The following is a 72,089-nucleotide window of genomic DNA, read 5'->3' as shown; positions in this document are numbered from 1 at the left end:
CTAATATCAGGGTGGCCTGGACAGCCTTCCTGTGCACCAGGAGTGATCAAATAGGCCTGCCTTTAATACTGCTCTGCTTCTCCAATTTGAGGCCTACTGACTGCGGGGTATAGATTCTTTGTGTGAATTGGACTCAGGAGAAAACCCAAGCACCTATGGGCAAGCCTCTGCAGGGCTTTGAAGAACTCATTTGACCCAAAGGATCCCTATGCTCTCTTGATGGAAGTCAGGAACCTTACAGAGGAAGGCGAGAGACTTCATCCAAAATGACTGCTTTTTTGCCACTTTGGCTTTGGATGCACACATGGGATCTTTCTTCAATCCATCAGGTGCTGACAATCTAAGCCACAGCCTCACACAGGGCCAAGAGGCTGATTCAGACACATCCCTTTGCAAAGCAATGAAGCAAAGAGCCACAGGTGATGCCCATTCATTTCCATTTGAAAACTGTTTTCTTCAGGCTTCACAAAGGGGTGCCCTGAGGCAAAGGCCTTCCTGACATTCAGGGCAACAGAACAATAGGTAAGCAAAAGGCCCAAAGCAGGCTTTCTCCACTGAGACTTTACTGGTCCCACTGATATCTGAGTTTTCTGAGATGCTCACCATTCCTTTCAGCTATCCAGTACATGGCCATGTCACAGAGCTTGGAGGTGGTACATATATTTTTTGTGGGACACAAAACCATGAGCCTATTCTGGAGAGTGGCCAGAATTCAGGAAGAAAACAGGAACTTAGGAAGATAGTAGGTGTTGCCCATCCATAAGGCAAGCCGCAGTCCATTCATAAATTGGGCAGGATGAATACTGGGAAGCTTTCTACTAGACAGGACACATCCATTGATGCATTCTCTTTTCTAATGTCTACAACCAGGGACACAGTGAGATACACAACTTAGAAACACTCACCTTGTCAAAAGACTTACTGGAAACAGTCCACTCCAAACAAACAAACCGCCTTTATTACCGATTCTCAGAACATGGGACAAATCCACAAACTCACCCCCACACCCACAAAGGCACCTCCTTCCCAGAAGTAGGTCTGTGACTACCCGGAGTGTCGTCTGACTGCTGGGCCATACTATGTTCCCCCGAAATGGCCTGTCCTGTCTCAGATCTGGCCTCCTTGGCCAACTCTGTGAAGTTGTCAGGAGCCAGCCGTGAGCCACTACCTGCTTTCTCAGGCAAGGCCCTCTTCAGAGCTTTCCTGGCATTTGGCCATCCTCACATCAGTAGGTACCAAGGAAGACTGACTCTGTCCTTGGTAAAATCCAAACAAGTGAGCCCACTGGGACTGGGACTGGGCCTGCCTCTGGGTGCCTGGCTTCCTGGATCCCAAGTTCAGAGAGTTCCATCACCAAGGAAGTCAGGTGAGGTCACTTCCTTCAGGAACTGAATGAGGTCACTGCCTTGGCAACCACTGTGTCCTAACAGTTGCTTGCAAGGGTCCCAGGAGATGGAGGCTGCCCCTGCTTCCTGTGACACTTTCACAAGTTAGAATGGAATATCAACCATAGGCACCAAGGAACAGCTCTCCACACAGGCCTGGTTTGGTCCACCTTGTCTACATTAAGAAGAGAGAGGCTCATTCAGACACATCCCTTCATCCTGACCAGGTTGTTTGCCATGGAACATGACTTTTGCTCTCTCAGGTCCTTCACAGCTGCCTACATCTTCTCCAGGGTTCATTTCTGCATGGACCTTTGAGGTTCTCAGCAGGGGGAAGATCCCCTCCATTCCTGTATTGTAAGACCAACTCTGTCCCTGCTCTTCTGTAAAGTTCGATTGAGGGAACAGTGTCTTGTTAGGGTTAAGAACATGTTCGATTTGGGTTAGGAATCATTCTGCTAGTTGTAGAATGGTATTGGGAACCTGCGATATTTATAATCATATATCGGTGAAATATATGTATGAAAACAGAAATCTAAGTAAGATTTGAAGGCCAGAAGGGCATTGGGCCCTTGATTGGGATATTTTGCTTTGAATTACATTCAGCACAGATGTCTCAGATAAATTGATATACAATGGCATAGGACCTTGTACCTTGGATGATTGAATGTAGAAGAGAACATCCAGTCAAAAAGGGATAGTAGGTAAGATTAGGAAGCTAGTCGGTAGGTTTAGGAAGAAGAGTGAGTATAAAATTTGGACCAAAAGTTCTTTACCAATAGGGTGTCGGTCAGAGAGTGGATGTAAATGTCAGCATATGTGAAGAGTCAGTCACAATGATGAACTGGGGAAAAATATGTAGGAAAGCAGATATCAATAGAGACATTAGGAAATCAGGCAAAGTGTCAAGTGAGTGATAGGATTAGACATTTTCAACAGGGTTGAGGTTGAATATGTAATCTTAAGAAGAAACAAATGTGTAGTCACCAATAGGATTGACATTGGAGAGCATTAGGCAACCTGGAGAAGGAAGTTTGTAGTAATCCATGCTCACTTTCCAATCAGGCTTTGCTACAATCATAAGTGTGACCTTTGCATTTTGTGTCCAGAATATCACAGTGATAACATGTATATATAGATCAGGTGACATGAGTATTTCTTCCACCATTGCTGGGAGCAATATGTTGAAGACGTATTAAGTAGTATTTGGGGGTACAAATAGGTGTACCCTGAGTTTATGAATATAGAGATAATGCATGAATAGACCATACTGTGAATAAATAATATAACTGCTTCCAATTTAAATAATGGATTGAGTTGATATCTGAAACTATATAGGAAATCTTATATTGATACACAATCATTCATTCCTACCAGTTATACATCTCATGGCAATATCAGGGTTATGGTTTACCATGAAGGGTGTGTGACTTTTGCTTCAAAAGTGATTATGGAAATGGAAAATCATGTGTTTGGAAAGAAGTCTCATGAACAAACCAGTCAAGAAACATGGAGGAATGCATGTGTTCTGAAGCAGGAAGTGATTGAAAGTGAACCAAATGCCTAGAAATTTTTAAACTTGAGGATGAAATATATATCCTATGATGTGCATCAGCTGAAGAAATAGTAAGGGACCAGTGTTGAATAAAAATGAACATCAAAATACACATCATGTCCCATAGGAATCTACTTGCATTGATGTTAAACTGGGTCAGTTACTGTAGAAAGATTAGGATTTCTATGCACCATCCACTGAAGTTAGTTTTCAGTACTAGGAAAAAAATATGTATTTCAGGTGGATAAATATTTCTGAGAATAATCTTGTGAAAAGTTGATTATAAATCCACATATATGAACATGAATGAATTTAGGGAATGTATAATAAGACACATATATTTCATATTTTGAAAAATCTGGAGAGTTTGTGTGTGTGTATACACACACACACACACACACACACACACACAAAACACACACAGACATGAAAAATTGGAAATATATATGCCAATCCAAATTCATCAAGAAATATATATCATCCACAGATCCCAAAACATTTATTTTACTGAACATGGATTTTTGAATCATGTTGTTCAAGTAGGAAGCTCACCCATAGGTTGAATTTTCAGTTCCAACAGCGTTTGGGAGGAGTGATCTCTTCTCACAATTTGTATCTGCCAAGTCAGCCACCTCACAAGAATATACGTGGGATACCAGGTAGGATTCTATATGTGCATGTAAAAATACATGTGCTGAACAGGCTACGGAGAAAGGGAGACAGGAATTCACATATTTGTTAACTTTAAAAACACACGGAGAACTATTTCTATTCAGTTGGACTAGATTTATAACACCTACCCTTTATAATGCAAAAGGCAAGTGCAACTATACACCATGCCTCCTCTGAACTGCTTGTATTTCTATTCTGTTTGGGTTATTTTTCTCCATCATATTAGGATTCATAGTCAGAGTCTAGTAGGGTATGGGTTAGTGTCAGGGAATCAGTATTTCAAAAGGAAAATAGGAAATGAATCCAATGTGTATGCAAATACGTGCTACAAAAAATCTTCCCACTCTCATCCAGAACAATGCCTTGACATGACCTTCGCCCCAAGTAAGAAGCAACTCGAGGGGAAGAGTTAGAAAATCTGTGAATACATATGTGGAATGGAAAATGCTCAGGAGTTCACAACCTGGGAGGTGGTAGAGGAGTTTCCATAAGTAAGGGACAGGGTAAACACTCCACAAACATGGAGCTCTGCTGGCCTAAAGACTTCCTGAGAAACTGCCTCTGAGGTTGGGCACTTGAAATCTATGTTGTTGTCAGGAGCTTTAGCTGCCTTTGTAGTGAGACCATCAAAGCTGGGTCTGCATCTATGTGTCCTGGAGGACATGGTTTCTGATTTTCCAATGAACATGAGGCAGAAGTGCTGAATTCTCTCTTTGTAGGTCAACAGTGGCCACTGGAGGCTAAGTGTCTGCCCGTGTGGACTGTGAAGCCATTTGGTCCTCCTCTACTTTTTGTGGTGTTTCTTGCTGCTGCACTGAGAGTTTGGTATTTGCTTCATGAAATACAAGGAGTTCAACTGGGACACAGTGCTGGAGGGAGTTCTGTCACGTGTGGTGGATCAGGGTCCTAGGAGAATGCACCAACCAGTCTTCTATCCCACAGAGCTTGCCCCCTTGACCCTAGCAACCTGATTCTGAACATTGCCCTGAAACCTCTCCCTATAACAAGATGCCTTTACATATAAGTGTCTGCTGGCTGCACCTTGTCAGTCACAAGCCCTTTGGAAGCCAATGTCAGATCCACATGGCCCTACCACAGATGTTTTATCACACTCCTGCACACCACTTCTCTAGGCCCACTACTCAGCAGGCCCCAACTTACTGGCATCTCTGTTCTACACCATTTTCATGAAACCCAGTCAATCAAGGCACTGTCTGGTACACTCCTGATCAGCAACAGGACATCCAAAGGTTCTCCAGTGCCACCTGGTCATGGGAACTTAAAAATGTCATGGTATTTATCTAGCCATTTTTAAAGGATGAAGTTGGAGGCACTGTGGGTTTCCATTCATTCAGGAACCATTAAATGGTGAGGAAGCTCCTTTCAATGAAAGCTCTGGAGAACTCTCACAAACAAGGCTTCCCAAAGAGTGGCCAAAAGGTCGCATGAAGCCAGGCCCATTGAGGTCTACAAGGTGAGGTTCATGTGTGTTTTGACTCTCAACGATGGCTGCCAGGTCTGTAAGAATCAAATCATGTGATATCCTGGCTGAGATTCCCAGTGCTCTGTGGAAAGCCAACCTGGGCCTAGATCTCAGTTTCCAAGGGCGACTCTCATGCGTGGCCTACTAACATCTCAACACAATTCATGGCAATACTTCTCTGAGGTCAGTTCCAGAACTCAGTCTCCAAGGGGAATCACACCAGAGTTCACGCCAAGGTGGACGCAGTCATCTCTTCCAACCGCCACACAAATGACCACAATTCAAACCAAAACACTGCCACATGGCCCTCATCTTCTTCCATATACACACTCATCATAACCTCTGGCTGGAGGTTTCCATCAGGGGCGCAGCCCAAGACAGTGTCCACAATAAGCGCCCTTGCCCCTCATTTGCCTAATATCAGGGTGGCCTGGACAGCCTTCCTGTGCACCAGGAGTGATCAAATAGGCCTGCCTTTAATACTGCTCTGCTTCTCCAATTTGAGGCCTACTGACTGCGGGGTATAGATTCTTTGTGTGAATTGGACTCAGGAGAAAACCCAAGCACCTATGGGCAAGCCTCTGCAGGGCTTTGAAGAACTCATTTGACCCAAAGGATCCCTATGCTCTCTTGATGGAAGTCAGGAACCTTACAGAGGAAGGCGAGAGACTTCATCCAAAATGACTGCTTTTTTGCCACTTTGGCTTTGGATGCACACATGGGATCTTTCTTCAATCCATCAGGTGCTGACAATCTAAGCCACAGCCTCACACAGGGCCAAGAGGCTGATTCAGACACATCCCTTTGCAAAGCAATGAAGCAAAGAGCCACAGGTGATGCCCATTCATTTCCATTTGAAAACTGTTTTCTTCAGGCTTCACAAAGGGGTGCCCTGAGGCAAAGGCCTTCCTGACATTCAGGGCAACAGAACAATAGGTAAGCAAAAGGCCCAAAGCAGGCTTTCTCCACTGAGACTTTACTGGTCCCACTGATATCTGAGTTTTCTGAGATGCTCACCATTCCTTTCAGCTATCCAGTACATGGCCATGTCACAGAGCTTGGAGGTGGTACATATATTTTTTGTGGGACACAAAACCATGAGCCTATTCTGGAGAGTGGCCAGAATTCAGGAAGAAAACAGGAACTTAGGAAGATAGTAGGTGTTGCCCATCCATAAGGCAAGCCGCAGTCCATTCATAAATTGGGCAGGATGAATACTGGGAAGCTTTCTACTAGACAGGACACATCCATTGATGCATTCTCTTTTCTAATGTCTACAACCAGGGACACAGTGAGATACACAACTTAGAAACACTCACCTTGTCAAAAGACTTACTGGAAACAGTCCACTCCAAACAAACAAACCGCCTTTATTACCGATTCTCAGAACATGGGACAAATCCACAAACTCACCCCCACACCCACAAAGGCACCTCCTTCCCAGAAGTAGGTCTGTGACTACCCGGAGTGTCGTCTGACTGCTGGGCCATACTATGTTCCCCCGAAATGGCCTGTCCTGTCTCAGATCTGGCCTCCTTGGCCAACTCTGTGAAGTTGTCAGGAGCCAGCCGTGAGCCACTACCTGCTTTCTCAGGCAAGGCCCTCTTCAGAGCTTTCCTGGCATTTGGCCATCCTCACATCAGTAGGTACCAAGGAAGACTGACTCTGTCCTTGGTAAATCCAAACAAGTGAGCCCACTGGGACTGGGACTGGGCCTGCCTCTGGGTGCCTGGCTTCCTGGATCCCAAGTTCAGAGAGTTCCATCACCAAGGAAGTCAGGTGAGGTCACTTCCTTCAGGAACTGAATGAGGTCACTGCCTTGGCAACCACTGTGTCCTAACAGTTGCTTGCAAGGGTCCCAGGAGATGGAGGCTGCCCCTGCTTCCTGTGACACTTTCACAAGTTAGAATGGAATATCAACCATAGGCACCAAGGAACAGCTCTCCACACAGGCCTGGTTTGGTCCACCTTGTCTACATTAAGAAGAGAGAGGCTCATTCAGACACATCCCTTCATCCTGACCAGGTTGTTTGCCATGGAACATGACTTTTGCTCTCTCAGGTCCTTCACAGCTGCCTACATCTTCTCCAGGGTTCATTTCTGCATGGACCTTTGAGGTTCTCAGCAGGGGGAAGATCCCCTCCATTCCTGTATTGTAAGACCAACTCTGTCCCTGCTCTTCTGTAAAGTTCGATTGAGGGAACAGTGTCTTGTTAGGGTTAAGAACATGTTCGATTTGGGTTAGGAATCATTCTGCTAGTTGTAGAATGGTATTGGGAACCTGCGATATTTATAATCATATATCGGTGAAATATATGTATGAAAACAGAAATCTAAGTAAGATTTGAAGGCCAGAAGGGCATTGGGCCCTTGATTGGGATATTTTGCTTTGAATTACATTCAGCACAGATGTCTCAGATAAATTGATATACAATGGCATAGGACCTTGTACCTTGGATGATTGAATGTAGAAGAGAACATCCAGTCAAAAAGGGATAGTAGGTAAGATTAGGAAGCTAGTCGGTAGGTTTAGGAAGAAGAGTGAGTATAAAATTTGGACCAAAAGTTCTTTACCAATAGGGTGTCGGTCAGAGAGTGGATGTAAATGTCAGCATATGTGAAGAGTCAGTCACAATGATGAACTGGGGAAAAATATGTAGGAAAGCAGATATCAATAGAGACATTAGGAAATCAGGCAAAGTGTCAAGTGAGTGATAGGATTAGACATTTTCAACAGGGTTGAGGTTGAATATGTAATCTTAAGAAGAAACAAATGTGTAGTCACCAATAGGATTGACATTGGAGAGCATTAGGCAACCTGGAGAAGGAAGTTTGTAGTAATCCATGCTCACTTTCCAATCAGGCTTTGCTACAATCATAAGTGTGACCTTTGCATTTTGTGTCCAGAATATCACAGTGATAACATGTATATATAGATCAGGTGACATGAGTATTTCTTCCACCATTGCTGGGAGCAATATGTTGAAGACGTATTAAGTAGTATTTGGGGGTACAAATAGGTGTACCCTGAGTTTATGAATATAGAGATAATGCATGAATAGACCATACTGTGAATAAATAATATAACTGCTTCCAATTTAAATAATGGATTGAGTTGATATCTGAAACTATATAGGAAATCTTATATTGATACACAATCATTCATTCCTACCAGTTATACATCTCATGGCAATATCAGGGTTATGGTTTACCATGAAGGGTGTGTGACTTTTGCTTCAAAAGTGATTATGGAAATGGAAAATCATGTGTTTGGAAAGAAGTCTCATGAACAAACCAGTCAAGAAACATGGAGGAATGCATGTGTTCTGAAGCAGGAAGTGATTGAAAGTGAACCAAATGCCTAGAAATTTTTAAACTTGAGGATGAAATATATATCCTATGATGTGCATCAGCTGAAGAAATAGTAAGGGACCAGTGTTGAATAAAAATGAACATCAAAATACACATCATGTCCCATAGGAATCTACTTGCATTGATGTTAAACTGGGTCAGTTACTGTAGAAAGATTAGGATTTCTATGCACCATCCACTGAAGTTAGTTTTCAGTACTAGGAAAAAAATATGTATTTCAGGTGGATAAATATTTCTGAGAATAATCTTGTGAAAAGTTGATTATAAATCCACATATATGAACATGAATGAATTTAGGGAATGTATAATAAGACACATATATTTCATATTTTGAAAAATCTGGAGAGTTTGTGTGTGTGTATACACACACACACACACACACACACACACACAAAACACACACAGACATGAAAAATTGGAAATATATATGCCAATCCAAATTCATCAAGAAATATATATCATCCACAGATCCCAAAACATTTATTTTACTGAACATGGATTTTTGAATCATGTTGTTCAAGTAGGAAGCTCACCCATAGGTTGAATTTTCAGTTCCAACAGCGTTTGGGAGGAGTGATCTCTTCTCACAATTTGTATCTGCCAAGTCAGCCACCTCACAAGAATATACGTGGGATACCAGGTAGGATTCTATATGTGCATGTAAAAATACATGTGCTGAACAGGCTACGGAGAAAGGGAGACAGGAATTCACATATTTGTTAACTTTAAAAACACACGGAGAACTATTTCTATTCAGTTGGACTAGATTTATAACACCTACCCTTTATAATGCAAAAGGCAAGTGCAACTATACACCATGCCTCCTCTGAACTGCTTGTATTTCTATTCTGTTTGGGTTATTTTTCTCCATCATATTAGGATTCATAGTCAGAGTCTAGTAGGGTATGGGTTAGTGTCAGGGAATCAGTATTTCAAAAGGAAAATAGGAAATGAATCCAATGTGTATGCAAATACGTGCTACAAAAAATCTTCCCACTCTCATCCAGAACAATGCCTTGACATGACCTTCGCCCCAAGTAAGAAGCAACTCGAGGGGAAGAGTTAGAAAATCTGTGAATACATATGTGGAATGGAAAATGCTCAGGAGTTCACAACCTGGGAGGTGGTAGAGGAGTTTCCATAAGTAAGGGACAGGGTAAACACTCCACAAACATGGAGCTCTGCTGGCCTAAAGACTTCCTGAGAAACTGCCTCTGAGGTTGGGCACTTGAAATCTATGTTGTTGTCAGGAGCTTTAGCTGCCTTTGTAGTGAGACCATCAAAGCTGGGTCTGCATCTATGTGTCCTGGAGGACATGGTTTCTGATTTTCCAATGAACATGAGGCAGAAGTGCTGAATTCTCTCTTTGTAGGTCAACAGTGGCCACTGGAGGCTAAGTGTCTGCCCGTGTGGACTGTGAAGCCATTTGGTCCTCCTCTACTTTTTGTGGTGTTTCTTGCTGCTGCACTGAGAGTTTGGTATTTGCTTCATGAAATACAAGGAGTTCAACTGGGACACAGTGCTGGAGGGAGTTCTGTCACGTGTGGTGGATCAGGGTCCTAGGAGAATGCACCAACCAGTCTTCTATCCCACAGAGCTTGCCCCCTTGACCCTAGCAACCTGATTCTGAACATTGCCCTGAAACCTCTCCCTATAACAAGATGCCTTTACATATAAGTGTCTGCTGGCTGCACCTTGTCAGTCACAAGCCCTTTGGAAGCCAATGTCAGATCCACATGGCCCTACCACAGATGTTTTATCACACTCCTGCACACCACTTCTCTAGGCCCACTACTCAGCAGGCCCCAACTTACTGGCATCTCTGTTCTACACCATTTTCATGAAACCCAGTCAATCAAGGCACTGTCTGGTACACTCCTGATCAGCAACAGGACATCCAAAGGTTCTCCAGTGCCACCTGGTCATGGGAACTTAAAAATGTCATGGTATTTATCTAGCCATTTTTAAAGGATGAAGTTGGAGGCACTGTGGGTTTCCATTCATTCAGGAACCATTAAATGGTGAGGAAGCTCCTTTCAATGAAAGCTCTGGAGAACTCTCACAAACAAGGCTTCCCAAAGAGTGGCCAAAAGGTCGCATGAAGCCAGGCCCATTGAGGTCTACAAGGTGAGGTTCATGTGTGTTTTGACTCTCAACGATGGCTGCCAGGTCTGTAAGAATCAAATCATGTGATATCCTGGCTGAGATTCCCAGTGCTCTGTGGAAAGCCAACCTGGGCCTAGATCTCAGTTTCCAAGGGCGACTCTCATGCGTGGCCTACTAACATCTCAACACAATTCATGGCAATACTTCTCTGAGGTCAGTTCCAGAACTCAGTCTCCAAGGGGAATCACACCAGAGTTCACGCCAAGGTGGACGCAGTCATCTCTTCCAACCGCCACACAAATGACCACAATTCAAACCAAAACACTGCCACATGGCCCTCATCTTCTTCCATATACACACTCATCATAACCTCTGGCTGGAGGTTTCCATCAGGGGCGCAGCCCAAGACAGTGTCCACAATAAGCGCCCTTGCCCCTCATTTGCCTAATATCAGGGTGGCCTGGACAGCCTTCCTGTGCACCAGGAGTGATCAAATAGGCCTGCCTTTAATACTGCTCTGCTTCTCCAATTTGAGGCCTACTGACTGCGGGGTATAGATTCTTTGTGTGAATTGGACTCAGGAGAAAACCCAAGCACCTATGGGCAAGCCTCTGCAGGGCTTTGAAGAACTCATTTGACCCAAAGGATCCCTATGCTCTCTTGATGGAAGTCAGGAACCTTACAGAGGAAGGCGAGAGACTTCATCCAAAATGACTGCTTTTTTGCCACTTTGGCTTTGGATGCACACATGGGATCTTTCTTCAATCCATCAGGTGCTGACAATCTAAGCCACAGCCTCACACAGGGCCAAGAGGCTGATTCAGACACATCCCTTTGCAAAGCAATGAAGCAAAGAGCCACAGGTGATGCCCATTCATTTCCATTTGAAAACTGTTTTCTTCAGGCTTCACAAAGGGGTGCCCTGAGGCAAAGGCCTTCCTGACATTCAGGGCAACAGAACAATAGGTAAGCAAAAGGCCCAAAGCAGGCTTTCTCCACTGAGACTTTACTGGTCCCACTGATATCTGAGTTTTCTGAGATGCTCACCATTCCTTTCAGCTATCCAGTACATGGCCATGTCACAGAGCTTGGAGGTGGTACATATATTTTTTGTGGGACACAAAACCATGAGCCTATTCTGGAGAGTGGCCAGAATTCAGGAAGAAAACAGGAACTTAGGAAGATAGTAGGTGTTGCCCATCCATAAGGCAAGCCGCAGTCCATTCATAAATTGGGCAGGATGAATACTGGGAAGCTTTCTACTAGACAGGACACATCCATTGATGCATTCTCTTTTCTAATGTCTACAACCAGGGACACAGTGAGATACACAACTTAGAAACACTCACCTTGTCAAAAGACTTACTGGAAACAGTCCACTCCAAACAAACAAACCGCCTTTATTACCGATTCTCAGAACATGGGACAAATCCACAAACTCACCCCCACACCCACAAAGGCACCTCCTTCCCAGAAGTAGGTCTGTGACTACCCGGAGTGTCGTCTGACTGCTGGGCCATACTATGTTCCCCCGAAATGGCCTGTCCTGTCTCAGATCTGGCCTCCTTGGCCAACTCTGTGAAGTTGTCAGGAGCCAGCCGTGAGCCACTACCTGCTTTCTCAGGCAAGGCCCTCTTCAGAGCTTTCCTGGCATTTGGCCATCCTCACATCAGTAGGTACCAAGGAAGACTGACTCTGTCCTTGGTAAATCCAAACAAGTGAGCCCACTGGGACTGGGACTGGGCCTGCCTCTGGGTGCCTGGCTTCCTGGATCCCAAGTTCAGAGAGTTCCATCACCAAGGAAGTCAGGTGAGGTCACTTCCTTCAGGAACTGAATGAGGTCACTGCCTTGGCAACCACTGTGTCCTAACAGTTGCTTGCAAGGGTCCCAGGAGATGGAGGCTGCCCCTGCTTCCTGTGACACTTTCACAAGTTAGAATGGAATATCAACCATAGGCACCAAGGAACAGCTCTCCACACAGGCCTGGTTTGGTCCACCTTGTCTACATTAAGAAGAGAGAGGCTCATTCAGACACATCCCTTCATCCTGACCAGGTTGTTTGCCATGGAACATGACTTTTGCTCTCTCAGGTCCTTCACAGCTGCCTACATCTTCTCCAGGGTTCATTTCTGCATGGACCTTTGAGGTTCTCAGCAGGGGGAAGATCCCCTCCATTCCTGTATTGTAAGACCAACTCTGTCCCTGCTCTTCTGTAAAGTTCGATTGAGGGAACAGTGTCTTGTTAGGGTTAAGAACATGTTCGATTTGGGTTAGGAATCATTCTGCTAGTTGTAGAATGGTATTGGGAACCTGCGATATTTATAATCATATATCGGTGAAATATATGTATGAAAACAGAAATCTAAGTAAGATTTGAAGGCCAGAAGGGCATTGGGCCCTTGATTGGGATATTTTGCTTTGAATTACATTCAGCACAGATGTCTCAGATAAATTGATATACAATGGCATAGGACCTTGTACCTTGGATGATTGAATGTAGAAGAGAACATCCAGTCAAAAAGGGATAGTAGGTAAGATTAGGAAGCTAGTCGGTAGGTTTAGGAAGAAGAGTGAGTATAAAATTTGGACCAAAAGTTCTTTACCAATAGGGTGTCGGTCAGAGAGTGGATGTAAATGTCAGCATATGTGAAGAGTCAGTCACAATGATGAACTGGGGAAAAATATGTAGGAAAGCAGATATCAATAGAGACATTAGGAAATCAGGCAAAGTGTCAAGTGAGTGATAGGATTAGACATTTTCAACAGGGTTGAGGTTGAATATGTAATCTTAAGAAGAAACAAATGTGTAGTCACCAATAGGATTGACATTGGAGAGCATTAGGCAACCTGGAGAAGGAAGTTTGTAGTAATCCATGCTCACTTTCCAATCAGGCTTTGCTACAATCATAAGTGTGACCTTTGCATTTTGTGTCCAGAATATCACAGTGATAACATGTATATATAGATCAGGTGACATGAGTATTTCTTCCACCATTGCTGGGAGCAATATGTTGAAGACGTATTAAGTAGTATTTGGGGGTACAAATAGGTGTACCCTGGGTTTATGAATATAGAGATAATGCATGAATAGACCATACTGTGAATAAATAATATAACTGCTTCCAATTTAAATAATGGATTGAGTTGATATCTGAAACTATATAGGAAATCTTATATTGATACACAATCATTCATTCCTACCAGTTATACATCTCATGGCAATATCAGGGTTATGGTTTACCATGAAGGGTGTGTGACTTTTGCTTCAAAAGTGATTATGGAAATGGAAAATCATGTGTTTGGAAAGAAGTCTCATGAACAAACCAGTCAAGAAACATGGAGGAATGCATGTGTTCTGAAGCAGGAAGTGATTGAAAGTGAACCAAATGCCTAGAAATTTTTAAACTTGAGGATGAAATATATATCCTATGATGTGCATCAGCTGAAGAAATAGTAAGGGACCAGTGTTGAATAAAAATGAACATCAAAATACACATCATGTCCCATAGGAATCTACTTGCATTGATGTTAAACTGGGTCAGTTACTGTAGAAAGATTAGGATTTCTATGCACCATCCACTGAAGTTAGTTTTCAGTACTAGGAAAAAAATATGTATTTCAGGTGGATAAATATTTCTGAGAATAATCTTGTGAAAAGTTGATTATAAATCCACATATATGAACATGAATGAATTTAGGGAATGTATAATAAGACACATATATTTCATATTTTGAAAAATCTGGAGAGTTTGTGTGTGTGTATACACACACACACACACACACACACACAAAACACACACAGACATGAAAAATTGGAAATATATATGCCAATCCAAATTCATCAAGAAATATATATCATCCACAGATCCCAAAACATTTATTTTACTGAACATGGATTTTTGAATCATGTTGTTCAAGTAGGAAGCTCACCCATAGGTTGAATTTTCAGTTCCAACAGCGTTTGGGAGGAGTGATCTCTTCTCACAATTTGTATCTGCCAAGTCAGCCACCTCACAAGAATATACGTGGGATACCAGGTAGGATTCTATATGTGCATGTAAAAATACATGTGCTGAACAGGCTACGGAGAAAGGGAGACAGGAATTCACATATTTGTTAACTTTAAAAACACACGGAGAACTATTTCTATTCAGTTGGACTAGATTTATAACACCTACCCTTTATAATGCAAAAGGCAAGTGCAACTATACACCATGCCTCCTCTGAACTGCTTGTATTTCTATTCTGTTTGGGTTATTTTTCTCCATCATATTAGGATTCATAGTCAGAGTCTAGTAGGGTATGGGTTAGTGTCAGGGAATCAGTATTTCAAAAGGAAAATAGGAAATGAATCCAATGTGTATGCAAATACGTGCTACAAAAAATCTTCCCACTCTCATCCAGAACAATGCCTTGACATGACCTTCGCCCCAAGGAAGAAGCAACTCGAGGGGAAGAGTTAGAAAATCTGTGAATACATATGTGGAATGGAAAATGCTCAGGAGTTCACAACCTGGGAGGTGGTAGAGGAGTTTCCATAAGTAAGGGACAGGGTAAACACTCCACAAACATGGAGCTCTGCTGGCCTAAAGACTTCCTGAGAAACTGCCTCTGAGGTTGGGCACTTGAAATCTATGTTGTTGTCAGGAGCTTTAGCTGCCTTTGTAGTGAGACCATCAAAGCTGGGTCTGCATCTATGTGTCCTGGAGGACATGGTTTCTGATTTTCCAATGAACATGAGGCAGAAGTGCTGAATTCTCTCTTTGTAGGTCAACAGTGGCCACTGGAGGCTAAGTGTCTGCCCGTGTGGACTGTGAAGCCATTTGGTCCTCCTCTACTTTTTGTGGTGTTTCTTGCTGCTGCACTGAGAGTTTGGTATTTGCTTCATGAAATACAAGGAGTTCAACTGGGACACAGTGCTGGAGGGAGTTCTGTCACGTGTGGTGGATCAGGGTCCTAGGAGAATGCACCAACCAGTCTTCTATCCCACAGAGCTTGCCCCCTTGACCCTAGCAACCTGATTCTGAACATTGCCCTGAAACCTCTCCCTATAACAAGATGCCTTTACATATAAGTGTCTGCTGGCTGCACCTTGTCAGTCACAAGGCCTTTGGAAGCCAATGTCAGATCCACATGGCCCTACCACAGATGTTTTATCACACTCCTGCACACCACTTCTCTAGGCCCACTACTCAGCAGGCCCCAACTTACTGGCATCTCTGTTCTACACCATTTTCATGAAACCCAGTCAATCAAGGCACTGTCTGGTACACTCCTGATCAGCAACAGGACATCCAAAGGTTCTCCAGTGCCACCTGGTCATGGGAACTTAAAAATGTCATGGTATTTATCTAGCCATTTTTAAAGGATGAAGTTGGAGGCACTGTGGGTTTCCATTCATTCAGGAACCATTAAATGGTGAGGAAGCTCCTTTCAATGAAAGCTCTGGAGAACTCTCACAAACAAGGCTTCCCAAAGAGTGGCCAAAAGGTCGCATGAAGCCAGGCCCATTGAGGTCTACAAGGTGAGGTTCATGTGTGTTTTGACTCTCAACGATGGCTGCCAGGTCTGTAAGAATCAAATCATGTGATATCCTGGCTGAGATTCCCAGTGCTCTGTGGAAAGCCAACCTGGGCCTAGATCTCAGTTTCCAAGGGCGACTCTCATGCGTGGCCTACTAACATCTCAACACAATTCATGGCAATACTTCTCTGAGGTCAGTTCCAGAACTCAGTCTCCAAGGGGAATCACACCAGAGTTCACGCCAAGGTGGACCCAGTCATCTCTTCCAACCGCCACACAAATGACCACAATTCAAACCAAAACACTGCCACATGGCCCTCATCTTCTTCCATATACACACTCATCATAACCTCTGGCTGGAGGTTTCCATCAGGGGCGCAGCCCAAGACAGTGTCCACAATAAGCGCCCTTGCCCCTCATTTGCCTAATATCAGGGTGGCCTGGACAGCCTTCCTGTGCACCAGGAGTGATCAAATAGGCCTGCCTTTAATACTGCTCTGCTTCTCCAATTTGAGGCCTACTGACTGCGGGGTATAGATTCTTTGTGTGAATTGGACTCAGGAGAAAACCCAAGCACCTATGGGCAAGCTTCTGCAGGGCTTTGAAGAACTCATTTGACCCAAAGGATCCCTATGCTCTCTTGATGGAAGTCAGGAACCTTACAGAGGAAGGCGAGAGACTTCATCCAAAATGACTGCTTTTTTGCCACTTTGGCTTTGGATGCACACATGGGATCTTTCTTCAATCCATCAGGTGCTGACAATCTAAGCCACAGCCTCACACAGGGCCAAGAGGCTGATTCAGACACATCCCTTTGCAAAGCAATGAAGCAAAGAGCCACAGGTGATGCCCATTCATTTCCATTTGAAAACTGTTTTCTTCAGGCTTCACAAAGGGGTGCCCTGAGGCAAAGGCCTTCCTGACATTCAGGGCAACAGAACAATAGGTAAGCAAAAGGCCCAAAGCAGGCTTTCTCCACTGAGACTTTACTGGTCCCACTGATATCTGAGTTTTCTGAGATGCTCACCATTCCTTTCAGCTATCCAGTACATGGCCATGTCACAGAGCTTGGAGGTGGTACATATATTTTTTGTGGGACACAAAACCATGAGCCTATTCTGGAGAGTGGCCAGAATTCAGGAAGAAAACAGGAACTTAGGAAGATAGTAGGTGTTGCCCATCCATAAGGCAAGCCGCAGTCCATTCATAAATTGGGCAGGATGAATACTGGGAAGCTTTCTACTAGACAGGACACATCCATTGATGCATTCTCTTTTCTAATGTCTACAACCAGGGACACAGTGAGATACACAACTTAGAAACACTCACCTTGTCAAAAGACTTACTGGAAACAGTCCACTCCAAACAAACAAACCGCCTTTATTACCGATTCTCAGAACATGGGACAAATCCACAAACTCACCCCCACACCCACAAAGGCACCTCCTTCCCAGAAGTAGGTCTGTGACTACCCGGAGTGTCGTCTGACTGCTGGGCCATACTATGTTCCCCCGAAATGGCCTGTCCTGTCTCAGATCTGGCCTCCTTGGCCAACTCTGTGAAGTTGTCAGGAGCCAGCCGTGAGCCACTACCTGCTTTCTCAGGCAAGGCCCTCTTCAGAGCTTTCCTGGCATTTGGCCATCCTCACATCAGTAGGTACCAAGGAAGACTGACTCTGTCCTTGGTAAATCCAAACAAGTGAGCCCACTGGGACTGGGACTGGGCCTGCCTCTGGGTGCCTGGCTTCCTGGATCCCAAGTTCAGAGAGTTCCATCACCAAGGAAGTCAGGTGAGGTCACTTCCTTCAGGAACTGAATGAGGTCACTGCCTTGGCAACCACTGTGTCCTAACAGTTGCTTGCAAGGGTCCCAGGAGATGGAGGCTGCCCCTGCTTCCTGTGACACTTTCACAAGTTAGAATGGAATATCAACCATAGGCACCAAGGAACAGCTCTCCACACAGGCCTGGTTTGGTCCACCTTGTCTACATTAAGAAGAGAGAGGCTCATTCAGACACATCCCTTCATCCTGACCAGGTTGTTTGCCATGGAACATGACTTTTGCTCTCTCAGGTCCTTCACAGCGGCCTACATCTTCTCCAGGGTTCATTTCTGCATGGACCTTTGAGGTTCTCAGCAGGGGGAAGATCCCCTCCATTCCTGTATTGTAAGACCAACTCTGTCCCTGCTCTTCTGTAAAGTTCGATTGAGGGAACAGTGTCTTGTTAGGGTTAAGAACATGTTCGATTTGGGTTAGGAATCATTCTGCTAGTTGTAGAATGGTATTGGGAACCTGCGATATTTATAATCATATATCGGTGAAATATATGTATGAAAACAGAAATCTAAGTAAGATTTGAAGGCCAGAAGGGCATTGGGCCCTTGATTGGGATATTTTGCTTTGAATTACATTCAGCACAGATGTCTCAGATAAATTGATATACAATGGCATAGGACCTTGTACCTTGGATGATTGAATGTAGAAGAGAACATCCAGTCAAAAAGGGATAGTAGGTAAGATTAGGAAGCTAGTCGGTAGGTTTAGGAAGAAGAGTGAGTATAAAATTTGGACCAAAAGTTCTTTACCAATAGGGTGTCGGTCAGAGAGTGGATGTAAATGTCAGCATATGTGAAGAGTCAGTCACAATGATGAACTGGGGAAAAATATGTAGGAAAGCAGATATCAATAGAGACATTAGGAAATCAGGCAAAGTATCAAGTGAGTGATAGGATTAGACATTTTCAACAGGGTTGAGGTTGAATATGTAATCTTAAGAAGAAACAAATGTGTAGTCACCAATAGGATTGACATTGGAGAGCATTAGGCAACCTGGAGAAGGAAGTTTGTAGTAATCCATGCTCACTTTCCAATCAGGCTTTGCTACAATCATAAGTGTGACCTTTGCATTTTGTGTCCAGAATATCACAGTGATAACATGTATATATAGATCAGGTGACATGAGTATTTCTTCCACCATTGCTGGGAGCAATATGTTGAAGACGTATTAAGTAGTATTTGGGGGTACAAATAGGTGTACCCTGGGTTTATGAATATAGAGATAATGCATGAATAGACCATACTGTGAATAAATAATATAACTGCTTCCAATTTAAATAATGGATTGAGTTGATATCTGAAACTATATAGGAAATCTTATATTGATACACAATCATTCATTCCTACCAGTTATACATCTCATGGCAATATCAGGGTTATGGTTTACCATGAAGGGTGTGTGACTTTTGCTTCAAAAGTGATTATGGAAATGGAAAATCATGTGTTTGGAAAGAAGTCTCATGAACAAACCAGTCAAGAAACATGGAGGAATGCATGTGTTCTGAAGCAGGAAGTGATTGAAAGTGAACCAAATGCCTAGAAATTTTTAAACTTGAGGATGAAATATATATCCTATGATGTGCATCAGCTGAAGAAATAGTAAGGGACCAGTGTTGAATAAAAATGAACATCAAAATACACATCATGTCCCATAGGAATCTACTTGCATTGATGTTAAACTGGGTCAGTTACTGTAGAAAGATTAGGATTTCTATGCACCATCCACTGAAGTTAGTTTTCAGTACTAGGAAAAAAATATGTATTTCAGGTGGATAAATATTTCTGAGAATAATCTTGTGAAAAGTTGATTATAAATCCACATATATGAACATGAATGAATTTAGGGAATGTATAATAAGACACATATATTTCATATTTTGAAAAATCTGGAGAGTTTGTGTGTGTGTATATACACACACACACACACACACAAAACACACACAGACATGAAAAATTGGAAATATATATGCCAATCCAAATTCATCATGAAATATATATCATCCACAGATCCCAAAACATTTATTTTACTGAACATGGATTTTTGAATCATGTTGTTCACGTAGGAAGCTCACCCATAGGTTGAGTTTTCAGTTCCAACAGCGTTTGGGAGGAGTGATCTCTTCTCACAATTTGTATCTGCCAAGTCAGCCACCTCACAAGAATATACGTGGGATACCAGGTAGGATTCTATATGTGCATGTAAAAATACATGTGCTGAATAGGCTACGGAGAAAGGGAGACAGGAATTCACATATTTGTTAACTTGAAAAACACACGGAGAACTATTTCTATTCAGTTGGACTAGATTTATAACACCTACCCTTTATAATGCAAAAGGCAAGTGCAACTATACACCATGCCTCCTCTGAACTGCTTGTATTTCTATTCTGTTTGGGTTATTTTTCTCCATCATATTAGGATTCATAGTCAGAGTCTAGTAGGGTATGGGTTAGTGTCAGGGAATCAGTATTTCAAAAGGAAAATAGGAAATGAATCCAATGTGTATGCAAATACGTGCTACAAAAAATCTTCCCACTCTCATCCAGAACAATGCCTTGACATGACCTTCGCCCCAAGTAAGAAGCAACTCGAGGGGAAGAGTTAGAAAATCTGTGAATACATATGTGGAATGGAAAATGCTCAGGAGTTCACAACCTGGGAGGTGGTAGAGGAGTTTCCATAAGTAAGGGACAGGGTAAACACTCCACAAACATGGAGCTCTGCTGGCCTAAAGACTTCCTGAGAAACTGCCTCTGAGGTTGGGCACTTGAAATCTATGTTGTTGTCAGGAGCTTTAGCTGCCTTTGTAGTGAGACCATCAAAGCTGGGTCTGCATCTATGTGTCCTGGAGGACATGGTTTCTGATTTTCCAATGAACATGAGGCAGAAGTGCTGAATTCTCTCTTTGTAGGTCAACAGTGGCCACTGGAGGCTAAGTGTCTGCCCGTGTGGACTGTGAAGCCATTTGGTCCTCCTCTACTTTTTGTGGTGTTTCTTGCTGCTGCACTGAGAGTTTGGTATTTGCTTCATGAAATACAAGGAGTTCAACTGGGACACAGTGCTGGAGGGAGTTCTGTCACGTGTGGTGGATCAGGGTCCTAGGAGAATGCACCAACCAGTCTTCTATCCCACAGAGCTTGCCCCCTTGACCCTAGCAACCTGATTCTGAACATTGCCCTGAAACCTCTCCCTATAACAAGATGCCTTTACATATAAGTGTCTGCTGGCTGCACCTTGTCAGTCACAAGCCCTTTGGAAGCCAATGTCAGATCCACATGGCCCTACCACAGATGTTTTATCACACTCCTGCACACCACTTCTCTAGGCCCACTACTCAGCAGGCCCCAACTTACTGGCATCTCTGTTCTACACCATTTTCATGAAACCCAGTCAATCAAGGCACTGTCTGGTACACTCCTGATCAGCAACAGGACATCCAAAGGTTCTCCAGTGCCACCTGGTCATGGGAACTTAAAAATGTCATGGTATTTATCTAGCCATTTTTAAAGGATGAAGTTGGAGGCACTGTGGGTTTCCATTCATTCAGGAACCATTAAATGGTGAGGAAGCTCCTTTCAATGAAAGCTCTGGAGAACTCTCACAAACAAGGCTTCCCAAAGAGTGGCCAAAAGGTCGCATGAAGCCAGGCCCATTGAGGTCTACAAGGTGAGGTTCATGTGTGTTTTGACTCTCAACGATGGCTGCCAGGTCTGTAAGAATCAAATCATGTGATATCCTGGCTGAGATTCCCAGTGCTCTGTGGAAAGCCAACCTGGGCCTAGATCTCAGTTTCCAAGGGCGACTCTCATGTGTGGCCTACTAACATCTCAACACAATTCATGGCAATACTTCTCTGAGGTCAGTTCCAGAACTCAGTCTCCAAGGGGAATCACACCAGAGTTCACGCCAAGGTGGACCCAGTCATCTCTTCCAACCGCCACACAAATGACCACAATTCAAACCAAAACACTGCCACATGGCCCTCATCTTCTTCCATATACACACTCATCATAACCTCTGGCTGGAGGTTTCCATCAGGGGCGCAGCCCAAGACAGTGTCCACAATAAGCGCCCTTGCCCCTCATTTGCCTAATATCAGGGTGGCCTGGACAGCCTTCCTGTGCACCAGGAGTGATCAAATAGGCCTGCCTTTAATACTGCTCTGCTTCTCCAATTTGAGGCCTACTGACTGCGGGGTATAGATTCTTTGTGTGAATTGGACTCAGGAGAAAACCCAAGCACCTATGGGCAAGCCTCTGCAGGGCTTTGAAGAACTCATTTGACCCAAAGGATCCCTATGCTCTCTTGATGGAAGTCAGGAACCTTACAGAGGAAGGCGAGAGACTTCATCCAAAATGACTGCTTTTTTGCCACTTTGGCTTTGGATGCACACATGGGATCTTTCTTCAATCCATCAGGTGCTGACAATCTAAGCCACAGCCTCACACAGGGCCAAGAGGCTGATTCAGACACATCCCTTTGCAAAGCAATGAAGCAAAGAGCCACAGGTGATGCCCATTCATTTCCATTTGAAAACTGTTTTCTTCAGGCTTCACAAAGGGGTGCCCTGAGGCAAAGGCCTTCCTGACATTCAGGGCAACAGAACAATAGGTAAGCAAAAGGCCCAAAGCAGGCTTTCTCCACTGAGACTTTACTGGTCCCACTGATATCTGAGTTTTCTGAGATGCTCACCATTCCTTCAGGCTATCCAGTACATGGCCATGTCACAGAGCTTGGAGGTGGTACATATATTTTTTGTGGGACACAAAACCATGAGCCTATTCTGGAGAGTGGCCAGAATTCAGGAAGAAAACAGGAACTTAGGAAGATAGTAGGTGTTGCCCATCCATAAGCCAAGCCGCAGTCCATTCATAAATTGGGCAGGATGAATACTGGGAAGCTTTCTACTAGACAGGACACATCCATTGATGCATTCTCTTTTCTAATGTCTACAACCAGGGACACAGTGAGATACACAACTTAGAAACACTCACCTTGTCAAAAGACTTACTGGAAACAGTCCACTCCAAACAAACAAACCGCCTTTATTACCGATTCTCAGAACATGGGACAAATCCACAAACTCACCCCCACACCCACAAAGGCACCTCCTTCCCAGAAGTAGGTCTGTGACTACCCGGAGTGTCGTCTGACTGCTGGGCCATACTATGTTCCCCCGAAATGGCCTGTCCTGTCTCAGATCTGGCCTCCTTGGCCAACTCTGTGAAGTTGTCAGGAGCCAGCCGTGAGCCACTACCTGCTTTCTCAGGCAAGGCCCTCTTCAGAGCTTTCCTGGCATTTGGCCATCCTCACATCAGTAGGTACCAAGGAAGACTGACTCTGTCCTTGGTAAATCCAAACAAGTGAGCCCACTGGGACTGGGACTGGGCCTGCCTCTGGGTGCCTGGCTTCCTGGATCCCAAGTTCAGAGAGTTCCATCACCAAGGAAGTCAGGTGAGGTCACTTCCTTCAGGAACTGAATGAGGTCACTGCCTTGGCAACCACTGTGTCCTAACAGTTGCTTGCAAGGGTCCCAGGAGATGGAGGCTGCCCCTGCTTCCTGTGACACTTTCACAAGTTAGAATGGAATATCAACCATAGGCACCAAGGAACAGCTCTCCACACAGGCCTGGTTTGGTCCACCTTGTCTACATTAAGAAGAGAGAGGCTCATTCAGACACATCCCTTCATCCTGACCAGGTTGTTTGCCATGGAACATGACTTTTGCTCTCTCAGGTCCTTCACAGCTGCCTACATCTTCTCCAGGGTTCATTTCTGCATGGACCTTTGAGGTTCTCAGCAGGGGGAAGATCCCCTCCATTCCTGTATTGTAAGACCAACTCTGTCCCTGCTCTTCTGTAAAGTTCGATTGAGGGAACAGTGTCTTGTTAGGGTTAAGAACATGTTCGATTTGGGTTAGGAATCATTCTGCTAGTTGTAGAATGGTATTGGGAACCTGCGATATTTATAATCATATATCGGTGAAATATATGTATGAAAACAGAAATCTAAGTAAGATTTGAAGGCCAGAAGGGCATTGGGCCCTTGATTGGGATATTTTGCTTTGAATTACATTCAGCACAGATGTCTCAGATAAATTGATATACAATGGCATAGGACCTTGTACCTGGGATGATTGAATGTAGAAGAGAACATCCAGTCAAAAAGGGATAGTAGGTAAGATTAGGAAGCTAGTCGGTAGGTTTAGGAAGAAGAGTGAGTATAAAATTTGGACCAAAAGTTCTTTACCAATAGGGTGTCGGTCAGAGAGTGGATGTAAATGTCAGCATATGTGAAGAGTCAGTCACAATGATGAACTGGGGAAAAATATGTAGGAAAGCAGATATCAATAGAGACATTAGGAAATCAGGCAAAGTATCAAGTGAGTGATAGGATTAGACATTTTCAACAGGGTTGAGGTTGAATATGTAATCTTAAGAAGAAACAAATGTGTAGTCACCAATAGGATTGACATTGGAGAGCATTAGGCAACCTGGAGAAGGAAGTTTGTAGTAATCCATGCTCACTTTCCAATCAGGCTTTGCTACAATCATAAGTGTGACCTTTGCATTTTGTGTCCAGAATATCACAGTGATAACATGTATATATAGATCAGGTGACATGAGTATTTCTTCCACCATTGCTGGGAGCAATATGTTGAAGACGTATTAAGTAGTATTTGGGGGTACAAATAGGTGTACCCTGGGTTTATGAATATAGAGATAATGCATGAATAGACCATACTGTGAATAAATAATATAACTGCTTCCAATTTAAATAATGGATTGAGTTGATATCTGAAACTATATAGGAAATCTTATATTGATACACAATCATTCATTCCTACCAGTTATACATCTCATGGCAATATCAGGGTTATGGTTTACCATGAAGGGTGTGTGACTTTTGCTTCAAAAGTGATTATGGAAATGGAAAATCATGTGTTTGGAAAGAAGTCTCATGAACAAACCAGTCAAGAAACATGGAGGAATGCATGTGTTCTGAAGCAGGAAGTGATTGAAAGTGAACCAAATGCCTAGAAATTTTTAAACTTGAGGATGAAATATATATCCTATGATGTGCATCAGCTGAAGAAATAGTAAGGGACCAGTGTTGAATAAAAATGAACATCAAAATACACATCATGTCCCATAGGAATCTACTTGCATTGATGTTAAACTGGGTCAGTTACTGTAGAAAGATTAGGATTTCTATGCACCATCCACTGAAGTTAGTTTTCAGTACTAGGAAAAAAATATGTATTTCAGGTGGATAAATATTTCTGAGAATAATCTTGTGAAAAGTTGATTATAAATCCACATATATGAACATGAATGAATTTAGGGAATGTATAATAAGACACATATATTTCATATTTTGAAAAATCTGGAGAGTTTGTGTGTGTGTATATACACACACACACACACACACAAAACACACACAGACATGAAAAATTGGAAATATATATGCCAATCCAAATTCATCATGAAATATATATCATCCACAGATCCCAAAACATTTATTTTACTGAACATGGATTTTTGAATCATGTTGTTCACGTAGGAAGCTCACCCATAGTTTGAGTTTTCAGTTCCAACAGCGTTTGGGAGGAGTGATCTCTTCTCACAATTTGTATCTGCCAAGTCAGCCACCTCACAAGAATATACGTGGGATACCAGGTAGGATTCTATATGTGCATGTAAAAATACATGTGCTGAATAGGCTACGGAGAAAGGGAAACAGGAATTCACATATTTGTTAACTTGAAAAACACACGGAGAACTATTTCTATTCAGTTGGACTAGATTTATAACACCTACCCTTTATAATGCAAAAGGCAAGTGCAACTATACACCATGCCTCCTCTGAACTGCTTGTATTTCTATTCTGTTTGGGTTATTATTCTCCATCATATTAGGATTCATAGTCAGAGTCTAGTAGGGTATGGGTTAGTGTCAGGGAATCAGTATTTCAAAAGGAAAATAGGAAATGAATCCAATGTGTATGCAAATACGTGCTACAAAAAATCTTCCCACTCTCATCCAGAACAATGCCTTGACATGACCTTCGCCCCAAGTAAGAAGCAACTCGAGGGGAAGAGTTAGAAAATCTGTGAATACATATGTGGAATGGAAAATGCTCAGGAGTTCACAACCTGGGAGGTGGTAGAGGAGTTTCCATAAGTAAGGGACAGGGTAAACACTCCACAAACATGGAGCTCTGCTGGCCTAAAGACTTCCTGAGAAACTGCCTCTGAGGTTGGGCACTTGAAATCTATGTTGTTGTCAGGAGCTTTAGCTGCCTTTGTAGTGAGACCATCAAAGCTGGGTCTGCATCTATGTGTCCTGGAGGACATGGTTTCTGATTTTCCAATGAACATGAGGCAGAAGTGCTGAATTCTCTCTTTGTAGGTCAACAGTGGCCACTGGAGGCTAAGTGTCTGCCCGTGTGGACTGTGAAGCCATTTGGTCCTCCTCTACTTTTTGTGGTGTTTCTTGCTGCTGCACTGAGAGTTTGGTATTTGCTTCATGAAATACAAGGAGTTCAACTGGGACACAGTGCTGGAGGGAGTTCTGTCACGTGTGGTGGATCAGGGTCCTAGGAGAATGCACCAACCAGTCTTCTATCCCACAGAGCTTGCCCCCTTGACCCTAGCAACCTGATTCTGAACATTGCCCTGAAACCTCTCCCTATAACAAGATGCCTTTACATATAAGTGTCTGCTGGCTGCACCTTGTCAGTCACAAGGCCTTTGGAAGCCAATGTCAGATCCACATGGCCCTACCACAGATGTTTTATCACACTCCTGCACACCACTTCTCTAGGCCCACTACTCAGCAGGCCCCAACTTACTGGCATCTCTGTTCTACACCATTTTCATGAAACCCAGTCAATCAAGGCACTGTCTGGTACACTCCTGATCAGCAACAGGACATCCAAAGGTTCTCCAGTGCCACCTGGTCATGGGAACTTAAAAATGTCATGGTATTTATCTAGCCATTTTTAAAGGATGAAGTTGGAGGCACTGTGGGTTTCCATTCATTCAGGAACCATTAAATGGTGAGGAAGCTCCTTTCAATGAAAGCTCTGGAGAACTCTCACAAACAAGGCTTCCCAAAGAGTGGCCAAAAGGTCGCATGAAGCCAGGCCCATTGAGGTCTACAAGGTGAGGTTCATGTGTGTTTTGACTCTCAACGATGGCTGCCAGGTCTGTAAGAATCAAATCATGTGATATCCTGGCTGAGATTCCCAGTGCTCTGTGGAAAGCCAACCTGGGCCTAGATCTCAGTTTCCAAGGGCGACTCTCATGCGTGGCCTACTAACATCTCAACACAATTCATGGCAATACTTCTCTGAGGTCAGATCCAGAACTCAGTCTCCAAGGGGAATCACACCAGAGTTCACGCCAAGGTGGACCCAGTCATCTCTTCCAACCGCCACACAAATGACCACAATTCAAACCAAAACACTGCCACATGGCCCTCATCTTCTTCCATATACACACTCATCATAACCTCTGGCTGGAGGTTTCCATCAGGGGCGCAGCCCAAGACAGTGTCCACAATAAGCGCCCTTGCCCCTCATTTGCCTAATATCAGGGTGGCCTGGACAGCCTTCCTGTGCACCAGGAGTGATCAAATAGGCCTGCCTTTAATACTGCTCTGATTCTCCAATTTGAGGCCTACTGACTGCGGGGTATAGATTCTTTGTGTGAATTGGACTCAGGAGAAAACCCAAGCACCTATGGGCAAGCCTCTGCAGGGCTTTGAAGAACTCATTTGACCCAAAGGATCCCTATGCTCTCTTGATGGAGGTCAGGAACCTTACAGAGGAAGGCGAGAGACTTCATCCAAAATGACTGCTTTTTTGCCACTTTGGCTTTGGATGCACACATGGGATCTTTCTTCAATCCATCAGGTGCTGACAATCTAAGCCACAGCCTCACACAGGGCCAAGAGGCTGATTCAGACACATCCCTTTGCAAAGCAATGAAGCAAAGAGCCACAGGTGATGCCCATTCATTTCCATTTGAAAACTGTTTTCTTCAGGCTTCACAAAGGGGTGCCCTGAGGCAAAGGCCTTCCTGACATTCAGGGCAACAGAACAATAGGTAAGCAAAAGGCCCAAAGCAGGCTTTCTCCACTGAGACTTTACTGGTCCCACTGATATCTGAGTTTTCTGAGATGCTCACCATTCCTTTCAGCTATCCAGTACATGGCCATGTCACAGAGCTTGGAGGTGGTACATATATTTTTTGTGGGACACAAAACCATGAGCCTATTCTGGAGAGTGGCCAGAATTCAGGAAGAAAACAGGAACTTAGGAAGATAGTAGGTGTTGCCCATCCATAAGGCAAGCCGCAGTCCATTCATAAATTGGGCAGGATGAATACTGGGAAGATTTCTACTAGACAGGACACATCCATTGATGCATTCTCTTTTCTAATGTCTACAACCAGGGACACAGTGAGATACACAACTTAGAAACACTCACCTTGTCAAAAGACTTACTGGAAACAGTCCACTCCAAACAAACAAACCGCCTTTATTACCGATTCTCAGAACATGGGACAAATCCACAAACTCACCCCCACACCCACAAAGGCACCTCCTTCCCAGAAGTAGGTCTGTGACTACCCGGAGTGTCGTCTGACTGCTGGGCCATACTATGTTCCCCCGAAATGGCCTGTCCTGTCTCAGATCTGGCCTCCTTGGCCAACTCTGTGAAGTTGTCAGGAGCCAGCCGTGAGCCACTACCTGCTTTCTCAGGCAAGGCCCTCTTCAGAGCTTTCCTGGCATTTGGCCATCCTCACATCAGTAGGTACCAAGGAAGACTGACTCTGTCCTTGGTAAATCCAAACAAGTGAGCCCACTGGGACTGGGACTGGGCCTGCCTCTGGGTGCCTGGCTTCCTGGATCCCAAGTTCAGAGAGTTCCATCACCAAGGAAGTCAGGTGAGGTCACTTCCTTCAGGAACTGAATGAGGTCACTGCCTTGGCAACCACTGTGTCCTAACAGTTGCTTGCAAGGGTCCCAGGAGATGGAGGCTGCCCCTGCTTCCTGTGACACTTTCACAAGTTAGAATGGAATATCAACCATAGGCACCAAGGAACAGCTCTCCACACAAGCCTGGTTTGGTCCACCCTGTCTACATTAAGAAGAGAGAGGCTCATTCAGACACATCCCTTCATCCTGACCAGGTTGTTTGCCATGGAACATGACTTTTGCTCTCTCAGGTCCTTCACAGCTGCCTACATCTTCTCCAGGGTTCATTTCTGCATGGACCTTTGAGGTTCTCAGCAGGGGGAAGATCCCCTCCATTCCTGTATTGTAAGACCAACTCTGTCCCTGCTCTTCTGTAAAGTTCGATTGAGGGAACAGTGTCTGGTTAGGGTTAAGAACATGTTTGATTTGGGTTAGGAATCATTCTGCTAGTTGTAGAATGGTATTGGGAACCTGGGATATTTATAATCATATATCGGTGAAATATATGTATGAAAACAGAAATCTAAGTAAGATTTGAAGGCCAGAAGGGCATTGGGCCCTTGATTGGGATATTTTGCTTTGAATTACATTCAGCACAGATGTCTCAGATAAATTGATATACAATGGCATAGGACCTTGTACCTTGGATGATTGAATGTAGAAGAGAACATCCAGTCAAAAAGGGATAGTAGGTAAGATTAGGAAGCTAGTCGGTAGGTTTAGGAAGAAGAGTGAGTATAAAATTTGGACCAAAAGTTCTTTACCAATAGGGTGTCGGTCAGAGAGTGAATGTAAATGTCAGCATATGTGAAGAGTCAGTCACAATGATGAACTGGGGAAAAATATGTAGGAAAGCAGATATCAATAGAGACATTAGGAAATCAGGCAAAGTATCAAGTGAGTGATAGGATTAGACATATTCAACAGGGTTGAGGTTGAATATGTAATCTTAAGAAGAAACAAATGTGTAGTCACCAATAGGATTGACATTGGAGAGCATTAGGCAACCTGGAGAAGGAAGTTTGTAGTAATCCATGCTCACTTTCCAATCAGGCTTTGCTACAATCATAAGTGTGACCTTTGCATTTTGTGTCCAGAATATCACAGTGATAACATGTATATGTAGATCAGGTGACATGAGTATTTCTTCCACCATTGCTGGGAGCAATATGTTGAAGACGTATTAAGTAGTATTTGGGGGTACAAATAGGTGTACCCTGGGTTTATGAATATAGAGATAATGCATGAATAGACCATACTGTGAATAAATAATATAACTGCTTCCAATTTAAATAATGGATTGAGTTGATATCTGAAACTATATAGGAAATCTTATATTGATACACAGTCATTCATTCCTACCAGTTATACATCTAATGGCAATATCAGGGTTATGGTTTACCATGAAGGGTGTGTGACTTTTGCTTCAAAAGTGATTATGGAAATGGAAAATCATGTGTTTGGAAAGAAGTCTCATGAACAAACCAGTCAAGAAACATGGAGGAATGCATGTGTTCTGAAGCAGGAAGTGATTGAAAGTGAACCAAATGCCTAGAAATTTTTAAACTTGAGGATGAAATATATATCCTATGATGTGCATCAGCTGAAGAAATAGTAAGGGACCAGTGTTGAATAAAAATGAACATCAAAATACACATCATGTCCCATAGGAATCTACTTGCATTGATGTGAAACTGGGTCAGTTACTGTAGAAAGATTAGGATTTCTATGCACCATCCACTGAAGTTAGTTTTCAGTACTAGGAAAAAAAATATGTATTTCAGGTGGATAAATATTTCTGAGAATAATCTTGTGAAAAGTTGATTATAAATCCACATATATGAACATGAATGAATTTAGGGAATGTATAATAAGACACATATATTTCATATTTTGAAAAATCTGGAGAGTTTGTGTGTGTGTATACACACACACACACACACACACAAAACACACACAGACATGAAAAATTGGAAATATATATGCCAATCCAAATTCATCATGAAATATATATCATCCACAGATCCCAAAACATTTATTTTACTGAACATGGATTTTTGAATCATGTTGTTCACGTAGGAAGCTCACCCATAGGTTGAGTTTTCAGTTCCAACAGCGTTTGGGAGGAGTGATCTCTTCTCACAATTTGTATCTGCCAAGTCAGCCACCTCACAAGAATATACGTGGGATACCAGGTAGGATTCTATATGTGCATGTAAAAATACTTGTGCTGAATAGGCTACGGAGAAAGGGAGACAGGAATTCACATATTTGTTAACTTGAAAAACACACGGAGAACTATTTCTATTCAGTTGGACTAGATTTATAACACCTACCCTTTATAATGCAAAAGGCAAGTGCAACTATACACCATGCCTCCTCTGAACTGCTTGTATTTCTATTCTGTTTGGGTTATTTTTCTCCATCATATTAGGATTCATAGTCAGAGTCTAGTAGGGTATGGGTTAGTGTCAGGGAATCAGTATTTCAAAAGGAAAATAGGAAATGAATCCAATGTGTATGCAAATACGTGCTACACAAAAATCTTCCCACTCTCATCCAGAACAATGCCTTGACATGACCTTCGCCCCAAGTAAGAAGCAACTCGAGGGGAAGAGTTAGAAAATCTGTGAATACATATGTGGAATGGAAAATGCTCAGGAGTTCACAACCTGGGAGGTGGTAGAGGAGTTTCCATAAGTAAGGGACAGGGTAAACACTCCACAAACATGGAGCTCTGCTGGCCTAAAGACTTCCTGAGAAACTGCCTCTGAGGTTGGGCACTTGAAATCTATGTTGTTGTCAGGAGCTTTAGCTGCCTTTGTAGTGAGACCATCAAAGCTGGGTCTGCATCTATGTGTCCTGGAGGACATGGTTTCTGATTTTCCAATGAACATGAGGCAGAAGTGCTGAATTCTCTCTTTGTAGGTCAACAGTGGCCACTGGAGGCTAAGTGTCTGCCCGTGTGGACTGTGAAGCCATTTGGTCCTCCTCTACTTTTTGTGGTGTTTCTTGCTGCTGCACTGAGAGTTTGGTATTTGCTTCATGAAATACAAGGAGTTCAACTGGGACACAGTGCTGGAGGGAGTTCTGTCACGTGTGGTGGATCAGGGTCCTAGGAGAATGCACCAACCAGTCTTCTATCCCACAGAGCTTGCCCCCTTGACCCTAGCAACCTGATTCTGAACATTGCCCTGAAACCTCTCCCTATAACAAGATGCCTTTACATATAAGTGTCTGCTGGCTGCACCTTGTCAGTCACAAGGCCTTTGGAAGCCAATGTCAGATCCACATGGCCCTACCACAGATGTTTTATCACACTCCTGCACACCACTTCTCTAGGCCCACTACTCAGCAGGCCCCAACTTACTGGCATCTCTGTTCTACACCATTTTCATGAAACCCAGTCAATCAAGGCACTGTCTGGTACACTCCTGATCAGCAACAGGACATCCAAAGGTTCTCCAGTGCCACCTGGTCATGGGAACTTAAAAATGTCATGGTATTTACCTAGCCATTTTTAAAGGATGAAGTTGGAGGCACTGTGGGTTTCCATTCATTCAGGAACCATTAAATGGTGAGGAAGCTCCTTTCAATGAAAGCTCTGGAGAACTCTCACAAACAAGGCTTCCCAAAGAGTGGCCAAAAGGTCGCATGAAGCCAGGCCCATTGAGGTGTACAAGGTGAGGTTCATGTGTGTTTTGACTCTCAACGATGGCTGCCAGGTCTGTAAGAATCAAATCATGTGATATCCTGGAGGAGATTCCCAGTGCTCTGTGGAAAGCCAACCTGGGCCTAGATCTCAGTTTCCAAGGGCGACTCTCATGCGTGGCCTACTAACATCTCAACACAATTCATGGCAATACTTCTCTGAGGTCAGTTCCAGAACTCAGTCTCCAAGGGGAATCACACCAGAGTTCACGCCAAGGTGGACCCAGTCATCTCTTCCAACCGCCACACAAATGACCACAATTCAAACCAAAACACTGCCACATGGCCCTCATCTTCTTCCATATACACACTCATCATAACCTCTGGCTGGAGGTTTCCATCAGGGGCGCAGCCCAAGACAGTGTCCACAATAAGCGCCCTTGCCCCTCATTTGCCTAATATCAGGGTGGCCTGGACAGCCTTCCTGTGCACCAGGAGTGATCAAATAGGCCTGCCTTTAATACTGCTCTGATTCTCCAATTTGAGGCCTACTGACTGCGGGGTATAGATTCTTTGTGTGAATTGGACTCAGGAGAAAACCCAAGCACCTATGGGCAAGCCTCTGCAGGGCTTTGAAGAACTCATTTGACCCAAAGGATCCCTATGCTCTCTTGATGGAAGTCAGGAACCTTACAGAGGAAGGCGAGAGACTTCATCCAAAATGACTGCTTTTTTGCCACTTTGGCTTTGGATGCACACATGGGATCTTTCTTCAATCCATCAGGTGCTGACAATCTAAGCCACAGCCTCACACAGGGCCAAGAGGCTGATTCAGACACATCCCTTTGCAAAGCAATGAAGCAAAGAGCCACAGGTGATGCCCATTCATTTCCATTTGAAAACTGTTTTCTTCAGGCTTCACAAAGGGGTGCCCTGAGGCAAAGGCCTTCCTGACATTCAGGGCAACAGAACAATAGGTAAGCAAAAGGCCCAAAGCAGGCTTTCTCCACTGAGACTTTACTGGTCCCACTGATATCTGAGTTTTCTGAGATGCTCACCATTCCTTTCAGCTATCCAGTACATGGCCATGTCACAGAGCTTGGAGGTGGTACATATATTTTTTGTGGGACACAAAACCATGAGCCTATTCTGGAGAGTGGCCAGAATTCAGGAAGAAAACAGGAACTTAGGAAGATAGTAGGTGTTGCCCATCCATAAGGCAAGCCGCAGTCCATTCATAAATTGGGCAGGATGAATACTGGGAAGCTTTCTACTAGACAGGACACATCCATTGATGCATTCTCTTTTCTAATGTCTACAACCAGGGACACAGTGAGATACACAACTTAGAAACACTCACCTTGTCAAAAGACTTACTGGAAACAGTCCACTCCAAACAAACAAACCGCCTTTATTACCGATTCTCAGAACATGGGACAAATCCACAAACTCACCCCCACACCCACAAAGGCACCTCCTTCCCAGAAGTAGGTCTGTGACTACCCGGAGTGTCGTCTGACTGCTGGGCCATACTATGTTCCCCCGAAATGGCCTGTCCTGTCTCAGATCTGGCCTCCTTGGCCAACTCTGTGAAGTTGTCAGGAGCCAGCCGTGAGCCACTACCTGCTTTCTCAGGCAAGGCCCTCTTCAGAGCTTTCCTGGCATTTGGCCATCCTCACATCAGTAGGTACCAAGGAAGACTGACTCTGTCCTTGGTAAATCCAAACAAGTGAGCCCACTGGGACTGGGACTGGGCCTGCCTCTGGGTGCCTGGCTTCCTGGATCCCAAGTTCAGAGAGTTCCATCACCAAGGAAGTCAGGTGAGGTCACTTCCTTCAGGAACTGAATGAGGTCACTGCCTTGGCAACCACTGTGTCCTAACAGTTGCTTGCAAGGGTCCCAGGAGATGGAGGCTGCCCCTGCTTCCTGTGACACTTTCACAAGTTAGAATGGAATATCAACCATAGGCACCAAGGAACAGCTCTCCACACAAGCCTGGTTTGGTCCACCCTGTCTACATTAAGAAGAGAGAGGCTCATTCAGACACATCCCTTCATCCTGACCAGGTTGTTTGCCATGGAACATGACTTTTGCTCTCTCAGGTCCTTCACAGCTGCCTACATCTTCTCCAGGGTTCATTTCTGCATGGACCGTTGAGGTTCTCAGCAGGGGGAAGATCCCCTCCATTCCTGTATTGTAAGACCAACTCTGTCCCTGCTCTTCTGTAAAGTTCGATTGAGGGAACAGTGTCTGGTTAGGGTTAAGAACATGTTTGATTTGGGTTAGGAATCATTCTGCTAGTTGTAGAATGGTATTGGGAACCTGCGATATTTATAATCATATATCGGTGAAATATATGTATGAAAACAGAAATCTAAGTAAGATTTGAAGGCCAGAAGGGCATTGGGCCCTTGATTGGGATATTTTGCTTTGAATTACATTCAGCACAGATGTCTCAGATAAATTGATATACAATGGCATAGGACCTTGTACCTTGGATGATTGAATGTAGAAGAGAACATCCAGTCAAAAAGGGATAGTAGGTAAGATTAGGAAGCTAGTCGGTAGGTTTAGGAAGAAGAGTGAGTATAAAATTTGGACCAAAAGTTCTTTACCAATAGGGTGTCGGTCAGAGAGTGAATGTAAATGTCAGCATATGTGAAGAGTCAGTCACAATGATGAACTGGGGAAAAATATGTAGGAAAGCAGATATCAATAGAGACATCAGGAAATCAGGCAAAGTATCAAGTTAGTGATAGGATTAGACATATTCAACAGGGTTGAGGTTGAGTATGTAATCTTAAGAAGAAACAAATGTGTAGTCACCAATAGGATTGACATTGGAGAGCATTAGGCAACCTGGAGAAGGAAGTTTGTAGTAATCCATGCTCACTTTCCAATCAGGCTTTGCTACAATCATAAGTGTGACCTTTGCATTTTGTGTCCAGAATATCACAGTGATAACATGTATATGTAGATCAGGTGACATGAGTATTTCTTCCACCATTGCTGGGAGCAATATGTTGAAGACGTATTAAGTAGTATTTGGGGGTACAAATAGGTGTACCCTGGGTTTATGAATATAGAGATAATGCATGAATAGACCATACTGTGAATAAATAATATAACTGCTTCCAATTTAAATAATGGATTGAGTTGATATCTGAAACTATATAGGAAATCTTATATTGATACACAGTCATTCATTCCTACCAGTTATACATCTAATGGCAATATCAGGGTTATGGTTTACCATGAAGGGTGTGTGACTTTTGCTTCAAAAGTGATTATGGAAATGGAAAATCATGTGTTTGGAAAGAAGTCTCATGAACAAACCAGTCAAGAAACATGGAGGAATGCATGTGTTCTGAAGCAGGAAGTGATTGAAAGTGAACCAAATGCCTAGAAATTTTTAAACTTGAGGATGAAATATATATCCTATGATGTGCATCAGCTGAAGAAATAGTAAGGGACCAGTGTTGAATAAAAATGAACGTCAAAATACACATCATGTCCCATAGGAATCTACTTGCATTGATGTGAAACTGGGTCAGTTACTGTAGAAAGATTAGGATTTCTATGCACCATCCACTGAAGTTAGTTTTCAGTACTAGGAAAAAAAATATGTATTTCAGGTGGATAAATATTTCTGAGAATAATCTTGTGAAAAGTTGATTATAAATCCACATATATGAACATGAATGAATTTAGGGAATGTATAATAAGACACATATATTTCATATTTTGAAAAATCTGGAGAGTTTGTGTGTGTGTATATACACACACACACACACACACACAAAACACACACAGACATGAAAAATTGGAAATATATATGCCAATCCAAATTCATCATGAAATATATATCATCCACAGATCCCAAAACATTTATTTTACTGAACATGGATTTTTGAATCATGTTGTTCACGTAGGAAGCTCACCCATAGGTTGAGTTTTCAGTTCCAACAGCGTTTGGGAGGAGTGATCTCTTCTCACAATTTGTATCTGCCAAGTCAGCCACCTCACAAGAATATACGTGGGATACCAGGTAGGATTCTATATGTGCATGTAAAAATACATGTGCTGAATAGGCTACGGAGAAAGGGAGACAGGAATTCACATATTTGTTAACTTGAAAAACACACGGAGAACTATTTCTATTCAGTTGGACTAGATTTATAACACCTACCCTTTATAATGCAAAAGGCAAGTGCAACTATACACCATGCCTCCTCTGAACTGCTTGTATTTCTATTCTGTTTGGGTTATTTTTCTCCATCATATTAGGATTCATAGTCAGAGTCTAGTAGGGTATGGGTTAGTGTCAGGGAATCAGTATTTCAAAAGGAAAATAGGAAATGAATCCAATGTGTATGCAAATACGTGCTACAAAAAATCTTCCCACTCTCATCCAGAACAATGCCTTGACATGACCTTCGCCCCAAGGAAGAAGCAACTCGAGGGGAAGAGTTAGAAAATCTGTGAATACATATGTGGAATGGAAAATGCTCAGGAGTTCACAACCTGGGAGGTGGTAGAGGAGTTTCCATAAGTAAGGGACAGGGTAAACACTCCACAAACATGGAGCTCTGCTGGCCTAAAGACTTCCTGAGAAACTGCCTCTGAGGTTGGGCACTTGAAATCTATGTTGTTGTCAGGAGCTTTAGCTGCCTTTGTAGTGAGACCATCAAAGCTGGGTCTGCATCTATGTGTCCTGGAGGACATGGTTTCTGATTTTCCAATGAACATGAGGCAGAAGTGCTGAATTCTCTCTTTGTAGGTCAACAGTGGCCACTGGAGGCTAAGTGTCTGCCCGTGTGGACTGTGAAGCCATTTGGTCCTCCTCTACTTTTTGTGGTGTTTCTTGCTGCTGCACTGAGAGTTTGGTATTTGCTTCATGAAATACAAGGAGTTCAACTGGGACACAGTGCTGGAGGGAGTTCTGTCACGTGTGGTGGATCAGGGTCCTAGGAGAATGCACCAACCAGTCTTCTATCCCACAGAGCTTGCCCCCTTGACCCTAGCAACCTGATTCTGAACATTGCCCTGAAACCTCTCCCTATAACAAGATGCCTTTACATATAAGTGTCTGCTGGCTGCACCTTGTCAGTCACAAGGCCTTTGGAAGCCAATGTCAGATCCACATGGCCCTACCACAGATGTTTTATCACACTCCTGCACACCACTTCTCTAGGCCCACTACTCAGCAGGCCCCAACTTACTGGCATCTCTGTTCTACACCATTTTCATGAAACCCAGTCAATCAAGGCACTGTCTGGTACACTCCTGATCAGCAACAGGACATCCAAAGGTTCTCCAGTGCCACCTGGTCATGGGAACTTAAAAATGTCATGGTATTTATCTAGCCATTTTTAAAGGATGAAGTTGGAGGCACTGTGGGTTTCCATTCATTCAGGAACCATTAAATGGTGAGGAAGCTCCTTTCAATGAAAGCTCTGGAGAACTCTCACAAACAAGGCTTCCCAAAGAGTGGCCAAAAGGTCGCATGAAGCCAGGCCCATTGAGGTGTACAAGGTGAGGTTCATGTGTGTTTTGACTCTCAACGATGGCTGCCAGGTCTGTAAGAATCAAATCATGTGATATCCTGGCTGAGATTCCCAGTGCTCTGTGGAAAGCCAACCTGGGCCTAGATCTCAGTTTCCAAGGGCGACTCTCATGCGTGGCCTACTAACATCTCAACACAATTCATGGCAATACTTCTCTGAGGTCAGTTCCAGAACTCAGTCTCCAAGGGGAATCACACCAGAGTTCACGCCAAGGTGGACCCAGTCATCTCTTCCAACCGCCACACAAATGACCACAATTCAAACCAAAACACTGCCACATGGCCCTCATCTTCTTCCATATACACACTCATCATAACCTCTGGCTGGAGGTTTCCATCAGGGGCGCAGCCCAAGACAGTGTCCACAATAAGCGCCCTTGCCCCTCATTTGCCTAATATCAGGGTGGCCTGGACAGCCTTCCTGTGCACCAGGAGTGATCAAATAGGCCTGCCTTTAATACTGCTCTGCTTCTCCAATTTGAGGCCTACTGACTGCGGGGTATAGATTCTTTGTGTGAATTGGACTCAGGAGAAAACCCAAGCACCTATGGGCAAGCCTCTGCAGGGCTTTGAAGAACTCATTTGACCCAAAGGATCCCTATGCTCTCTTGACGGAGGTCAGGAACCTTACAGAGGAAGGCGAGAGACTTCATGCAAAATGACTGCGTTTTTGCCATCTTGGCTTTGGATGCACACATGGGATCTTTCTTCAATCCATCAGGTGCTGACAATCTAAGCCACAGCCTCACACAGGGCCAAGAGGCTGATTCAGACACATCCCTTTGCAAAGCAATGAAGCAAAGAGCCACAGGTGATGCCCATTCATTTCCATTTGAAAACTGTTTTCTTCAGGCTTCACAAAGGGGTGCCCTGAGGCAAAGGCCTTCCTGACATTCAGGGCAACAGAACAATAGGTAAGCAAAAGGCCCAAAGCAGGCTTTCTCCACTGAGACTTTACTGGTCCCACTGATATCTGAGTTTTCTGAGATGCTCACCATTCCTTTCAGCTATCCAGTACATGGCCATGTCACAGAGCTTGGAGGTGGTACATATATTTTTTGTGGGACACAAAACCATGAGCCTATTCTGGAGAGTGGCCAGAATTCAGGAAGAAAACAGGAACTTAGGAAGATAGTAGGTGTTGCCCATCCATAAGGCAAGCCGCAGTCCATTCATAAATTGGGCAGGATGAATACTGGGAAGATTTCTACTAGACAGGACACATCCATTGATGCATTCTCTTTTCTAATGTCTACAACCAGGGACACAGTGAGATACACAACTTAGAAACACTCACCTTGTCAAAAGACTTACTGGAAACAGTCCACTCCAAACAAACAAACCGCCTTTATTACCGATTCTCAGAACATGGGACAAATCCACAAACTCACCCCCACACCCACAAAGGCACCTCCTTCCCAGAAGTAGGTCTGTGACTACCCGGAGTGTCGTCTGACTGCTGGGCCATACTATGTTCCCCCGAAATGGCCTGTCCTGTCTCAGATCTGGCCTCCTTGGCCAACTCTGTGAAGTTGTCAGGAGCCAGCCGTGAGCCACTACCTGCTTTCTCAGGCAAGGCCCTCTTCAGAGCTTTCCTGGCATTTGGCCATCCTCACATCAGTAGGTACCAAGGAAGACTGACTCTGTCCTTGGTAAATCCAAACAAGTGAGCCCACTGGGACTGGGACTGGGCCTGCCTCTGGGTGCCTGGCTTCCTGGATCCCAAGTTCAGAGAGTTCCATCACCAAGGAAGTCAGGTGAGGTCACTTCCTTCAGGAACTGAATGAGGTCACTGCCTTGGCAACCACTGTGTCCTAACAGTTGCTTGCAAGGGTCCCAGGAGATGGAGGCTGCCCCTGCTTCCTGTGACACTTTCACAAGTTAGAATGGAATATCAACCATAGGCACCAAGGAACAGCTCTCCACACAAGCCTGGTTTGGTCCACCCTGTCTACATTAAGAAGAGAGAGGCTCATTCAGACACATCCCTTCATCCTGACCAGGTTGTTTGCCATGGAACATGACTTTTGCTCTCTCAGGTCCTTCACAGCTGCCTACATCTTCTCCAGGGTTCATTTCTGCATGGACCTTTGAGGTTCTCAGCAGGGGGAAGATCCCCTCCATTCCTGTATTGTAAGACCAACTCTGTCCCTGCTCTTCTGTAAAGTTCGATTGAGGGAACAGTGTCTGGTTAGGGTTAAGAACATGTTCGATTTGGGTTAGGAATCATTCTGCTAGTTGTAGAATGGTATTGGGAACCTGCGATATTTATAATCATATATCGGTGAAATATATGTATGAAAACAGAAATCTAAGTAAGATTTGAAGGCCAGAAGGGCATTGGGCCCTTGATTGGGATATTTTGCTTTGAATTACATTCAGCACAGATGTCTCAGATAAATTGATATACAATGGCATAGGACCTTGTACCTTGGATGATTGAATGTAGAAGAGAACATCCAGTCAAAAAGGGATAGTAGGTAAGATTAGGAAGCTAGTCGGTAGGTTTAGGAAGAAGAGTGAGTATAAAATTTGGACCAAAAGTTCTTTACCAATAGGGTGTCGGTCAGAGAGTGAATGTAAATGTCAGCATATGTGAAGAGTCAGTCACAATGATGAACTGGGGAAAAATATGTAGGAAAGCAGATATCAATAGAGACATCAGGAAATCAGGCAAAGTATCAAGTTAGTGATAGGATTAGACATATTCAACAGGGTTGAGGTTGAGTATGTAATCTTAAGAAGAAACAAATGTGTAGTCACCAATAGGATTGACATTGGAGAGCATTAGGCAACCTGGAGAAGGAAGTTTGTAGTAATCCATGCTCACTTTCCAATCAGGCTTTGCTACAATCATAAGTGTGACCTTTGCATTTTGTGTCCAGAATATCACAGTGATAACATGTATATGTAGATCAGGTGACATGAGTATTTCTTCCACCATTGCTGGGAGCAATATGTTGAAGACGTATTAAGTAGTATTTGGGGGTACAAATAGGTGTACCCTGGGTTTATGAATATAGAGATAATGCATGAATAGACCATACTGTGAATAAATAATATAACTGCTTCCAATTTAAATAATGGATTGAGTTGATATCTGAAACTATATAGGAAATCTTATATTGATACACAGTCATTCATTCCTACCAGTTATACATCTAATGGCAATATCAGGGTTATGGTTTACCATGAAGGGTGTGTGACTTTTGCTTCAAAAGTGATTATGGAAATGGAAAATCATGTGTTTGGAAAGAAGTCTCATGAACAAACCAGTCAAGAAACATGGAGGAATGCATGTGTTCTGAAGCAGGAAGTGATTGAAAGTGAACCAAATGCCTAGAAATTTTTAAACTTGAGGATGAAATATATATCCTATGATGTGCATCAGCTGAAGAAATAGTAAGGGACCAGGGTTGAATAAAAATGAACGTCAAAATACACATCATGTCCCATAGGAATCTACTTGCATTGATGTTAAACTGGGTCAGTTACTGTAGAAAGATTAGGATTTCTATGCACCATCCACTGAAGTTAGTTTTCAGTACTAGGAAAAAAATATGTATTTCAGGTGGATAAATATTTCTGAGAATAATCTTGTGAAAAGTTGATTATAAATCCACATATATGAACATGAATGAATTTAGGGAATGTATAATAAGACACATATATTTCATATTTTGAAAAATCTGGAGAGTTTGTGTGTGTGTATATATACACACACACACACACACAAAACACACACAGACATGAAAAATTGGAAATATATATGCCAATCCAAATTCATCATGAAATATATATCATCCACAGATCCCAAAACATTTATTTTACTGAACATGGATTTTTGAATCATGTTGTTCAAGTAGGAAGCTCACCCATAGGTTGAATTTTCAGTTCCAACAGCGTTTGGGAGGAGTGATCTCTTCTCACAATTTGTATCTGCCAAGTCAGCCACCTCACAAGAATATACGTGGGATACCAGGTAGGATTCTATATGTGCATGTAAAAATACATGTGCTGAATAGGCTACGGAGAAAGGGAGACAGGAATTCACATATTTGTTAACTTGAAAAACACACGGAGAACTATTTCTATTCAGTTGGACTAGATTTATAACACCTACCCTTTATAATGCAAAAGGCAAGTGCAACTATACACCATGCCTCCTCTGAACTGCTTGTATTTCTATTCTGTTTGGGTTATTTTTCTCCATCATATTAGGATTCATAGTCAGAGTCTAGTAGGGTATGGGTTAGTGTCAGGGAATCAGTATTTCAAAAGGAAAATAGGAAATGAATCCAATGTGTATGCAAATACGTGCTACAAAAAATCTTCCCACTCTCATCCAGAACAATGCCTTGACATGACCTTCGCCCCAAGTAAGAAGCAACTCGAGGGGAAGAGTTAGAAAATCTGTGAATACATATGTGGAATGGAAAATGCTCAGGAGTTCACAACCTGGGAGGTGGTAGAGGAGTTTCCATAAGTAAGGGACAGGGTAAACACTCCACAAACATGGAGCTCTGCTGGCCTAAAGACTTCCTGAGAAACTGCCTCTGAGGTTGGGCACTTGAAATCTATGTTGTTGTCAGGAGCTTTAGCTGCCTTTGTAGTGAGACCATCAAAGCTGGGTCTCCATCTATGTGTCCTGGAGGACATGGTTTCTGATTTTCCAATGAACATGAGGCAGAAGTGCTGAATTCTCTCTTTGTAGGTCAACAGTGGCCACTGGAGGCTAAGTGTCTGCCCGTGTGGACTGTGAAGCCATTTGGTCCTCCTCTACTTTTTGTGGTGTTTCTTGCTGCTGCACTGAGAGTTTGGTATTTGCTTCATGAAATACAAGGAGTTCAACTGGGACACAGTGCTGGAGGGAGTTCTGTCACGTGTGGTGGATCAGGGTCCTAGGAGAATGCACCAACCAGTCTTCTATCCCACAGAGCTTGCCCCCTTGACCCTAGCAACCTGATTCTGAACATTGCCCTGAAACCTCTCCCTATAACAAGATGCCTTTACATATAAGTGTCTGCTGGCTGCACCTTGTCAGTCACAAGGCCTTTGGAAGCCAATGTCAGATCCACATGGCCCTACCACAGATGTTTTATCACACTCCTGCACACCACTTCTCTAGGCCCACTACTCAGCAGGCCCCAACTTACTGGCATCTCTGTTCTACACCATTTTCATGAAACCCAGTCAATCAAGGCACTGTCTGGTACACTCCTGATCAGCAACAGGACATCCAAAGGTTCTCCAGTGCCACCTGGTCATGGGAACTTAAAAATGTCATGGTATTTATCTAGCCATTTTTAAAGGATGAAGTTGGAGGCACTGTGGGTTTCCATTCATTCAGGAACCATTAAATGGTGAGGAAGCTCCTTTCAATGAAAGCTCTGGAGAACTCTCACAAACAAGGCTTCCCAAAGAGTGGCCAAAAGGTCGCATGAAGCCAGGCCCATTGAGGTCTACAAGGTGAGGTTCATGTGTGTTTTGACTCTCAACGATGGCTGCCAGGTCTGTAAGAATCAAATCATGTGATATCCTGGCTGAGATTCCCAGTGCTCTGTGGAAAGCCAACCTGGGCCTAGATCTCAGTTTCCAAGGGCGACTCTCATGCGTGGCCTACTAACATCTCAACACAATTCATGGCAATACTTCTCTGAGGTCAGATCCAGAACTCAGTCTCCAAGGGGAATCACACCAGAGTTCACGCCAAGGTGGACCCAGTCATCTCTTCCAACCGCCACACAAATGACCACAATTCAAACCAAAACACTGCCACATGGCCCTCATCTTCTTCCATATACACACTCATCATAACCTCTGGCTGGAGGTTTCCATCAGGGGCGCAGCCCAAGACAGTGTCCACAATAAGCGCCCTTGCCCCTCATTTGCCTAATATCAGGGTGGCCTGGACAGCCTTCCTGTGCACCAGGAGTGATCAAATAGGCCTGCCTTTAATACTGCTCTGCTTCTCCAATTTGAGGCCTACTGACTGCGGGGTATAGATTCTTTGTGTGAATTGGACTCAGGAGAAAACCCAAGCACCTATGGGCAAGCCTCTGCAGGGCTTTGAAGAACTCATTTGACCCAAAGGATCCCTATGCTCTCTTGATGGAGGTCAGGAACCTTACAGAGGAAGGCGAGAGACTTCATCCAAAATGACTGCTTTTTTGCCACTTTGGCTTTGGATGCACACATGGGATCTTTCTTCAATCCATCAGGTGCTGACAATCTAAGCCACAGCCTCACACAGGGCCAAGAGGCTGATTCAGACACATCCCTTTGCAAAGCAATGAAGCAAAGAGCCACAGGTGATGCCCATTCATTTCCATTTGAAAACTGTTTTCTTCAGGCTTCACAAAGGGGTGCCCTGAGGCAAAGGCCTTCCTGACATTCAGGGCAACAGAACAATAGGTAAGCAAAAGGCCCAAAGCAGGCTTTCTCCACTGAGACTTTACTGGTCCCACTGATATCTGAGTTTTCTGAGATGCTCACCATTCCTTTCAGCTATCCAGTACATGGCCATGTCACAGAGCTTGGAGGTGGTACATATATTTTTTGTGGGACACAAAACCATGAGCCTATTCTGGAGAGTGGCCAGAATTCAGGAAGAAAACAGGAACTTAGGAAGATAGTAGGTGTTGCCCATCCATAAGGCAAGCCGCAGTCCATTCATAAATTGGGCAGGATGAATACTGGGAAGATTTCTACTAGACAGGACACATCCATTGATGCATTCTCTTTTCTAATGTCTACAACCAGGGACACAGTGAGATACACAACTTAGAAACACTCACCTTGTCAAAAGACTTACTGGAGACAGTCCACTCCAAACAAACAAACCGCCTTTATTACCGATTCTCAGAACATGGGACAAATCCACAAACTCACCCCCACACCCACAAAGGCACCTCCTTCCCAGAAGTAGGTCTGTGACTACCCGGAGTGTCGTCTGACTGCTGGGCCATACTATGTTCCCCCGAAATGGCCTGTCCTGTCTCAGATCTGGCCTCCTTGGCCAACTCTGTGAAGTTGTCAGGAGCCAGCCGTGAGCCACTACCTGCTTTCTCAGGCAAGGCCCTCTTCAGAGCTTTCCTGGCATTTGGCCATCCTCACATCAGTAGGTACCAAGGAAGACTGACTCTGTCCTTGGTAAATCCAAACAAGTGAGCCCACTGGGACTGGGACTGGGCCTGCCTCTGGGTGCCTGGCTTCCTGGATCCCAAGTTCAGAGAGTTCCATCACCAAGGAAGTCAGGTGAGGTCACTTCCTTCAGGAACTGAATGAGGTCACTGCCTTGGCAACCACTGTGTCCTAACAGTTGCTTGCAAGGGTCCCAGGAGATGGAGGCTGCCCCTGCTTCCTGTGACACTTTCACAAGTTAGAATGGAATATCAACCATAGGCACCAAGGAACAGCTCTCCACACAAGCCTGGTTTGGTCCACCCTGTCTACATTAAGAAGAGAGAGGCTCATTCAGACACATCCCTTCATCCTGACCAGGTTGTTTGCCATGGAACATGACTTTTGCTCTCTCAGGTCCTTCACAGCTGCCTACATCTTCTCCAGGGTTCATTTCTGCATGGACCTTTGAGGTTCTCAGCAGGGGGAAGATCCCCTCCATTCCTGTATTGTAAGACCAACTCTGTCCCTGCTCTTCTGTAAAGTTCGATTGAGGGAACAGTGTCTGGTTAGGGTTAAGAACATGTTTGATATGGGTTAGGAATCATTCTGCTAGTTGTAGAATGGTATTGGGAACCTGCGATATTTATAATCATATATCGGTGAAATATATGTATGAAAACAGAAATCTAAGTAAGATTTGAAGGCCAGAAGGGCATTGGGCCCTTGATTGGGATATTTTGCTTTGAATTACATTCAGCACAGATGTCTCAGATAAATTGATATACAATGGCATAGGACCTTGTACCTTGGATGATTGAATGTAGAAGAGAACATCCAGTCAAAAAGGGATAGTAGGTAAGATTAGGAAGCTAGTCGGTAGGTTTAGGAAGAAGAGTGAGTATAAAATTTGGACCAAAAGTTCTTTACCAATAGGGTGTCGGTCAGAGAGTGAATGTAAATGTCAGCATATGTGAAGAGTCAGTCACAATGATGAACTGGGGAAAAATATGTAGGAAAGCAGATATCAATAGAGACATCAGGAAATCAGGCAAAGTATCAAGTGAGTGATAGGATTAGACATATTCAACAGGGTTGAGGTTGAGTATGTAATCTTAAGAAGAAACAAATGTGTAGTCACCAATAGGATTGACATTGGAGAGCATTAGGCAACCTGGAGAAGGAAGTTTGTAGTAATCCATGCTCACTTTCCAATCAGGCTTTGCTACAATCATAAGTGTGACCTTTGCATTTTGTGTCCAGAATATCACAGTGATAACATGTATATGTAGATCAGGTGACATGAGTATTTCTTCCACCATTGCTGGGAGCAATATGTTGAAGACGTATTAAGTAGTATTTGGGGGTACAAATAGGTGTACCCTGGGTTTATGAATATAGAGATAATGCATGAATAGACCATACTGTGAATAAATAATATAACTGCTTCCAATTTAAATAATGGATTGAGTTGATATCTGAAACTATATAGGAAATCTTATATTGATACACAGTCATTCATTCCTACCAGTTATACATCTAATGGCAATATCAGGGTTATGGTTTACCATGAAGGGTGTGTGACTTTTGCTTCAAAAGTGATTATGGAAATGGAAAATCATGTGTTTGGAAAGAAGTCTCATGAACAAACCAGTCAAGAAACATGGAGGAATGCATGTGTTCTGAAGCAGGAAGTGATTGAAAGTGAACCAAATGCCTAGAAATTTTTAAACTTGAGGATGAAATATATATCCTATGATGTGCATCAGCTGAAGAAATAGTAAGGGACCAGGGTTGAATAAAAATGAACGTCAAAATACACATCATGTCCCATAGGAATCTACTTGCATTGATGTTAAACTGGGTCAGTTACTGTAGAAAGATTAGGATTTCTATGCACCATCCACTGAAGTTAGTTTTCAGTACTAGGAAAAAAATATGTATTTCAGGTGGATAAATATTTCTGAGAATAATCTTGTGAAAAGTTGATTATAAATCCACATATATGAACATGAATGAATTTAGGGAATGTATAATAAGACACATATATTTCATATTTTGAAAAATCTGGAGAGTTTGTGTGTGTGTATATATACACACACACACACACACAAAACACACACAGACATGAAAAATTGGAAATATATATGCCAATCCAAATTCATCATGAAATATATATCATCCACAGATCCCAAAACATTTATTTTACTGAACATGGATTTTTGAATCATGTTGTTCAAGTAGGAAGCTCACCCATAGGTTGAATTTTCAGTTCCAACAGCGTTTGGGAGGAGTGATCTCTTCTCACAATTTGTATCTGCCAAGTCAGCCACCTCACAAGAATATACGTGGGATACCAGGTAGGATTCTATATGTGCATGTAAAATACATGTGCTGAATAGGCTACGGAGAAAGGGAGACAGGAATTCACATATTTGTTAACTTGAAAAACACACGGAGAACTATTTCTATTCAGTTGGACTAGATTTATAACACCTACCCTTTATAATGCAAAAGGCAAGTGCAACTATACACCATGCCTCCTCTGAACTGCTTGTATTTCTATTCTGTTTGGGTTATTTTTCTCCATCATATTAGGATTCATAGTCAGAGTCTAGTAGGGTATGGGTTAGTGTCAGGGAATCAGTATTTCAAAAGGAAAATAGGAAATGAATCCAATGTGTATGCAAATACGTGCTACAAAAAATCTTCCCACTCTCATCCAGAACAATGCCTTGACATGACCTTCGCCCCAAGTAAGAAGCAACTCGAGGGGAAGAGTTAGAAAATCTGTGAATACATATGTGGAATGGAAAATGCTCAGGAGTTCACAACCTGGGAGGTGGTAGAGGAGTTTCCATAAGTAAGGGACAGGGTAAACACTCCACAAACATGGAGCTCTGCTGGCCTAAAGACTTCCTGAGAAACTGCCTCTGAGGTTGGGCACTTGAAATCTATGTTGTTGTCAGGAGCTTTAGCTGCCTTTGTAGTGAGACCATCAAAGCTGGGTCTGCATCTATGTGTCCTGGAGGACATGGTTTCTGATTTTCCAATGAACATGAGGCAGAAGTGCTGAATTCTCTCTTTGTAGGTCAACAGTGGCCACTGGAGGCTAAGTGTCTGCCCGTGTGGACTGTGAAGCCATTTGGTCCTCCTCTACTTTTTGTGGTGTTTCTTGCTGCTGCACTGAGAGTTTGGTATTTGCTTCATGAAATACAAGGAGTTCAACTGGGACACAGTGCTGGAGGGAGTTCTGTCACGTGTGGTGGATCAGGGTCCTAGGAGAATGCACCAACCAGTCTTCTATCCCACAGAGCTTGCCCCCTTGACCCTAGCAACCTGATTCTGAACATTGCCCTGAAACCTCTCCCTATAACAAGATGCCTTTACATATAAGTGTCTGCTGGCTGCACCTTGTCAGTCACAAGGCCTTTGGAAGCCAATGTCAGATCCACATGGCCCTACCACAGATGTTTTATCACACTCCTGCACACCACTTCTCTAGGCCCACTACTCAGCAGGCCCCAACTTACTGGCATCTCTGTTCTACACCATTTTCATGAAACCCAGTCAATCAAGGCACTGTCTGGTACACTCCTGATCAGCAACAGGACATCCAAAGTTTCTCCAGTGCCACCTGGTCATGGGAACTTAAAAATGTCATGGTATTTATCTAGCCATTTTTAAAGGATGAAGTTGGAGGCACTGTGGGTTTCCATTCATTCAGGAACCATTAAATGGTGAGGAAGCTCCTTTCAATGAAAGCTCTGGAGAACTCTCACAAACAAGGCTTCCCAAAGAGTGGCCAAAAGGTCGCATGAAGCCAGGCCCATTGAGGTCTACAAGGTGAGGTTCATGTGTGTTTTGACTCTCAACGATGGCTGCCAGGTCTGTAAGAATCAAATCATGTGATATCCTGGCTGAGATTCCCAGTGCTCTGTGGAAAGCCAACCTGGGCCTAGATCTCAGTTTCCAAGGGCGACTCTCATGCGTGGCCTACTAACATCTCAACACAATTCATGGCAATACTTCTCTGAGGTCAGATCCAGAACTCAGTCTCCAAGGGGAATCACACCAGAGTTCACGCCAAGGTGGACCCAGTCATCTCTTCCAACCGCCACACAAATGACCACAATTCAAACCAAAACACTGCCACATGGCCCTCATCTTCTTCCATATACACACTCATCATAACCTCTGGCTGGAGGTTTCCATCAGGGGCGCAGCCCAAGACAGTGTCCACAATAAGCGCCCTTGCCCCTCATTTGCCTAATATCAGGGTGGCCTGGACAGCCTTCCTGTGCACCAGGAGTGATCAAATAGGCCTGCCTTTAATACTGCTCTGCTTCTCCAATTTGAGGCCTACTGACTGCGGGGTATAGATTCTTTGTGTGAATTGGACTCAGGAGAAAACCCAAGCACCTATGGGCAAGCCTCTGCAGGGCTTTGAAGAACTCATTTGACCCAAAGGATCCCTATGCTCTCTTGATGGAGGTCAGGAACCTTACAGAGGAAGGCGAGAGACTTCATCCAAAATGACTGCTTTTTTGCCACTTTGGCTTTGGATGCACACATGGGATCTTTCTTCAATCCATCAGGTGCTGACAATCTAAGCCACAGCCTCACACAGGGCCAAGAGGCTGATTCAGACACATCCCTTTGCAATGCAATGAAGCAAAGAGCCACAGGTGATGCCCATTCATTACCATTTGAAAACTGTTTTCTTCAGGCTTCACAAAGGGGTGCCCTGAGGCAAAGGCCTTCGTGACATTCAGGGCAACAGAACAATAGGTAAGCAAAAGGCCCAAAGCAGGCTTTCTCCACTGAGACTTTACTGGTCCCACTGATATCTGAGTTTTCTGAGATGCTCACCATTCCTTTCAGCTATCCAGTACATGGCCATGTCACAGAGCTTGGAGGTGGTACATATATTTTTTGTGGGACACAAAACCATGAGCCTATTCTGGAGAGTGGCCAGAATTCAGGAAGAAAACAGGAACTTAGGAAGATAGTAGGTGTTGCCCATCCATAAGGCAAGCCGCAGTCCATTCATAAATTGGGCAGGATGAATACTGGGAAGCTTTCTACTAGACAGGACACATCCATTGATGCATTCTCTTTTCTAATGTCTACAACCAGGGACACAGTGAGATACACAACTTAGAAACACTCACCTTGTCAAAAGACTTACTGGAAACAGTCCACTCCAAACAAACAAACTGCCTTTATTACCGATTCTCAGAACATGGGACAAATCCACAAACTCACCCCCACACCCACAAAGGCACCTCCTTCCCAGAAGTAGGTCTGTGACTACCCGGAGTGTCGTCTGACTGCTGGGCCATACTATGTTCCCCCGAAATGGCCTGTCCTGTCTCAGATCTGGCCTCCTTGGCCAACTCTGTGAAGTTGTCAGGAGCCAGCCGTGAGCCACTACCTGCTTTCTCAGGCAAGGCCCTCTTCAGAGCTTTCCTGGCATTTGGCCATCCTCACATCAGTAGGTACCAAGGAAGACTGACTCTGTTCTTGATAAATCCAAACAAGTGAGCCCACTGGGACTCGGACTGGGCCTGCCTCTGGGTGCCTGGCTTCCTGGATCCCAAGTTCAGAGAGTTCCATCACCAAGGAAGTCAGGTGAGGTCACTTCCTTCAGGAACTGAATGAGGTCACTGCCTTGGCAACCACTGTGTCCTAACAGTTGCTTGCAAGGGTCCCAGGAGATGGAGGCTGCCCCTGCTTCCTGTGACACTTTCACAAGTTAGAATGGAATATCAACCATAGGCACCAAGGAACAGCTCTCCACACAGGCCTGGTTTGGTCCACCTTGTCTACATTAAGAAGAGAGAGGCTCATTCAGACACATCCCTTCATCCTGACCAGGTTGTTTGCCATGGAACATGACTTTTGCTCTCTCAGGTCCTTCACAGCTGCCTACATCTTCTCCAGGGTTCATTTCTGCATGGACCTTTGAGGTTCTCAGCAGGTGGAAGATCCCCTCCATTCCTGTATTGTAAGACCAACTCTGTCCCTGCTCTTCTGTAAAGTTCGATTGAGGGAACAGTGTCTGGTTAGGGTTAAGAACATGTTCGATTTGGGTTAGGAATCATTCTGCTAGTTGTAGAATGGTATTGGGAACCTGCGATATTTATAATCATATATCGGTGAAATATATGTATGAAAACAGAAATCTAAGTAAGATTTGAAGGCCAGAAGGGCATTGGGCCCTTGATTGGGATATTTTGCTTTGAATTACATTCAGCACAGATGTCTCAGATAAATTGATATACAATGGCATAGGACCTTGTACCTTGGATGATTGAATGTAGAAGAGAACATCCAGTCAAAAAGGGATAGTAGGTAAGATTAGGAAGCTAGTCGGTAGGTTTAGGAAGAAGAGTGAGTATAAAATTTGGACCAAAAGTTCTTTACCAATAGGGTGTCGGTCAGAGAGTGAATGTAAATGTCAGCATATGTGAAGAGTCAGTCACAATGATGAACTGGGGAAAAATATGTAGGAAAGCAGATATCAATAGAGACATCAGGAAATCAGGCAAAGTATCAAGTGAGTGATAGGATTAGACATATTCAACAGGGTTGAGGTTGAGTATGTAATCTTAAGAAGAAACAAATGTGTAGTCACCAATAGGATTGACATTGGAGAGCATTAGGCAACCTGGAGAAGGAAGTTTGTAGTAATCCATGCTCACTTTCCAATCAGGCTTTGCTACAATCATAAGTGTGACCTTTGCATTTTGTGTCCAGAATATCACAGTGATAACATGTATATGTAGATCAGGTGACATGAGTATTTCTTCCACCATTGCTGGGAGCAATATGTTGAAGACGTATTAAGTAGTATTTGGGGGTACAAATAGGTGTACCCTGGGTTTATGAATATAGAGATAATGCATGAATAGACCATACTGTGAATAAATAATATAACTGCTTCCAATTTAAATAATGGATTGAGTTGATATCTGAAACTATATAGGAAATCTTATATTGATACACAGTCATTCATTCCTACCAGTTATACATCTAATGGCAATATCAGGGTTATGGTTTACCATGAAGGGTGTGTGACTTTTGCTTCAAAAGTGATTATGGAAATGGAAAATCATGTGTTTGGAAAGAAGTCTCATGAACAAACCAGTCAAGAAACATGGAGGAATGCATGTGTTCTGAAGCAGGAAGTGATTGAAAGTGAACCAAATGCCTAGAAATTTTTAAACTTGAGGATGAAATATATATCCTATGATGTGCATCAGCTGAAGAAATAGTAAGGGACCAGGGTTGAATAAAAATGAACGTCAAAATACACATCATGTCCCATAGGAATCTACTTGCATTGATGTTAAACTGGGTCAGTTACTGTAGAAAGATTAGGATTTCTATGCACCATCCACTGAAGTTAGTTTTCAGTACTAGGAAAAAAATATGTATTTCAGGTGGATAAATATTTCTGAGAATAATCTTGTGAAAAGTTGATTATAAATCCACATATATGAACATGAATGAATTTAGGGAATGTATAATAAGACACATATATTTCATATTTTGAAAAATCTGGAGAGTTTGTGTGTGTGTATATATACACACACACACACACACAAAACACACACAGACATGAAAAATTGGAAATATATATGCCAATCCAAATTCATCATGAAATATATATCATCCACAGATCCCAAAACATTTATTTTACTGAACATGGATTTTTGAATCATGTTGTTCAAGTAGGAAGCTCACCCATAGGTTGAATTTTCAGTTCCAACAGCGTTTGGGAGGAGTGATCTCTTCTCACAATTTGTATCTGCCAAGTCAGCCACCTCACAAGAATATACGTGGGATACCAGGTAGGATTCTATATGTGCATGTAAAAATACATGTGCTGAATAGGCTACGGAGAAAGGGAGACAGGAATTCACATATTTGTTAACTTTAAAAACACACGGAGAACTATTTCTATTCAGTTGGACTAGATTTATAACACCTACCCTTTATAATGCAAAAGGCAAGTGCAACTATACACCATGCCTCCTCTGAACTGCTTGTATTTCTATTCTGTTTGGGTTATTTTTCTCCATCATATTAGGATTCATAGTCAGAGTCTAGTAGGGTATGGGTTAGTGTCAGGGAATCAGTATTTCAAAAGGAAAATAGGAAATGAATCCAATGTGTATGCAAATACGTGCTACAAAAAATCTTCCCACTCTCATCCAGAACAATGCCTTGACATGACCTTCGCCCCAAGTAAGAAGCAACTCGAGGGGAAGAGTTAGAAAATCTGTGAATACATATGTGGAATGGAAAATGCTCAGGAGTTCACAACCTGGGAGGTGGTAGAGGAGTTTCCATAAGTAAGGGACAGGGTAAACACTCCACAAACATGGAGCTCTGCTGGCCTAAAGACTTCCTGAGAAACTGCCTCTGAGGTTGGGCACTTGAAATCTATGTTGTTGTCAGGAGCTTTAGCTGCCTTTGTAGTGAGACCATCAAAGCTGGGTCTGCATCTATGTGTCCTGGAGGACATGGTTTCTGATTTTCCAATGAACATGAGGCAGAAGTGCTGAATTCTCTCTTTGTAGGTCAACAGTGGCCACTGGAGGCTAAGTGTCTGCCCGTGTGGACTGTGAAGCCATTTGGTCCTCCTCTACTTTTTGTGGTGTTTCTTGCTGCTGCACTGAGAGTTTGGTATTTGCTTCATGAAATACAAGGAGTTCAACTGGGACACAGTGCTGGAGGGAGTTCTGTCACGTGTGGTGGATCAGGGTCCTAGGAGAATGCACCAACCAGTCTTCTATCCCACAGAGCTTGCCCCCTTGACCCTAGCAACCTGATTCTGAACATTGCCCTGAAACCTCTCCCTATAACAAGATGCCTTTACATATAAGTGTCTGCTGGCTGCACCTTGTCAGTCACAAGGCCTTTGGAAGCCAATGTCAGATCCACATGGCCCTACCACAGATGTTTTATCACACTCCTGCACACCACTTCTCTAGGCCCACTACTCAGCAGGCCCCAACTTACTGGCATCTCTGTTCTACACCATTTTCATGAAACCCAGTCAATCAAGGCACTGTCTGGTACACTCCTGATCAGCAACAGGACATCCAAAGTTTCTCCAGTGCCACCTGGTCATGGGAACTTAAAAATGTCATGGTATTTATCTAGCCATTTTTAAAGGATGAAGTTGGAGGCACTGTGGGTTTCCATTCATTCAGGAACCATTAAATGGTGAGGAAGCTCCTTTCAATGAAAGCTCTGGAGAACTCTCACAAACAAGGCTTCCCAAAGAGTGGCCAAAAGGTCGCATGAAGCCAGGCCCATTGAGGTCTACAAGGTGAGGTTCATGTGTGTTTTGACTCTCAACGATGGCTGCCAGGTCTGTAAGAATCAAATCATGTGATATCCTGGCTGAGATTCCCAGTGCTCTGTGGAAAGCCAACCTGGGCCTAGATCTCAGTTTCCAAGGGCGACTCTCATGCGTGGCCTACTAACATCTCAACACAATTCATGGCAATACTTCTCTGAGGTCAGATCCAGAACTCAGTCTCCAAGGGGAATCACACCAGAGTTCACGCCAAGGTGGACCCAGTCATCTCTTCCAACCGCCACACAAATGACCACAATTCAAAGCAAAACACTGCCACATGGCCCTCATCTTCTTCCATATACACACTCATCATAACCTCTGGCTGGAGGTTTCCATCAGGGGCGCAGCCCAAGACAGTGTCCACAATAAGCGCCCTTGCCCCTCATTTGCCTAATATCAGGGTGGCCTGGACAGCCTTCCTGTGCACCAGGAGTGATCAAATAGGCCTGCCTTTAATACTGCTCTGCTTCTCCAATTTGAGGCCTACTGACTGCGGGGTATAGATTCTTTGTGTGAATTGGACTCAGGAGAAAACCCAAGCACCTATGGGCAAGCCTCTGCAGGGCTTTGAAGAACTCATTTGACCCAAAGGATCCCTATGCTCTCTTGATGGAGGTCAGGAACCTTACAGAGGAAGGCGAGAGACTTCATCCAAAATGACTGCTTTTTTGCCACTTTGGCTTTGGATGCACACATGGGATCTTTCTTCAATCCATCAGGTGCTGACAATCTAAGCCACAGCCTCACACAGGGCCAAGAGGCTGATTCAGACACATCCCTTTGCAAAGCAATGAAGCAAAGAGCCACAGGTGATGCCCATTCATTTCCATTTGAAAACTGTTTTCTTCAGGCTTCACAAAGGGGTGCCCTGAGGCAAAGGCCTTCGTGACATTCAGGGCAACAGAACAATAGGTAAGCAAAAGGCCCAAAGCAGGCTTTCTCCACTGAGACTTTACTGGTCCCACTGATATCTGAGTTTTCTGAGATGCTCACCATTCCTTTCAGCTATCCAGTACATGGCCATGTCACAGAGCTTGGAGGTGGTACATATATTTTTTGTGGGACACAAAACCATGAGCCTATTCTGGAGAGTGGCCAGAATTCAGGAAGAAAACAGGAACTTAGGAAGATAGTAGGTGTTGCCCATCCATAAGGCAAGCCGCAGTCCATTCATAAATTGGGCAGGATGAATACTGGGAAGCTTTCTACTAGACAGGACACATCCATTGATGCATTCTCTTTTCTAATGTCTACAACCAGGGACACAGTGAGATACACAACTTAGAAACACTCACCTTGTCAAAAGACTTACTGGAAACAGTCCACTCCAAACAAACAAACTGCCTTTATTACCGATTCTCAGAACATGGGACAAATCCACAAACTCACCCCCACACCCACAAAGGCACCTCCTTCCCAGAAGTAGGTCTGTGACTACCCGGAGTGTCGTCTGACTGCTGGGCCATACTATGTTCCCCCGAAATGGCCTGTCCTGTCTCAGATCTGGCCTCCTTGGCCAACTCTGTGAAGTTGTCAGGAGCCAGCCGTGAGCCACTACCTGCTTTCTCAGGCAAGGCCCTCTTCAGAGCTTTCCTGGCATTTGGCCATCCTCACATCAGTAGGTACCAAGGAAGACTGACTCTGTTCTTGATAAATCCAAACAAGTGAGCCCACTGGGACTCGGACTGGGCCTGCCTCTGGGTGCCTGGCTTCCTGGATCCCAAGTTCAGAGAGTTCCATCACCAAGGAAGTCAGGTGAGGTCACTTCCTTCAGGAACTGAATGAGGTCACTGCCTTGGCAACCACTGTGTCCTAACAGTTGCTTGCAAGGGTCCCAGGAGATGGAGGCTGCCCCTGCTTCCTGTGACACTTTCACAAGTTAGAATGGAATATCAACCATAGGCACCAAGGAACAGCTCTCCACACAGGCCTGGTTTGGTCCACCTTGTCTACATTAAGAAGAGAGAGGCTCATTCAGACACATCCCTTCATCCTGACCAGGTTGTTTGCCATGGAACATGACTTTTGCTCTCTCAGGTCCTTCACAGCTGCCTACATCTTCTCCAGGGTTCATTTCTGCATGGACCTTTGAGGTTCTCAGCAGGTGGAAGATCCCCTCCATTCCTGTATTGTAAGACCAACTCTGTCCCTGCTCTTCTGTAAAGTTCGATTGAGGGAACAGTGTCTGGTTAGGGTTAAGAACATGTTCGATTTGGGTTAGGAATCATTCTGCTAGTTGTAGAATGGTATTGGGATCCTGCGATATTTATAATCATATATCGGTGAAATATATGTATGAAAACAGAAATCTAAGTAAGATTTGAAGGCCAGAAGGGCATTGGGCCCTTGATTGGGATATTTTGCTTTGAATTACATTCAGCACAGATGTCTCAGATAAATTGATATACAATGGCATAGGACCTTGTACCTTGGATGATTGAATGTAGAAGAGAACATCCAGTCAAAAAGGGATAGTAGGTAAGATTAGGAAGGTAGTCGGTAGGTTTAGGAAGAAGAGTGAGTATAAAATTTGGACCAAAAGTTCTTTACCAATAGGGTGTCGGTCAGAGAGTGAATGTAAATGTCAGCATATGTGAAGAGTCAGTCACAATGATGAACTGGGGAAAAATGTGTAGGAAAGCAGATATCAATAGAGACATTAGGAAATCAGGCAAAGTATCAAGTGAGTGATAGGATTAGACATATTCAACAGGGTTGAGGTTGAATATGTAATCTTAAGAAGAAACAAATGTGTAGTCACCAATAGGATTGACATTGGAGAGCATTAGGCAACCTGGAGAAGGAAGTTTGTAGTAATCCATGCTCACTTTCCAATCAGGCTTTGCTACAATCATAAGTGTGACCTTTGCATTTTGTGTCCAGAATATCACAGTGATAACATGTATATGTAGATCAGGTGACATGAGTATTTCTTCCACCATTGCTGGGAGCAATATGTTGAAGACGTATTAAGTAGTATTTGGGGGTACAAATAGGTGTACCCTGGGTTTATGAATATAGAGATAATGCATGAATAGACCATACTGTGAATAAATAATATAACTGCTTCCAATTTAAATAATGGATTGAGTTGATATCTGAAACTATATAGGAAATCTTATATTGATACACAATCATTCATTCCTACCAGTTATACATCTAATGGCAATATCAGGGTTATGGTTTACCATGAAGGGTGTGTGACTTTTGCTTCAAAAGTGATTATGGAAATGGAAAATCATGTGTTTGGAAAGAAGTCTCATGAACAAACCAGTCAAGAAACATGGAGGAATGCATGTGTTCTGAAGCAGGAAGTGATTGAAAGTGAACCAAATGCCTAGAAATTTTTAAACTTGAGGATGAAATATATATCCTATGATGTGCATCAGCTGAAGAAATAGTAAGGGACCAGTGTTGAATAAAAATGAACGTCAAAATACACATCATGTCCCATAGGAATCTACTTGCATTGATGTTAAACTGGGTCAGTTACTGTAGAAAGATTAGGATTTCTATGCACCATCCACTGAAGTTAGTTTTCAGTACTAGGAAAAAAATATGTATTTCAGGTGGATAAATATTTCTGAGAATAATCTTGTGAAAAGTTGATTATAAATCCACATATATGAACATGAATGAATTTAGGGAATGTATAATAAGACACATATATTTCATATTTTGAAAAATCTGGAGAGTTTGTGTGTGTGTATATACACACACACACACACACACAAAACACACACAGACATGAAAAATTGGAAATATATATGCCAATCCAAATTCATCATGAAATATATATCATCCACAGATCCCAAAACATTTATTTTACTGAACATGGATTTTTGAATCATGTTGTTCACGTAGGAAGCTCACCCATAGGTTGAGTTTTCAGTTCCAACAGCGTTTGGGAGGAGTGATCTCTTCTCACAATTTGTATCTGCCAAGTCAGCCACCTCACAAGAATATACGTGGGATACCAGGTAGGATTCTATATGTGCATGTAAAAATACATGTGCTGAATAGGCTACGGAGAAAGGGAGACAGGAATTCACATATTTGTTAACTTGAAAAACACACGGAGAACTATTTCTATTCAGTTGGACTAGATTTATAACACCTACCCTTTATAATGCAAAAGGCAAGTGCAACTATACACCATGCCTCCTCTGAACTGCTTGTATTTCTATTCTGTTTGGGTTATTTTTCTCCATCATATTAGGATTCATAGTCAGAGTCTAGTAGGGTATGGGTTAGTGTCAGGGAATCAGTATTTCAAAAGGAAAATAGGAAATGAATCCAATGTGTATGCAAATACGTGCTACAAAAAATCTTCCCACTCTCATCCAGAACAATGCCTTGACATGACCTTCGCCCCAAGGAAGAAGCAACTCGAGGGGAAGAGTTAGAAAATCTGTGAATACATATGTGGAATGGAAAATGCTCAGGAGTTCACAACCTGGGAGGTGGTAGAGGAGTTTCCATAAGTAAGGGACAGGGTAAACACTCCACAAACATGGAGCTCTGCTGGCCTAAAGACTTCCTGAGAAACTGCCTCTGAGGTTGGGCACTTGAAATCTATGTTGTTGTCAGGAGCTTTAGCTGCCTTTGTAGTGAGACCATCAAAGCTGGGTCTGCATCTATGTGTCCTGGAGGACATGGTTTCTGATTTTCCAATGAACATGAGGCAGAAGTGCTGAATTCTCTCTTTGTAGGTCAACAGTGGCCACTGGAGGCTAAGTGTCTGCCCGTGTGGACTGTGAAGCCATTTGGTCCTCCTCTACTTTTTGTGGTGTTTCTTGCTGCTGCACTGAGAGTTTGGTATTTGCTTCATGAAATACAAGGAGTTCAACTGGGACACAGTGCTGGAGGGAGTTCTGTCACGTGTGGTGGATCAGGGTCCTAGGAGAATGCACCAACCAGTCTTCTATCCCACAGAGCTTGCCCCCTTGACCCTAGCAACCTGATTCTGAACATTGCCCTGAAACCTCTCCCTATAACAAGATGCCTTTACATATAAGTGTCTGCTGGCTGCACCTTGTCAGTCACAAGGCCTTTGGAAGCCAATGTCAGATCCACATGGCCCTACCACAGATGTTTTATCACACTCCTGCACACCACTTCTCTAGGCCCACTACTCAGCAGGCCCCAACTTACTGGCATCTCTGTTCTACACCATTTTCATGAAACCCAGTCAATCAAGGCACTGTCTGGTACACTCCTGATCAGCAACAGGACATCCAAAGGTTCTCCAGTGCCACCTGGTCATGGGAACTTAAAAATGTCATGGTATTTATCTAGCCATTTTTAAAGGATGAAGTTGGAGGCACTGTGGGTTTCCATTCATTCAGGAACCATTAAATGGTGAGGAAGCTCCTTTCAATGAAAGCTCTGGAGAACTCTCACAAACAAGGCTTCCCAAAGAGTGGCCAAAAGGTCGCATGAAGCCAGGCCCATTGAGGTCTACAAGGTGAGGTTCATGTGTGTTTTGACTCTCAACGATGGCTGCCAGGTCTGTAAGAATCAAATCATGTGATATCCTGGCTGAGATTCCCAGTGCTCTGTGGAAAGCCAACCTGGGCCTAGATCTCAGTTTCCAAGGGCGACTCTCATGCGTGGCCTACTAACATCTCAACACAATTCATGGCAATACTTCTCTGAGGTCAGATCCAGAACTCAGTCTCCAAGGGGAATCACACCAGAGTTCACGCCAAGGTGGACCCAGTCATCTCTTCCAACCGCCACACAAATGACCACAATTCAAAGCAAAACACTGCCACATGGCCCTCATCTTCTTCCATATACACACTCATCATAACCTCTGGCTGGAGGTTTCCATCAGGGGCGCAGCCCAAGACAGTGTCCACAATAAGCGCCCTTGCCCCTCATTTGCCTAATATCAGGGTGGCCTGGACAGCCTTCCTGTGCACCAGGAGTGATCAAATAGGCCTGCCTTTAATACTGCTCTGCTTCTCCAATTTGAGGCCTACTGACTGCGGGGTATAGATTCTTTGTGTGAATTGGACTCAGGAGAAAACCCAAGCACCTATGGGCAAGCCTCTGCAGGGCTTTGAAGAACTCATTTGACCCAAAGGATCCCTATGCTCTCTTGATGGAGGTCAGGAACCTTACAGAGGAAGGCGAGAGACTTCATCCAAAATGACTGCTTTTTTGCCACTTTGGCTTTGGATGCACACATGGGATCTTTCTTCAATCCATCAGGTGCTGACAATCTAAGCCACAGCCTCACACAGGGCCAAGAGGCTGATTCAGACACATCCCTTTGCAAAGCAATGAAGCAAAGAGCCACAGGTGATGCCCATTCATTTCCATTTGAAAACTGTTTTCTTCAGGCTTCACAAAGGGGTGCCCTGAGGCAAAGGCCTTCCTGACATTCAGGGCAACAGAACAATAGGTAAGCAAAAGGCCCAAAGCAGGCTTTCTCCACTGAGACTTTACTGGTCCCACTGATATCTGAGTTTTCTGAGATGCTCACCATTCCTTTCAGCTATCCAGTACATGGCCATGTCACAGAGCTTGGAGGTGGTACATATATTTTTTGTGGGACACAAAACCATGAGCCTATTCTGGAGAGTGGCCAGAATTCAGGAAGAAAACAGGAACTTAGGAAGATAGTAGGTGTTGCCCATCCATAAGCCAAGCCGCAGTCCATTCATAAATTGGGCAGGATGAATACTGGGAAGCTTTCTACTAGACAGGACACATCCATTGATGCATTCTCTTTTCTAATGTCTACAACCAGGGACACAGTGAGATACACAACTTAGAAACACTCACCTTGTCAAAAGACTTACTGGAAACAGTCCACTCCAAACAAACAAACCGCCTTTATTACCGATTCTCAGAACATGGGACAAATCCACAAACTCACCCCCACACCCACAAAGGCACCTCCTTCCCAGAAGTAGGTCTGTGACTACCCGGAGTGTCGTCTGACTGCTGGGCCATACTATGTTCCCCCGAAATGGCCTGTCCTGTCTCAGATCTGGCCTCCTTGGCCAACTCTGTGAAGTTGTCAGGAGCCAACCGTGAGCCACTACCTGCTTTCTCAGGCAAGGCCCTCTTCAGAGCTTTCCTGGCATTTGGCCATCCTCACATCAGTAGGTACCAAGGAAGACTGACTCTGTCCTTGGTAAATCCAAACAAGTGAGCCCACTGGGACTGGGACTGGGCCTGCCTCTGGGTGCCTGGCTTCCTGGATCCCAAGTTCAGAGAGTTCCATCACCAAGGAAGTCAGGTGAGGTCACTTCCTTCAGGAACTGAATGAGGTCACTGCCTTGGCAACCACTGTGTCCTAACAGTTGCTTGCAAGGGTCCCAGGAGATGGAGGCTGCCCCTGCTTCCTGTGACACTTTCACAAGTTAGAATGGAATATCAACCATAGGCACCAAGGAACAGCTCTCCACACAGGCCTGGTTTGGTCCACCTTGTCTACATTAAGAAGAGAGAGGCTCATTCAGACACATCCCTTCATCCTGACCAGGTTGTTTGCCATGGAACATGACTTTTGCTCTCTCAGGTCCTTCACAGCTGCCTACATCTTCTCCAGGGTTCATTTCTGCATGGACCTTTGAGGTTCTCAGCAGGTGGAAGATCCCCTCCATTCCTGTATTGTAAGACCAACTCTGTCCCTGCTCTTCTGTAAAGTTCGATTGAGGGAACAGTGTCTGGTTAGGGTTAAGAACATGTTCGATTTGGGTTAGGAATCATTCTGCTAGTTGTAGAATGGTATTGGGAACCTGCGATATTTATAATCATATATCGGTGAAATATATGTATGAAAATAGAAATCTAAGTAAGATTTGAAGGCCAGAAGGGCATTGGGCCCTTGATTGGGATATTTTGCTTTGAATTACATTCAGCACAGATGTCTCAGATAAATTGATATACAATGGCATAGGACCTTGTACCTTGGATGATTGAATGTAGAAGAGAACATCCAGTCAAAAAGGGATAGTAGGTAAGATTAGGAAGCTAGTCGGTAGGTTTAGGAAGAAGAGTGAGTATAAAATTTGGACCAAAAGTTCTTTACCAATAGGGTGTCGGTCAGAGAGTGAATGTAAATGTCAGCATATGTGAAGAGTCAGTCACAATGATGAACTGGGGAAAAATATGTAGGAAAGCAGATATCAATAGAGACATTAGGAAATCAGGCAAAGTATCAAGTGAGTGATAGGATTAGACATATTCAACAGGGTTGAGGTTGAATATGTAATCTTAAGAAGAAACAAATGTGTAGTCACCAATAGGATTGACATTGGAGAGCATTAGGCAACCTGGAGAAGGAAGTTTGTAGTAATCCATGCTCACTTTCCAATCAGGCTTTGCTACAATCATAAGTGTGACCTTTGCATTTTGTGTCCAGAATATCACAGTGATAACATGTATATGTAGATCAGGTGACATGAGTATTTCTTCCACCATTGCTGGGAGCAATATGTTGAAGACGTATTAAGTAGTATTTGGGGGTACAAATAGGTGTACCCTGGGTTTATGAATATAGAGATAATGCATGAATAGACCATACTGTGAATAAATAATATAACTGCTTCCAATTTAAATAATGGATTGAGTTGATATCTGAAACTATATAGGAAATCTTATATTGATACACAATCATTCATTCCTACCAGTTATACATCTCATGGCAATATCAGGGTTATGGTTTACCATGAAGGGTGTGTGACTTTTGCTTCAAAAGTGATTATGGAAATGGAAAATCATGTGTTTGGAAAGAAGTCTCATGAACAAACCAGTCAAGAAACATGGAGGAATGCATGTGTTCTGAAGCAGGAAGTGATTGAAAGTGAACCAAATGCCTAGAAATTTTTAAACTTGAGGATGAAATATATATCCTATGATGTGCATCAGCTGAAGAAATAGTAAGGGACCAGTGTTGAATAAAAATGAACGTCAAAATACACAACATGTCCCATAGGAATCTACTTGCATTGATGTGAAACTGGGTCAGTTACTGTAGAAAGATTAGGATTTCTATGCACCATCCACTGAAGTTAGTTTTCAGTACTAGGAAAAAAAATATGTATTTCAGGTGGATAAATATTTCTGAGAATAATCTTGTGAAAAGTTGATTATAAATCCACATATATGAACATGAATGAATTTAGGGAATGTATAATAAGACACATATATTTCATATTTTGAAAAATCTGGAGAGTTTGTGTGTGTGTATATACACACACACACACACACACAAAACACACACAGACATGAAAAATTGGAAATATATATGCCAATCCAAATTCATCATGAAATATATATCATCCACAGATCCCAAAACATTTATTTTACTGAACATGGATTTTTGAATCATGTTGTTCACGTAGGAAGCTCACCCATAGGTTGAGTTTTCAGTTCCAACAGCGTTTGGGAGGAGTGATCTCTTCTCACAATTTGTATCTGCCAAGTCAGCCACCTCACAAGAATATACGTGGGATACCAGGTAGGATTCTATATGTGCATGTAAAAATACATGTGCTGAATAGGCTACGGAGAAAGGGAGACAGGAATTCACATATTTGTTAACTTGAAAAACACACGGAGAACTATTTCTATTCAGTTGGACTAGATTTATAACACCTACCCTTTATAATGCAAAAGGCAAGTGCAACTATACACCATGCCTCCTCTGAACTGCTTGTATTTCTATTCTGTTTGGGTTATTTTTCTCCATCATATTAGGATTCATAGTCAGAGTCTAGTAGGGTATGGGTTAGTGTCAGGGAATCAGTATTTCAAAAGGAAAATAGGAAATGAATCCAATGTGTATGCAAATACGTGCTACAAAAAATCTTCCCACTCTCATCCAGAACAATGCCTTGACATGACCTTCGCCCCAAGGAAGAAGCAACTCGAGGGGAAGAGTTAGAAAATCTGTGAATACATATGTGGAATGGAAAATGCTCAGGAGTTCACAACCTGGGAGGTGGTAGAGGAGTTTCCATAAGTAAGGGACAGGGTAAACACTCCACAAACATGGAGCTCTGCTGGCCTAAAGACTTCCTGAGAAACTGCCTCTGAGGTTGGGCACTTGAAATCTATGTTGTTGTCAGGAGCTTTAGCTGCCTTTGTAGTGAGACCATCAAAGCTGGGTCTGCATCTATGTGTCCTGGAGGACATGGTTTCTGATTTTCCAATGAACATGAGGCAGAAGTGCTGAATTCTCTCTTTGTAGGTCAACAGTGGCCACTGGAGGCTAAGTGTCTGCCCGTGTGGACTGTGAAGCCATTTGGTCCTCCTCTACTTTTTGTGGTGTTTCTTGCTGCTGCACTGAGAGTTTGGTATTTGCTTCATGAAATACAAGGAGTTCAACTGGGACACAGTGCTGGAGGGAGTTCTGTCACGTGTGGTGGATCAGGGTCCTAGGAGAATGCACCAACCAGTCTTCTATCCCACAGAGCTTGCCCCCTTGACCCTAGCAACCTGATTCTGAACATTGCCCTGAAACCTCTCCCTATAACAAGATGCCTTTACATATAAGTGTCTGCTGGCTGCACCTTGTCAGTCACAAGGCCTTTGGAAGCCAATGTCAGATCCACATGGCCCTACCACAGATGTTTTATCACACTCCTGCACACCACTTCTCTAGGCCCACTACTCAGCAGGCCCCAACTTACTGGCATCTCTGTTCTACACCATTTTCATGAAACCCAGTCAATCAAGGCACTGTCTGGTACACTCCTGATCAGCAACAGGACATCCAAAGGTTCTCCAGTGCCACCTGGTCATGGGAACTTAAAAATGTCATGGTATTTATCTAGCCATTTTTAAAGGATGAAGTTGGAGGCACTGTGGGTTTCCATTCATTCAGGAACCATTAAATGGTGAGGAAGCTCCTTTCAATGAAAGCTCTGGAGAACTCTCACAAACAAGGCTTCCCAAAGAGTGGCCAAAAGGTCGCATGAAGCCAGGCCCATTGAGGTCTACAAGGTGAGGTTCATGTGTGTTTTGACTCTCAACGATGGCTGCCAGGTCTGTAAGAATCAAATCATGTGATATCCTGGCTGAGATTCCCAGTGCTCTGTGGAAAGCCAACCTGGGCCTAGATCTCAGTTTCCAAGGGCGACTCTCATGCGTGGCCTACTAACATCTCAACACAATTCATGGCAATACTTCTCTGAGGTCAGTTCCAGAACTCAGTCTCCAAGGGGAATCACACCAGAGTTCACGCCAAGGTGGACCCAGTCATCTCTTCCAACCGCCACACAAATGACCACAATTCAAACCAAAACACTGCCACATGGCCCTCATCTTCTTCCATATACACACTCATCATAACCTCTGGCTGGAGGTTTCCATCAGGGGCGCAGCCCAAGACAGTGTCCACAATAAGCGCCCTTGCCCCTCATTTGCCTAATATCAGGGTGGCCTGGACAGCCTTCCTGTGCACCAGGAGTGATCAAATAGGCCTGCCTTTAATACTGCTCTGCTTCTCCAATTTGAGGCCTACTGACTGCGGGGTATAGATTCTTTGTGTGAATTGGACTCAGGAGAAAACCCAAGCACCTATGGGCAAGCCTCTGCAGGGCTTTGAAGAACTCATTTGACCCAAAGGATCCCTATGCTCTCTTGATGGAAGTCAGGAACCTTACAGAGGAAGGCGAGAGACTTCATCCAAAATGACTGCTTTTTTGCCACTTTGGCTTTGGATGCACACATGGGATCTTTCTTCAATCCATCAGGTGCTGACAATCTAAGCCACAGCCTCACACAGGGCCAAGAGGCTGATTCAGACACATCCCTTTGCAAAGCAATGAAGCAAAGAGCCACAGGTGATGCCCATTCATTTCCATTTGAAAACTGTTTTCTTCAGGCTTCACAAAGGGGTGCCCTGAGGCAAAGGCCTTCCTGACATTCAGGGCAACAGAACAATAGGTAAGCAAAAGGCCCAAAGCAGGCTTTCTCCACTGAGACTTTACTGGTCCCACTGATATCTGAGTTTTCTGAGATGCTCACCATTCCTTTCAGCTATCCAGTACATGGCCATGTCACAGAGCTTGGAGGTGGTACATATATTTTTTGTGGGACACAAAACCATGAGCCTATTCTGGAGAGTGGCCAGAATTCAGGAAGAAAACAGGAACTTAGGAAGATAGTAGGTGTTGCCCATCCATAAGGCAAGCCGCAGTCCATTCATAAATTGGGCAGGATGAATACTGGGAAGCTTTCTACTAGACAGGACACATCCATTGATGCATTCTCTTTTCTAATGTCTACAACCAGGGACACAGTGAGATACACAACTTAGAAACACTCACCTTGTCAAAAGACTTACTGGAAACAGTCCACTCCAAACAAACAAACCGCCTTTATTACCGATTCTCAGAACATGGGACAAATCCACAAACTCACCCCCACACCCACAAAGGCACCTCCTTCCCAGAAGTAGGTCTGTGACTACCCGGAGTGTCGTCTGACTGCTGGGCCATACTATGTTCCCCCGAAATGGCCTGTCCTGTCTCAGATCTGGCCTCCTTGGCCAACTCTGTGAAGTTGTCAGGAGCCAGCCGTGAGCCACTACCTGCTTTCTCAGGCAAGGCTCTCTTCAGAGCTTTCCTGGCATTTGGCCATCCTCACATCAGTAGGTACCAAGGAAGACTGACTCTGATCTTGGTAAATCCAAACAAGTGAGCCCACTGGGACTGGGACTGGGCCTGCCTCTGGGTGCCTGGCTTCCTGGATCCCAAGTTCAGAGAGTTCCATCACCAAGGAAGTCAGGTGAGGTCACTTCCTTCAGGAACTGAATGAGGTCACTGCCTTGGCAACCACTGTGTCCTAACAGTTGCTTGCAAGGGTCCCAGGAGATGGAGGCTGCCCCTGCTTCCTGTGACACTTTCACAAGTTAGAATGGAATATCAACCATAGGCACCAAGGAACAGCTCTCCACACAGGCCTGGTTTGGTCCACCTTGTCTACATTAAGAAGAGAGAGGCTCATTCAGACACATCCCTTCATCCTGACCAGGTTGTTTGCCATGGAACATGACTTTTGCTCTCTCAGGTCCTTCACAGCTGCCTACATCTTCTCCAGGGTTCATTTCTGCATGGACCTTTGAGGTTCTCAGCAGGTGGAAGATCCCCTCCATTCCTGTATTGTAAGGCCAACTCTGTCCCTGCTCTTCTGTAAAGTTCGATTGAGGGAACAGTGTCTGGTTAGGGTTAAGAACATGTTCGATTTGGGTTAGGAATCATTCTGCTAGTTGTAGAATGGTATTGGGAACCTGCGATATTTATAATCATATATCGGTGAAATATATGTATGAAAACAGAAATCTAAGTAAGATTTGAAGGCCAGAAGGGCATTGGGCCCTTGATTGGGATATTTTGCTTTGAATTACATTCAGCACAGATGTCTCAGATAAATTGATATACAATGGCATAGGACCTTGTACCTTGGATGATTGAATGTAGAAGAGAACATCCAGTCAAAAAGGGATAGTAGGTAAGATTAGGAAGGTAGTCGGTAGGTTTAGGAAGAAGAGTGAGTATAAAATTTGGACCAAAAGTTCTTTACCAATAGGGTGTCGGTCAGAGAGTGAATGTAAATGTCAGCATATGTGAAGAGTCAGTCACAATGATGAACTGGGGAAAAATATGTAGGAAAGCAGATATCAATAGAGACATTAGGAAATCAGGCAAAGTATCAAGTGAGTGATAGGATTAGACATATTCAACAGGGTTGAGGTTGAATATGTAATCTTAAGAAGAAACAAATGTGTAGTCACCAATAGGATTGACATTGGAGAGCATTAGGCAACCTGGAGAAGGAAGTTTGTAGTAATCCATGCTCACTTTCCAATCAGGCTTTGCTACAATCATAAGTGTGACCTTTGCATTTTGTGTCCAGAATATCACAGTGATAACATGTATATGTAGATCAGGTGACATGAGTATTTCTTCCACCATTGCTGGGAGCAATATGTTGAAGACGTATTAAGTAGTATTTGGGGGTACAAATAGGTGTACCCTGGGTTTATGAATATAGAGATAATGCATGAATAGACCATACTGTGAATAAATAATATAACTGCTTCCAATTTAAATAATGGATTGAGTTGATATCTGAAACTATATAGGAAATCTTATATTGATACACAATCATTCATTCCTACCAGTTATACATCTCATGGCAATATCAGGGTTATGGTTTACCATGAAGGGTGTGTGACTTTTGCTTCAAAAGTGATTATGGAAATGGAAAATCATGTGTTTGGAAAGAAGTCTCATGAACAAACCAGTCAAGAAACATGGAGGAATGCATGTGTTCTGAAGCAGGAAGTGATTGAAAGTGAACCAAATGCCTAGAAATTTTTAAACTTGAGGATGAAATATATATCCTATGATGTGCATCAGCTGAAGAAATAGTAAGGGACCAGTGTTGAATAAAAATGAACGTCAAAATACACATCATGTCCCATAGGAATCTACTTGCATTGATGTTAAACTGGGTCAGTTACTGTAGAAAGATTAGGATTTCTATGCACCATCCACTGAAGTTAGTTTTCAGTACTAGGAAAAAAATATGTATTTCAGGTGGATAAATATTTCTGAGAATAATCTTGTGAAAAGTTGATTATAAATCCACATATATGAACATGAATGAATTTAGGGAATGTATAATAAGACACATATATTTCATATTTTGAAAAATCTGGAGAGTTTGTTTGTGTGTATATACACACACACACACACACAAAACACACAGACATGAAAAATTGGAAATATATATGCCAATCCAAATTCATCATGAAATATATATCATCCACAGATCCCAAAACATTTATTTTACTGAACATGGATTTTTGAATCATGTTGTTCAAGTAGGAAGCTCACCCATAGGTTGAATTTTCAGTTCCAACAGCGTTTGGGAGGAGTGATCTCTTCTCACAATTTGTATCTCCCAATTCAGCCACCTCACAAGAATATACGTGGGATACCAGGTAGGATTCTATATGTGCATGTAAAAATACATGTGCTGAATAGGCTACGGAGAAAGGGAGACAGGAATTCACATATTTGTTAACTTGAAAAACACACGGAGAACTATTTCTATTCAGTTGGACTAGATTTATAACACCTACCCTTTATAATGCAAAAGGCAAGTGCAACTATACACCATGCCTCCTCTGAACTGCTTGTATTTCTATTCTGTTTGGGTTATTTTTCTCCATCATATTAGGATTCATAGTCAGAGTCTAGTAGGGTATGGGTTTGTGTCAGGGAATCAGTATTTCAAAAGGAAAATAGGAAATGAATCCAATGTGTATGCAAATACGTGCTACACAAAAATCTTCCCACTCTCATCCAGAACAATGCCTTGACATGACCTTCGCCCCAAGTAAGAAGCAACTCGAGGGGAAGAGTTAGAAAATCTGTGAATACATATGTGGAATGGAAAATGCTCAGGAGTTCACAACCTGGGAGGTGGTAGAGGAGTTTCCATAAGTAAGGGACAGGGTAAACACTCCACAAACATGGAGCTCTGCTGGCCTAAAGACTTCCTGAGAAACTGCCTCTGAGGTTGGGCACTTGAAATCTATGTTGTTGTCAGGAGCTTTAGCTGCCTTTGTAGTGAGACCATCAAAGCTGGGTCTGCATCTATGTGTCCTGGAGGACATGGTTTCTGATTTTCCAATGAACATGAGGCATAAGTGCTGAATTCTCTCTTTGTAGGTCAACAGTGGCCACTGGAGGCTAAGTGTCTGCCCGTGTGGACTGTGAAGCCATTTGGTCCTCCTCTACTTTTTGTGGTGTTTCTTGCTGCTGCACTGAGAGTTTGGTATTTGCTTCATGAAATACAAGGAGTTCAACTGGGACACAGTGCTGGAGGGAGTTCTGTCACGTGTGGTGGATCAGGGTCCTAGGAGAATGCACCAACCAGTCTTCTATCCCACAGAGCTTGCCCCCTTGACCCTAGCAACCTGATTCTGAACATTGCCCTGAAACCTCTCCCTATAACAAGATGCCTTTACATATAAGTGTCTGCTGGCTGCACCTTGTCAGTCACAAGGCCTTTGGAAGCCAATGTCAGATCCACATGGCCCTACCACAGATGTTTTATCACACTCCTGCACACCACTTCTCTAGGCCCACTACTCAGCAGGCCCCAACTTACTGGCATCTCTGTTCTACACCATTTTCATGAAACCCAGTCAATCAAGGCACTGTCTGGTACACTCCTGATCAGCAACAGGACATCCAAAGGTTCTCCAGTGCCACCTGGTCATGGGAACTTAAAAATGTCATGGTATTTATCTAGCCATTTTTAAAGGATGAAGTTGGAGGCACTGTGGGTTTCCATTCATTCAGGAACCATTAAATGGTGAGGAAGCTCCTTTCAATGAAAGCTCTGGAGAACTCTCACAAACAAGGCTTCCCAAAGAGTGGCCAAAAGGTCGCATGAAGCCAGGCCCATTGAGGTCTACAAGGTGAGGTTCATGTGTGTTTTGACTCTCAACGATGGCTGCCAGGTCTGTAAGAATCAAATCATGTGATATCCTGGCTGAGATTCCCAGTGCTCTGTGGAAAGCCAACCTGGGCCTAGATCTCAGTTTCCAAGGGCGACTCTCATGCGTGGCCTACTAACATCTCAACACAATTCATGGCAATACTTCTCTGAGGTCAGTTCCAGAACTCAGTCTCCAAGGGGAATCACACCAGAGTTCACGCCAAGGTGGACCCAGTCATCTCTTCCAACCGCCACACAAATGACCACAATTCAAACCAAAACACTGCCACATGGCCCTCATCTTCTTCCATATACACACTCATCATAACCTCTGGCTGGAGGTTTCCATCAGGGGCGCAGCCCAAGACAGTGTCCACAATAAGCGCCCTTGCCCCTCATTTGCCTAATATCAGGGTGGCCTGGACAGCCTTCCTGTGCACCAGGAGTGATCAAATAGGCCTGCCTTTAATACTGCTCTGCTTCTCCAATTTGAGGCCTACTGACTGCGGGGTATAGATTCTTTGTGTGAATTGGACTCAGGAGAAAACCCAAGCACCTATGGGCAAGCCTCTGCAGGGCTTTGAAGAACTCATTTGACCCAAAGGATCCCTATGCTCTCTTGATGGAAGTCAGGAACCTTACAGAGGAAGGCGAGAGACTTCATCCAAAATGACTGCTTTTTTGCCACTTTGGCTTTGGATGCACACATGGGATCTTTCTTCAATCCATCAGGTGCTGACAATCTAAGCCACAGCCTCACACAGGGCCAAGAGGCTGATTCAGACACATCCCTTTGCAAAGCAATGAAGCAAAGAGCCACAGGTGATGCCCATTCATTTCCATTTGAAAACTGTTTTCTTCAGGCTTCACAAAGGGGTGCCCTGAGGCAAAGGCCTTCCTGACATTCAGGGCAACAGAACAATAGGTAAGCAAAAGGCCCAAAGCAGGCTTTCTCCACTGAGACTTTAC

The sequence above is a fragment of the Urocitellus parryii genome, chromosome 13, assembly GCF_045843805.1.
Source record: "Urocitellus parryii isolate mUroPar1 chromosome 13, mUroPar1.hap1, whole genome shotgun sequence".
NCBI lineage: Eukaryota > Metazoa > Chordata > Mammalia > Rodentia > Sciuridae > Urocitellus > Urocitellus parryii.
This window is presented reverse-complemented; position numbering follows the sequence as displayed.